Source organism: Sprattus sprattus (genome assembly GCF_963457725.1).
Source record: "Sprattus sprattus genome assembly, chromosome: 5".
Taxonomy (NCBI): Eukaryota; Metazoa; Chordata; class Actinopteri; order Clupeiformes; family Clupeidae; genus Sprattus; species Sprattus sprattus.
Window position 1 is genome coordinate 24,224,595 of NC_137924.1, and position 54,516 is coordinate 24,279,110.

The 54,516-nt window shown below is 43.4% G+C and overlaps 6 protein-coding genes across 6 annotated transcripts in view; 3 read left to right on the forward strand and 3 right to left on the reverse strand.

Annotated features, from left to right (window-relative positions):
• cavin2a (caveolae associated protein 2a) overlaps window positions 1-3,948 on the forward strand; it is a gene marked incomplete at its 5' end in the record, with an annotated part of 16,429 nt that extends 12,481 nt beyond the window's left edge. The window contains one exon of the mRNA XM_080838636.1: window positions 3,069-3,948. Coding sequence (XP_080694762.1) covers window positions 3,069-3,944 — 876 coding nt within the window. The 3' untranslated portion in view covers window positions 3,945-3,948. The remainder of the gene's footprint in view (window positions 1-3,068) is intronic.
• Window positions 3,949-10,651: 6,703 nt separating this feature from the next.
• On the forward strand, window positions 10,652-13,805 carry nabp1a (nucleic acid binding protein 1a). Its single transcript, XM_080839909.1, has 6 exons — window positions 10,652-11,691; window positions 11,973-12,111; window positions 12,277-12,348; window positions 12,455-12,539; window positions 12,745-12,808; window positions 12,963-13,805. The coding sequence occupies exons 1-6, from the start codon at window positions 11,598-11,600 to the stop codon at window positions 13,166-13,168; spliced, it is 660 nt and encodes a 219-aa protein (XP_080696035.1). The 5' UTR covers window positions 10,652-11,597; the 3' UTR covers window positions 13,169-13,805.
• Window positions 13,806-15,156: 1,351 nt separating this feature from the next.
• On the reverse strand, window positions 15,157-17,118 carry ftcdnl1 (formiminotransferase cyclodeaminase N-terminal like 1; the record flags this gene model as incomplete). Its single annotated transcript, XM_080839334.1, has 5 exons — window positions 15,157-15,827; window positions 16,067-16,255; window positions 16,433-16,588; window positions 16,821-16,916; window positions 17,007-17,118. 5 exons carry the CDS (start codon window positions 17,116-17,118, stop codon window positions 15,385-15,387), a joined length of 996 nt encoding a protein of 331 aa, XP_080695460.1. The 3' UTR covers window positions 15,157-15,384.
• Window positions 17,119-18,024: 906 nt separating this feature from the next.
• On the forward strand, window positions 18,025-21,160 carry cUnh2orf69 (chromosome Un C2orf69 homolog; the record flags this gene model as incomplete). Its single annotated transcript, XM_080838701.1, has 2 exons — window positions 18,025-18,324; window positions 19,746-21,160. 2 exons carry the CDS (start codon window positions 18,025-18,027, stop codon window positions 20,451-20,453), a joined length of 1,008 nt encoding a protein of 335 aa, XP_080694827.1. The 3' UTR covers window positions 20,454-21,160.
• A 695-nt stretch (window positions 21,161-21,855) lies between these two features.
• stk17b (serine/threonine kinase 17b (apoptosis-inducing)) lies at window positions 21,856-30,778 on the reverse strand. Its single transcript, XM_080839474.1, has 8 exons — window positions 30,281-30,778; window positions 29,866-30,150; window positions 27,160-27,372; window positions 26,751-26,889; window positions 26,345-26,471; window positions 26,038-26,086; window positions 25,589-25,768; window positions 21,856-24,930 (listed from the first exon to the last, which is right to left on the reverse strand). The coding sequence occupies exons 2-8, from the start codon at window positions 29,982-29,984 to the stop codon at window positions 24,696-24,698; spliced, it is 1,062 nt and encodes a 353-aa protein (XP_080695600.1). The 5' UTR covers window positions 29,985-30,150; window positions 30,281-30,778; the 3' UTR covers window positions 21,856-24,695.
• A 3,698-nt stretch (window positions 30,779-34,476) lies between these two features.
• On the reverse strand, window positions 34,477-54,061 carry hecw2a (HECT, C2 and WW domain containing E3 ubiquitin protein ligase 2a; the record flags this gene model as incomplete). The annotated part of the gene is made up of 29 exons (XM_080838806.1): window positions 34,477-34,588; window positions 35,007-35,119; window positions 35,416-35,501; window positions 35,717-35,831; window positions 35,998-36,144; window positions 39,510-39,639; window positions 39,965-40,063; window positions 40,306-40,458; window positions 40,692-40,805; window positions 41,887-42,007; window positions 42,178-42,266; window positions 42,575-42,658; window positions 42,833-42,929; window positions 43,082-43,181; window positions 43,426-43,590; window positions 44,284-44,469; window positions 44,737-44,852; window positions 45,273-45,370; window positions 45,616-45,766; window positions 46,282-46,380; window positions 46,702-47,068; window positions 47,438-48,192; window positions 48,304-48,404; window positions 48,737-48,876; window positions 49,174-49,343; window positions 49,497-49,560; window positions 49,651-49,745; window positions 50,122-50,229; window positions 53,722-54,061. 29 exons carry the CDS (start codon window positions 54,059-54,061, stop codon window positions 34,477-34,479), a joined length of 4,515 nt encoding a protein of 1,504 aa, XP_080694932.1.
• Between the last annotated feature and the right edge of the window lie 455 nt (window positions 54,062-54,516).

Here is a 54,516-nt window from a genome sequence, read left to right on the forward strand (position 1 = left end):
TGTTCATACCTCAGACATTGATCATATTCAAGATTAATTTGTAAAAATAGGTCAGAAGTTGTTTAAGTTGGAAGTAGTTCGATTCTCCAGGGATTGACCATATGGTGCATGCAGGTGAAGAGAATGGTGTCATATCATCCTCAAACTTGGCTCTAACCTAACAATATAATATAACATCATGGGACCGGAATGACGTGTTGTGATCTGTTTGGGCGTGCCAGTATGTGTGTCTAACTGAATTTGCATTGTTCATTGTCATTTTCACATGAGATATGCCATTGAGAATTTAGCCACAAGCCTGTGTTGTTATGTGTCAAAGATCTCAAGAATTTCACAAGCTGTTCTGTCACTTTGAATGAATCTAGAGATGATGCAATATCTCGAAGAGGAATAAGTTTAACCAAGCATACTCCACATTGCAGACCCAAATGTGACTGGTTTGGATCCCTGAATGGAAGATATTTAGATTGGGTTGTTGCGGATGTTTGAGGATAGAACCATGGTTCTCATTCTATCATCCAACCACATGTTCTAACTGAACAAATAAAAAATATCTGTGTGGTATATGTATTTCTCATTTCTCAATATGCCTAGCGAACAGAACAAATATTACAGCAGCCTTTGTGAACAACAGTTTTGACAGATCTGAGAAAGGCAAGTGTTTCCTCTTCTGTTGGCGTATGATTGGTGGGGTTGGTTTTCTTTCGTTAATGGCTTAAGACTGGTGGACTGGTTGTGTGTTCTTTTCAGTTAAGGCATGTTTAGCTGTTGTGAAGCTGTTCAGTGACTGCCTTGGAAATGTTGTGTCTTTCCTGTTGTGCAGGCTAGTCCAGTCTTTAGCTACGTCCAAATGACAGCCTGTTAATGCATCAACCCTCTGTTTATGCAGCAAGTGGCATACTGCAATCACAATGCTACAATTTTCTGTCCCACATAGCAAGGATAAGTGCATAACGTCATTGTCAATGAATGCTTTTTGTGAACAGCATTCCTCCACTCACAGATTTACTCAAAATCACTTCCAAACGTCTTCAGCCATAGTCACAAAGAACATTTCAGTCAAATCAATGTAGCAATACAATATCATGTAAACGGCAAATACAAGTAGAATCTTATCTCTGTTCCAGAGAGAAGTGTTTTAAATAGAAGAGAGAATGGTGTGACTGTTTGTATTAACCCCTGGCTGTTAAAGACATACCATAATGAGAACTGTGTGTTCACGGAAACGCCCAACAACGTACTTTTAGACATTTTTGATACATACCAAGACTTTGACGCTTAGCAATTACATTTCACAGGTGACATATACCAGATGATTGCTGGTATTAGTGCAGGTATTCGAGAAATGGTGATTACTTGGGGTGATTTTTTTGTTTGTTCTTTGGAACACACATTATTCCACCATGCCCCTGTGCTCTGAACGCCAGAAGGCCATTGCCTCCCTCAGGCATGTCAGGATGAAACCCATGGAGCTGGAACCTTTTGTCCTCCCCACTGGGCTTATGCAAGACTGTAGTACTAAACATGAAGCATACCAGCGCTCCCTTACATGCTAAACCGCAGTAGATCACCAAGACTTTTGTGTGAGTGTGTGTGAAAGGAAGAGAGATCGTTAGTTGTACACAGAAGTGAAAAACATGCTCTGTTCTGTACAGTATAAAACAAGCAGGAAATGTTTCTTTGTTGGATGGTGGGGGGGTGGTGGGGGGGGGGGGGGTTGGAGGCAGGGAGTTGTAAAAAAGCTAGCAAGAACGACTGAGGCAAGTGGCAAGAAACAGTATAAAAAGTATTATTAACAAGCTTGTTAGTGAGATAGAAATTCGATTAAATTGAAGTTGGTGAAGAAAATGACAAGAATATAAAAACAGATAAGTAGACTGTGAAAAAAAAATAAAAATTCGCTGATGGCATGAAAGAGTGAAAGAGAGAGAGAGGCAGAAAGGGAGAAGGGAGAACATTGTCAGAATAGCAAACATTCTTTAGGATATTCTTCCCTTTGGCAATAACATTATCCATCTGAATCTCAATGGTTATTTGGACACAAGTAGATGTGTTAAATGGAAACAGATTGTGTGTGTGTGTGTGTGTGTGTGTGTGTGTGTGTGTGTGTGTGTGTGTGTGTGTGTGTGTGTGTGTGTGTGTGTGTGTGTGTGTGTGTGTGTGTGTGTGTGTGTGTGTGTGTGTTTGTGCGTGTGCCTGTGTGCATGCAGTACACACATGTGCGTGTGTACGTGCTTGCCCTGCAATTTTTTGCTACGGTAATCTGACCAGAACAAATGTTCTTTTATGCTGAACATAGCCTTTATCTCAAACGTAACTCTAGTGTTCACAGTGAAATAACCAGTTGGTTGTGCAACTGCACAGCTGCACATTCAGTTATGCGTGTAAAAATGAGGTTTTTAAGGTTTCTATCATAGCATTCCATGAATTCTTCTTTAAAAAGGTAACATATCAAATAAATAACAACAGAGCAACTGAACATTTGTGAACGTGTCAGAACCACCTATTTTGTTTGCATCGTACAAGGCAAGTCCCCCTTGCTGTAATAGTGCGGTTTGCCAGTGCAACAATGTAACCTTATAATCTCATCTTTAAATCTCACAGATAACTGTCTAACCCACTTCTCAGCACGAAACAAGTGGATGTAACAATAATGAGGATATTTGTTCACAGTTGAAAGTTTGTAGTAGAAATCGTCCAGTATTTGGAAATGTCAAATGTACAAGCATCCTAATGGCCAAATTTAGAGTTGCCAATGCTATTCAGACACATACACATGAACTATAAACTGCATTGACATGCTTTAACATGAATGTGGAAGTGAAGGAAGAAGCACCTTCTCTCATTATCCTATCACACCCTCTTTACATGCTCTCATCCCATTCCATCACAACCTCTTTAGCGTAGCTATGTCAGTTATCGGACAGAGTCAAACATTGACCATTCTGTTAAACAATCAAAATGCTAAGTTTAATAATGGATTCACATGACAACGTGAAAGTTTGCCGATAACACAAGCCGTCCGATGATTGACACTGTTACGATATATTTTCTCTCATGTGTTGCAGGAGGACAATGAGATCCCCTCCACGCTCCTCATGAAGGACCCAGCATCCACCTCCGCCTCTCTCCATGAGGTCGGGGAGGCACACCTTTCCTCCCCAACCGAGTGCAACGGCTCTCACGAGGAGGGCCTGCAGACCATCAGCCTCACTTCTGACGAGGACGAGGCGGAGGCGGTAGCGGCTGGCACCAGCCTTTCCAGCCCGCGCAGCGACGTGCCCCTGGACGAGGAGGAGGACGACGGCCTGCCGTCCCTTGGCTCTGAGCGTCTGGAGCGCTCGCGCGCCGAGAAGCTGAAGCGCTCCAGCCTGAAGAAGGTGGACAGCCTGAAGAAGGCCTTCTCACGCCGAAGCATCGAGAAGAAGATGAACAAGATCGTGCCACCCGAGCGCCGCGAGAAGATCAGAAAGAGCTTCACACCCAACCACCCCAAGAGCCCCACCGCCAAGAACTCCTCGTTCCATGTCACGCCCATGACCTTCAATGTCAAGAAGGTGCGGGAGGGGGCCCACGTGGACGTGCCATCGCTGGGAGGACCGGACGGGGAGCTGCCCCTGGCGGAGGTGCACCACCTGGACGAGAAGGAGCCGCCCCTCCTGAGCGTCTCCACCACTGGCAGTGTGGAGGGTGGGCTGTCCGCCAGCGGACAGGTCGACGCTGAGGTCGACGCTGAGGTCGATGCTGAGGTCGCTGAGGTCACTGTGGCCACCGCAACACTGGCCGAGGAAGAGGTCTTGTCAGATCACAAAGATGATGATGATGATGATGATGATGATGATGACAATGATGATGACAATGACGAAGAGGAGGAGAGAGTAAGCCCAGTGGCATCGGCCACAAGCCCTGTGAACACAGCACTGGCCGTGGAACAAGCATCTTAAATATGTCCCTAATCTTAAGGTTTAACACTCTTTCCCCACTCGGTTAGTCTAAATACACAAAGAATTGGTATAAAGCAAAAGATTAGCTGTCGTCATGTCCCATGGATATCCAGTAACATTCACCTCTTCCTGCCTCAACCATAAGCAACAAATAATACTTCAAAAACAGCAACAAGGAAAAAATCTCTTCTCTTTCTTTTGTACCAGATAAAAACAGACTTGTTTGCCTCTGCCCAGTAATATTGAGGTGGGTTATTCAGAATGCTGTTGGAGTCTTCATTGCCCTTCCCCCTCCCTCAGGAAGGACTCACATGGACTTGAAAAAAAGCCCTCATCAGAAACAAACAAAACAACAGGGACACGTCTCTGTCCCCTCTCTGAGATTAGAATAACTGATCAAAGGGCTCCTGACGTTGAGATCACACACAGATAGAGTTGCATTCCCTTTCCCCTTGAAAATACAGATGGTACAGTCCATATAAAACAGAAAGGGCTTGTAGATAGATGGGATCTTTTTTTTCTGCTACTGTGGGAGTCATGTTTACACCCTTACTTAGAGGAAAACAAAGTTGACAGAGGTCTCTACGGTAACCAGCCATTCTGCCAACAATGCACCAATTACAGCTTCCTTAATCATGTGGGTGCACACCCACAAACAGTGATGGTCTCTGGACATATTTACTATTCTCCCAACACACACACACACAGTTATACAGTCAGAGTATAAACCCTCATATTTACACACACATTTAAGCCCTTGCTGTACCAATGGACACAGTAAGTTAAAATGTTGTTGAGCTGACATTTTGCAGAGGTCTACACATTTGCTGAGTAACTGAGTAAAAGGCCTCTGGACACATTTTTGGAATTTCAGTCAAGCCATAATGAAGAATGTCCCAACCTGTCAGCAAGCTGCTCTCTGAGAAGATTATTTTTCCCAACTCTATGCACCATGTGAAGTCACATCCTTATGTGTCACCAGCAATGGCACAGTCCTTAGCGACACCTCTGTTTGCTTAGCACCGATGTCTGAATGAACTATCTGGGCCCTCCGTTGACGGGTACACACACACACACACACACACACACACACACACACACTGAAGACACTGGGAGAGAACCAAAGAGGAGCATTCCTCTTCTTGACTGATCGCTTGGCACCAGCCCATGTTTCCACCCTGAGAGGGTGGTGGTGGTGGAGGAGCAGGAGGAGCAGAAGGAGCAGGAGGAGAAGAAGGGGGTGAAGGCTGTCAGGGACGGCGGGATTGATAGCATAGTTTCCACCAAGAGGTTGGGTATTAAAAGCCCCTCTCGGCCCACAGGTGTGCTGCCCCTGGCTGTTCTCCTGAATGGCAAATTAACCAGAGCGAGAGAGAGTGAGATGAGGTGGAAATGGAAGAGAATGTGTGTGTGGGGCGGGGTGACAGATAAGACTGGTGTACTATGTATGTGCATGGATATACTGTATGCATTTTGCTGATGTGCTAGATAACTTGAAGCCAGATAATAAAAACGTCCCTGTGAATTCCCAATTCATAAATCTTACCAGTAGACACAGCGAGCCTTGAACCACAGGGGGATCAGTGTCTTCCATTCAAAAAGATAGGTCTCAGAGTTTGAAGATCAACGAAGGACAGAGTAAAGTGTGGTGTTGAACTGAAATTTCTAACGTTCAATTTTACATTGTCTGCATATTTTTTTTACATAATTTACAAATACGCTATGAATGTTATGAACTTAATGCGGATATGGCTGAAGGCCAACACTGAAACTGTACAATATTATGATGAAACTTAAGAAGCTCTTTGCCGTATTCTAGACATGACTGGCATTAGGCTTTTGTGTCCATAAAGAGGAGTGTGTTTCACCATTGGGGGACAGGTTAAGGAGAATGTTCTTTTTTTTTTTTTTTGAAGAGTAGAGTGAAACAAATATGAGAAGTATATATATCAACCTTTAGGGGAGTTTGTGTCTATTAGAATCTAGTACAAATTGACTGGGGTTTGCATTCTTGTTATTGGACATTTGTCACAAATAAGTCTTTTTCTGTAAATGCTCTTGGCTGAATTGTAAAAAGGGATTAGGTATGTCCTTCATGTGTTCCAAAATGGCAGGTATATGAATTTTACCAGAGTAGACATCACATTACCCAAGACTATATTAGAACGTTTCCATTTGTAACAAATACTCTCAATATCCTTGGTAACAATTCACAGAACGTTTTGTATTCACTGATGCCAAAGCCTCCTTATTTCTGGCAAAAAAAACTCATATTCACATTTCCTGTGATATGCTATCTCAATGTATAGGATTTATGGTTAACTTGCTGGTCTTTTCTGATAGCCATAGCAGAATTGAAATAAAAAAACTTGTAACAGTATTATAGCCTTGATGCTTATTTCAAAATGTTTTGCCAATATGTATGGTCATATGGGTCCACCATGTTCTCAACATGGTCAAATACAATTGCCCAGTAGTAAAAGGGTGCCGGGCAGTGATGTGAATCACAGGATTCCATACGCCCTCATTCACAGATCAGAGAAAGAAGTTAAATCCCCCGCCATTAGGCTATGGTAACATATTGTCAAACAATCTCAATTGTTTGTAAGCTATCACAGCTGACGTTAGATTGTACAGTACATTCAAACAAAGTGATAGGACAAAGCTCTGCTCAACATTTTAATTTGGGTGTTGTGTTTTTTCCCATAAACTACTAGTTATTGTTCGTGTTAGCCATCGGGGGAGTGCTCCAAAGAGACAACTCAGCACATATCGAGCAGAAAGTGATATAATAAAACAACTATCACTAGAGATGTGTAGGATGACCAGGTGTCCCGCTTTCAATTGTACCGCCCAGCATTTTGACTCTTTGTCCCACATCCCGCATATTGAGATAACGCCTCGCATTTTAATCGGTCATTGGTTTTTAATTGTCAGAAATTAAAACACATGGGATGCATTATTCTACCAGCCCGCCACACTAGGCGCTTATGCTGTTGCAGCTTGGTTTCTACTCTATATTATAGCGCTACAGCAAAAGTAACAACCTCGATTACATGGCTAAGAAGAGAGATGATCAGATGGTCATCAGGCTGCGACTGCCGTCAATGAAATTGTGTAGAATTGTGTGTGAACTCCTGCTTTGTCACAAAACAAATTTTGCAGGTAAAGATACAGGCGACATCATGGACTCTTACATTCACTATTGAAACGCTTTCACACTCACTATTGAAACAATCACACATACATACCTACTCTGTAAACCTATGCACGCTCATAAAACATTATAAATACTCGTCTGAAACACTTACACATGCATATGAGAAACACACGCGTATACATACAGTGGGGAAAATAAGTATTTGAACCCCTGCCACTTGCAAAGAAAAGTGTGATCTATAATTGTAAAGGTAGGTGTATTTTAACAGTGAGAAATAGAAGATTAACAAAAAAATACAGAAAATTGCATTTTATAACATTTATGACTTAATTTGTATTTGATGCAGCAAATAAGTATTTGAACCCCCAAGCAAACAGCAAGAATTCTGGCTCCCAATGACCAGTTATGTGCCCAAGAAGCACACAGATTAGTCCTCATTAGGCCTAACAAGGTACACCTGATCTCAACTGGTGACATGTATAAAAGAAACCTGTCCAAAGAATCATACTTCACACCTTCAACCTCACCACCATGGGCAAGACCAAAGAGTTGTCCAAGGACCTCAGACATAAGATTGTAGACCTGCACAAGGCTGGAATGGGCTACAAAACCATCGGCAAGCAGCTTGGTGAGAAGCAGACAACTATTGGTGCGATTATTTGTAAATGGAAGCAACACCAAACAACTGTCAATCGCTCTAGGTCTGGGGATCCATGCAAGATATACCCTTGTGCGATATCGGTGATCATCCGAAAGGTGCAGAATAAACCCAGGCCTACACAGGGGGAGCTTGTGAATGATCTCAAGGCAGCTGGGGCCACAGTCACCAAGGATACCATTGGCAACACACTATGCCGTAATGGTTTGTAAGTACTGCAGCACTCGCAAGGTCACCCTGCTCAAGGAAGCACATGTACAGGGCCATCTGAAGTTTGCCAATGAACACTTGAATGATTCTAAGGAGGATTGGGAGACAGGATGTGGTCAGATGAGACCAAAATAAAGCTATTTGGCATCAACTCGACTTGCTGCGCTTGGAGGGGGAAGAATGCTGAATATGACCCCTAGAACACCATCCCCACCGTCAACCATGGAGGTGGAAACATTATGCTTTGGGGCTGTTTCTCTGCCAAGGGTACAGGACGACTCCACCGCATCGAGGGGACTATGGATGGGGCCATGTAACGTGGAATATTGGGCTTGAACCTCATTCCCTCATTCCCTCCCATTGAAAACGCAACCTTAAGGATTTGGAGAGGATCTGCAAAGAGGAGTGGACCAAAACCCCTCTGAGATGTATGTAAACCTGGTGACCAACGACAAGAAACGTCTGACGTCTGTGCTTGCCAACAAGGGTTATTCCACCAAGTACTAAGTCATGTTTTGCTAGGGGTTCAAACACTTATTTTCTGCATCAAATGATATTCTGTTTCTCACTGTTAAAGACCTACCATTACAATTATAGATCACATATTTCTTTGTAAGTGGGCAAATTTGCGAAATCGGCGGGGGATCAAATCCTTATTTTCCCCACTGTATATACTTCTAGTGAGTGTGAAAGCATTTTAATAGTGAATGTAAGAGTGTTTCATTAGTATGTGTGAGAGTGTCTCAGTAGTGAGTGTGAGAGTGTCTCAATAGTTATGTCCTAAACGGACCCATACTAAAGGCAGAATACAAATGTTTCTTAATGAGTTAAATATATCAAAGTTTAAAGGTACCTCTCTGCATTGTAACATTGTCCCACACAAACTCGTCCCACATCTGGTTTGTTTGCATCTGGTCACCTTAGAGATGTTGTGGGTTTGGTTCTCCAGTGAGCACATTTTGAGTCTGCAAAAGAAAACAAAAATGAAAAAAGAAAAAGTTGAAAAGTCCAATTTGACTTAACTAGTGCTATAAATAAGACAAAGTTATGGCATTAAGATACAATTCTAAGGTGAATAGACTTATAAGGCCTTATAGGCATTTTATTTGCTCAAATGGGCTTCCATGACAGGCTTTGGTGGATCTTATTTACTTTACAATTGCAGAACTATGTTGCATGGATGTATCATTCAGAGTAGCTAATTTGCTACATGGGTCGAGAGCGTGATTCAAGATCAAAACCTTAAATTTGTCAATCGTCGACAGATGAGTGATCCAGTGTCTCCACCTAGTGGCATGAAAGTAATTATCAGTTCCGTTGTGACACATGCATGGGTTGGAAAGGAGACGAACCCTCCATAAAATATGATAGCGAACAAAATATGTTCTATCTTTCCACTACAAAGGTAAGTGCTGCAAGGCGAACACAACAGTTGTCATATCATCTGTCACCTTTTGAGTAGGTTAAATCGTTTATGGATGTTGTATTGATGGGCTCCAACGAAAGTATTTTTTAGAAAACTTTGACCTTGAGCATACAAAACCTGTGTTATTTTCTGTCAGGGTTACGTTAGCTTTTAGCTTACTAAAATAAAACTGTGTTATTAAGCGCCAGCTACCTTAGTAACTGCTATTCGCTACCTGTGCCATAGTTTACTATCGTGATGATACATTTCAAGGCCTTCTTTTACTTTTTTTCTCCCCAGCGAGACGTGTTATACTAAACAGAGATATTCAGAATTCGAATTTGGAATGTCAAAGTATGTTGAAGTATTTGAATGCACAGGCTACAGAGAAGAATACATAGTCACGGTGGCCGAGAGGTTAAGGCGTTGGACTCGAAATCCAATGGGGTTTCCCCGCACAGGTTCGAATCCTGTTCGTGACGTGTTAATCTTTTTCAGCCTCGCGCTTTGAGACACTCAAAGAATGGACACATAGTTCAAACTCAATGATCAAATGCTAGTAACGTACATAGGGTAGATTCGGGTAGATTCATGTTTCATTCCAATTAAATAATATTACTACAGGATTAATATTGCGTTGCTCGGGAAGGTTTGCAATTTTATGGTCGTGACAAATAGGCAAATGAATGCTGTGTGCACTGCAGTCCACTAAAAATAAAGGGTAAAGTGATCTGTGGTGAAGTGCGACGCTGTCATTAAAGTTAAAATAGGAAGTCTACCGGTTTCCTTAAATTACGACGCATCTAGAGTTTTAACATGTTTGTTTCAACAACAAACTACTTTCTCATTACTGTGAAAATATTTTTATAATTATGCTCCAACTATATCATACAACATCGGCAATTAATTTATGGAAAGGGGTCAGATATCGCTTTTCCATTTACACACATTCTTCTTGGTATCCAATCAGATGCTGATGTTATTGTAATTTGATCACTGTAAAAACCATAAGGTTCATTTTCAGAATCTACCCTATGTACGTGTTTCGCACCATCGTGTAAAGACATAAATAATAAACACAACACAATTTTGCCAAGTACAACTTTTAAAGTTGTTGTATGTTGTTTGAAAGTACACCATACAATTTGTGAGAAGATATTTTTTAATTTAAAGGTGTTCTCACGTCCCCCCCTTTGTATGAGAGGAAATGGACTAGTCTGTTCCGTTTAAAAAAGGAACAACACGCATACTTCGCGTTGGCGTTCTTCGGGGCATTGTGACAGTGGACAGGAGAGTCTGTGATAGTTGTAGATTTTCAAGATAATATAAATATCAAGGAACATGTTATAGAGACGCATTACATGTCGAGGGACTTTTAAAAAACGAGTTTATACGATAGGAAAAACAATTGGCATTCCACAAACGCCTTATACATTAGTGGCGTACCATGATCAAACTTAGATTCGTCACAAAGACGCACTAGGATTTCTAGTCTTCGTCGTTCTTTTTTAATAAATTAAATATATTTTAAGGGCAGGTTTTATATTAAACATTTCCTCTAGTCATTTAACAAACGGAAACATTAAATATGATTGCTGTGGAGTAGTCTTTTTGATCACCCACTCAAGCTGTATACTGTTGATGGTAGGGTAGGGAAGCTCCCCGACCAAATCAGCGCTAGCTAGCTTGCTAAGACGCAACGAAGGATACAAAAGTGTCGGGGAAAAATACTAGCAAATTAAAGCTAGCTAGGTTAGCAAGACCAGAAAGGGTTACCCTTATAGTTTTAAACTACTGACAGGACAAATTAGTAGTATTAGTTACTTCTAACCTTAGGTGCGACATGCCTCCGAGTATAGCTAGGGAGCTTGCGATGGCAAGCAAGGTTAAAGTAGTTAGTTAGCGTTAAAAACCGTACAAGGGAAGCGAAAGTACACTTGATGTAACTGTTAGCAAACGTTGCCGGTGTAGTCAGTTTCCCCTCAACTTGCAAGACTGCTAAGTCGGTTCACTTTAGCCTAGACGGCACTGGGAACATTCTGCACACTAGCATATAGATTGGTCTCTGCGTGATTATTATTCCATTTGCCCCAGTACTTTGTTCACCGACTCGTGCTGTAGCTAGCCAGTTTGCTATAGCTATTGAATGCTGCTTTTTGTTTCACAAAGTCGGCCATACAGACAGCTAGCAACGCTAGCTTTTCCCTAATTCAATTTAAAATGTCGACTATATCTAACGAAGGTGCGTTTCTGATAAAAGATGTTAAGCCTGGATCGAAAAATTTAAACATCGTCTTTATTGTTTTGGAGATAGGTAAGTTTAATCATGCAGCGTGTCCCTCATGATACATTTACACGTTTCTTTTTTTCTTAAAGGGGAGGGGGCAGTGTAGTGCCACAGTTAAAGGGCTGTTTTATGTCGTCTAAGTTGACTAGCCGCTGCCGTCTAATTGTTTTTTTTTTTTTAAATAATGCATTTAGAATTTTCTTTGAATGTAGAGTTTGTGGTATTATCTATAACTTACTATATAAGTGTTGCTATTGAAATGTACTTATGAATCGGTTGAACTGATTTATACTGCGTTGATTTAATAGGACGTGTCACCAAGACAAAAGATGGACACGAGGTGCGCTCTTGCAAGGTGGCAGACAAGAGTGGCAGCATTGCTATTTCTGTGTGGGATGAACTTGGCAGCCTTATTCAACCTGGAGACATAATTCGCCTTACACGAGGGTTAGTGTTTTTAATAGTCTGCTCACATGTCCGGTAATTAACTATGAACTATGTGTTGGGCAGTCTTTAGCTATAAATATTAGATTTTCCAGAACAATGTACTGGGAGGAAAATCGTCACACTCATTAAAGAACTTTATTGACTTGATTTATATTTTATGTTCAGCTATGCCTCAATTTGGAAGGGATGCTTAACCCTATACACTGGAAGAGGTGGAGATCTACAGAAGATTGGAGAGTAAGTAGTTGCCTTTATATACAGGTCTTTTGACCACCATCAAAAGAAGCACTTCACTACAATTAAGTTCCATAAACCTGATTTCCAATCAATCTTTCATGTGCAGGTTTTGCATGGTATATTCAGAGGTGCCTAACTTCAGTGAGCCAAATCCAGACCTGCTAGCCCAAACAAATATGCAAAATAAGGCGGTATGTAACACTTTTTTTTTTTTTTTAACATAATTATTCAGTATTTTACAGGTGTCTGTGCATTCAGGTATTAATCTGCATTCTCACATAAAGATGGACCCAAATTGTCAACTGGCATAGGCCATCCTTTCAAAATGACATTTTCAGATGTTTCCTCTATGCTGTATGCCCGGTCAGTGATGGCAACTTCACTGTTTCTTAACAGGGTAAAGGGGAGCAGAGGGGAAACTCTCCACCTAATCAGAATTCAGGTACACCCTCACAAACAGGTGAGTAGAGGATGGTCTGGGAGCCGTATATTCACCCCTGAGCAATTTGTAGACAGCATTACAGTAGGCAGAGAGGGATGGGTAGAGTTGTGTAGAAGTCCAACCCCATAAGCTTGTTCCATTCATGATCCACCACTGTGCATCTGTCCCACAGGAAATGGTTCGATGCGGACCTACTCTAACAATAATGCTGCTGTGACTGTGCCTCGTGATCCTGCTTTTGGTGGGCTGGGCCGAGCCAATGGCCGGCCTCCTGGCAACGGGCCTCCCTCAGTGACCATAGAAGGTCCCCCTGCTCCTCCCAAGCCCTCCGTGACCATCAGCAATGGCCGGGACCCTCGACGAGCTACGAAGAGATGAGGAGCATCAGCGAAAATCACTATTGCGCACACACACCTTTCCCTTCCCCGCCCAACTTCTCTCACTTTCAGGCTCGACCCAGATCCGAGTCTCGGAACACATCACGTTACTGCCACTTTGAAATGACTAGTCCATTTTGTCCTCAGTTGTCTTGTGCCAGATAGTCCTCACTAGTTGTGCCACATTCCTGTTTCATCAGTTGAAGCACTGCACTGAGAAGGCCAAATCATGGTGTTGACTTGTTCATATAAGTTGCCTGTTTCTGGAACTGAACTCTTTTAACAGTTAACCACCCCTTCACCAAGTGTGTTGGACCAATTCAGTGCCAGTTTTATGCCCACCGATGTTTGCCCTTTCCCTTAAAGTGTTGAATGAAATTCTTACACCCGACTTGAACACTTGATGCACTTTCTTAAGTTATAAAGGAGGCATTACTGACTTGTGATAAAGTAATGATTTGCCAATGTTGAGAAAAGGTCATCAAAGGGGGCTCCCTTTGGCCAAAGGACACATTTAAAAAGTAGGAGTGACTGTGAAAGCAGAGATGATAGTTTTGGTTTTTAACACGTAGGCTTAATTAAGTAGAATAAAGACTTGTTCAGAAAGAACATAAAGTGTTGTGGGGGAAGGATAACTCCATGGTGTTTTGTGTGTGCATTTTCTTTCATACAAAAAAATCCAACTTAATTCCCAGCCCATTCAGAGACATATATATGAATGTATTTTAGCCATGTATTATGCTACTGTAAAGTGCCAAAGAGCAGTGTCATCTCAGTGTGTGGCACATACCCTAGTCTGCAGCAGTCCGTGTGTACTTTTTGTGGTTGCATGAAGTCATTCCCCACCAAAGTGTGTTCAATAATGGCAATGGCATACTGAGTAATCATACAAAAACAACTGGAAGTCTTAAAAGGGTCATAATGTCTTTAGGTACAAAAGCAATTTGTAGATAGGCTCTGATCATTTCATGCACTTGACCTGAAAAAGAGATTTCACTCTTTCATCCTGAGAAAACAGCCAATGTAAATAAAGAGGACAAACAAGACTGGAAAGATTGCACAATACCATGTCATAAGCACTGCCTCACACACAACATTATTCCCACACAGTGCTACTGTGCTTTGACCATCTCTCTAACCTTTAAAAAAAAGAGCTAGATAGCATTTTGTCTTTGAATCCTAGTGTTCTGTCAGTTTGACAATAAGCCTCCCTATTAGAGAACGGTCCATGAATTGCCCAACTAAAAATGTTAAAAATTAAACTTCCAATTTGTTTCTTTAAACAATATACAAACATTTACACTTCCAATCCACATGTGTGCCCACCAGTTCCGACATGTTGAAAACTACTGACCCCTCCAGTTTTGATTTGCAAAATGGCTGCATATATGCCATACTTTCATCAGGATAACTCATTTGATCATGTAAATTAAGATAGATTAATGGACCAGATTCTTGTAACGTGGCCAACAAGATATCCTTCTTTAGTGTCCTTAACATAGTGATGTTACTGTGAAGTACATCATGAGGTGGAATGACACAAGCACATTGGTTGACGTTTCAAATCCAACAAGCTTAAGGATGTTAAGCTTCATGTTTATTGAATTATTATTGAAACAGTGCATTCATTACTACTAACAGTAATAAAACATATATTTTTTGGAAGAACACTGTTCAAGAACAAATGTTCTTGGCAATATCATGATCAGAGTCCAACCACCCTGATAATAGTGAAGATCACACTTATTATGCTCCAACCACCCTGACAATAGAGAAGATCACACTTATTATGCTTGTACCCAAACCAGAACTGTTCAGGTCAGTCACTGCAGTATTCTGCTCTCCCGCAATCATGGTAAAGTGAACAGCCTCTCATTTGCATTACAATATCTGTGCCAGAAAATAAGACCATTAAACACCTTTGTTGCATGTGGACTGGCATGCTTTCCTGGCTTCAAAGAAGTCAATGTTTACCATAGGTGTAAAAGTATTTCGATAATGACATTAAATTCAGAGTCTACTTAAAATACAGAGAAAATTGAATACTGATTAACTTGTAAACAAAGTGTATAATTCTACATGAAACTCTTTTTATTTTGTCTTTTGCCTTTGTCTGAGCTTTAGCCACTTGATGAGTTATTCGATTTGGGTCATTCCAGTAAACCGAGTCTAAACAATCCATTTTGGCCTTGCAAAGATCGAGAACCCTACTACTCATCACATGTGCAGTTTTCTCTGTTCTTTCCAGAATTCACCAATGCCGAGAGACAAAGCCCGTTCTGCCAGGCCACGACACTCATGTGGGGTGAAGCCCACCAGGGCAGTCCCCTTTGTGGCCACGCCATCGCGCCCTGCCAACTCTGCCACCCGCGCCGTAATAAGCGAAGGGGGTGCGTGGCTGTAAACCTGGCCCCCGATGTTGAAAGAGGGCCAGAGATCTCCTCCGCCCGCTCTACAGCAGGAGGGGGGCACACCCTGAACACTCTCCACGTTGCAGGCAATCTCCACAGCCCCCTCGTGGGGCAAGGCGAGGACCTGCACACCTGGGATCCCACTTGGGCTGGACTCCCGGAGAGCTGCTGCCATGCGGCGGCCCAGGGCCAGGTCCTCAGTGCCAATGGTCACGTTACAGTTCATCACGTAGGGACTCGCCCCAACACCTGCAACAGTGAATTCACAATATTTGATATTAAGCAGCCTTATCTCAAATGTTATCAACACTACAAACAAAACTCTGATAACACTTGACCCAGTTCTTGCTAAATGCATTATATACTTCTACATTAAGAGCTTCTCGCCAATCAAAGGACTTTGTGTTTCAAAGAATACATTTATAAAAAAGGACACTAGTCTAATCCTCTCATCCCACTGAAGCATTAAAGGAAATCCATGACGTAACCTGTGAGGCCGTATCGTTTCTGAGGTGATGGTCCGACATCTGGTTGGATGATTGACGTGTCTGGATGCTTTTTAAACCAGCCCATCTCCTTCCTTCGCTGGGCCAGACTCCGCCTCTGGGGCATATCAGCCCAGCCAAAAAAGAATGTGCTGGTCCCAACCACTTGCTGGGTCAACTCAGAGGCCAGGGCTTTACATAGTGATTAAAGTTAACAAAAATTAGTATGCCTAAACAATGAAGCAAGATTTATTTATTTTGTGGCCCACGCCATCCTCATCCAATTCAGCTGTAGTTTTCATATTGCACAAACGAGTAATACATGGTACGGTATAGTCTAACATCTCCTCTTAATGAAATATATGTCACCTTTGGCTTCTTTGGCGCAGTCTTCCAAGCCCACCTCCTCTCCAAGGGGGTACAGTGGCACTAGATCAACGGCACCCATGCAGGGGTGAGCCCCAGAGTGGCCGCTCATATCAATAAGGCCACAAGCCTGTTCACATGCAGACAACACAGCCTCCCCTAGGATTGCAAGTTTTCCATTAGTCCACTGGAAAAAAAAAAGCTTTAATAATGTGCATAGTACAGGGAGTAAAGTAACTAGTACAACATAATATCTTGTATGTCATAAATTGTCTGACATGTGCTACAAGAGATCATATGGTATACACAACAACATACTCATTATTCAATTTTTCCACTGGCTTGTGAGTTTTCTGATTTTTCAGTGTATCATAGACGGTTCAACACTCACTGATGTGGTCAATGCTTGCAACAATTGTAATGACTGAGCGGTTGTAGTCAAAGTCATTGAAGATGTTTAGAACTGTAGTCCCCACTCGCCAACCTCCTGATAGGAAACAAAGGGACCATTAAGGACACAGGGCAACAGTGCTGTGCACAGATTCAGTTCAGCTCTTCAGTACAGTTTGCAACTCACCATTGTTGTTTGTGATAGCTGCCTGGGCTATCTTTACAACCAGGTCCTTTCTACGGGCTTCAGACACGTTGAGCAGACAGGCAACCAGGCGCTTTCCCAACGTGGAAGCCATCCTGTATCAAGAAGGTCCTCATCATGATTTACCCAACACTAGATCACCAATCCAAGATTCACAATGCTGTAAATATATGTTGTACTTCTAAGCGAGGTGTTATATTTTCGGTTTACTTTTTTTTCGTGGGGTCTAAACGTTTTGAGTGTTAGAGCTTTCTTGCAAAGTTACACGTAACAAATATGATCACTAAGAAAAACAAACAGACTGGCAACTTCAGAGTCCAAAGATTAGGGGAGATAGCAGCATAGGCTACATTTAATAGCCCTTCAAGGAAATGCAACAATTACTTTTCAATTAACCATTGCTATGCCTTAGTCATGCGACATCTGACATATGTTACTGAATGACATACTTGCTTTTTAAATCATCCGCTGACCTGAAGTTGTCACATGCGTGCTGTTCATAAAAGTATTTCAGTCAATGTGATCGGTGGGAGGGTCTACTTAGACAAGCTGCGGGTTCAAAGAATTCAACATTTAGAACTTCTTGCGCCGATATGTATTACACATTCAATGTTGAAGTTTTACTATGAAGCCATGCCACTGGTAATATCGATCAGCGAATGTATTGCAGTGTTTTGAGCATGCGCATTTTCATTCGAAGCTAGACAGCGCCACTCTGTGGTATGGAAACAAAAAAGAAATCAAGAAAATGGAGGGATAACAAATATCTTGACATAAATATACTTAATATGCGTGGTGTGTGCAAACATTGTTCATGGAACTATAGAATACCAGATACTTATGAAATATTTTCATAGAAATCGTACAAATTGAGACTATCATCGCTGCAAACTTAGGCCTATGTATAATTGCATTGCATTACGGAGAATTGTGTCGTAGAACGTTGGCCAGCTTTGGTCACGTCCACATTTAACGTTAATCCTGTTGTGGTCAAGTGCTCATGGTTAGCATCCGTACTGTTCACACAGGACTAACATTAATTGCCGTAGCAAAGGCGATGAGCGCTGCAGCAGGATCATCGGACCCTCCAGGACTCTGTCTACCAGGGAACATCGTCGGTGAATGCCCGGACAGTCCGCCTCGACTTCTCAGACTGCCCGCCGTCCCGGGATATGAGGAGCATCGGGTGAATGATCTGTTACTGCATAGCCCTTCAACTGGATCTGTGCGTCGGTGCGGTAGCCCCGAGATTGCCGGGAGTGGCAATGCACACATTGTGTTTTTTCCCGGGGACATTCAGGTCAGCATAGCTATTGAAAGCATCTTTACCCTCAAAGTAACAAACCTGCCATAATTTACCAAACACTGAATCGGATGTACTTATTATCATTTCCTGGGGTGTAGACGTTTTGCGTTTAAGAGCTTTATTGCAGTTACACCTAACGAAAAAATTGATCGAGGAGAAAAGCAAGTAGACTATCAACTTCAGAGTCCAAAGATTGGGGCAGATAGCAGCATTGGCTACATTTAATCGCCACCTGATGAAAAGCAACAAATACTTAAATTAAGTATCTCCTATGCATTAGTCAGATCATTTACCACGAAATATCTGTTGCAGGGGGAACATAACAACATTCCCCTCCTTCACAGTGTGCCGTGCGCTTGGTTAACACAAATAATGGGATAGATTGTTGGTAGCCATCTGTTATCTAAAACTGTTCATTTATTCTGACGTTACCTAACGTTAATCATTCCTAATTGTTATGTCTATTGTTTTGAGGTTGAAGTTATTCTAAGCTGCTATCTCCCATTTGTCAATAGCAAAGTTCTCAGAAGCCATCTAGCTAATGTCTCTTGTACCAGTTAGATGTAGGTGGCTATGTGCTAGTACGGACGTTTATATGTAATCGACCTGTTGGTGGCTGACTGTATGCGTAACGTTAGCTAGCTAGGAGGCTAACAATATTTCACAAACCAGTAAGCGCAAACACTTAGTGACTATGCTGAGTAGAATATGGAAAACTGTACAGAAGCACAATTATATTTCTGTAATAGAGATGAACCCAACACTGCAGTCGTTATGAAAAGCCATTTCAATCAAGTGTACTGTATGTTACAAGAGTGATGTTGGCTGGAATTGCTAGTGTCTTGCAAACGCTCATTAGCTAAATAAGGGAACTTCAAATGCTGTCGCCCTGGTGTCAACTACTTCACAAAAGTCATCATGACCTAATTGTGTTTTATACGTTACATATGCCCGTTCTATTTTATCTGACAATAATGTTAGGTCGTGTGCAAATCTGTTTAATTTGTAAGCTTAAATCAGCTGAGCTGTTTACACAACAGGAGTGAATGCTAAAAGTGTCCAGCCACCACTAATTACTCTGCCCTACGTTCCTTGACCTGACCTGACCTGCAATAACACAATATACAATACAGACAGTAGCGGCCGCAGAATTGTTCATATTTACTGTTCTCAACTCTAACCGTATTCCGTAGCTGGTTGTGTTTATATTTTAAGTGACCTTTTTCACCAGAATGGAAGACGACATACCGATTGCAAACAGATTGCATTAGAGAGAATAGATATACTCTTATCTTGACCAATAGGGAGGTTGTAGTTGGACTAGTTTTACGCGGGAATTAATAATTAATTTTTCCTCATATTGTTTATTTCCTCCTCCACTCTTTTTCTCCTGATACCTTTTCTGACTCCCTCAGAATTTTCAACAGGAAATGGCCCTGCAGCCAGATGCAGCACCATGGCAGAGCTGGAGCCTTGAGAGGGTGGCCCTGATCTTGGGGCGTCGTTTTCCCAGCCACCATATCTGGATAATCCGGGCATCACAAATGTACCTCCACAAGTTCTGCTGCTACCAGAATTTTGTGGAAAGCAATCTGTTTGGGGCGCCTGAGCATTCCTCTGATTACGGCGGTCTGCGTCATCTGAGAGCCTTGCTTGGCCATGGCATGGAGCTTGCCAACCTCCCAGACCCTCTGCCCCCTCTGGGAAGTGCCACGTCTTTTCCACCTGGCTTCTCTCTCACCATCGTGGGCTTCAGTAAGGGCTGTGTAGTGCTTAACCAGATGATCTATGAACTACCAGCAGCAAAGACAGACCCAGAGCTTGCACCCTTTTTGGAATGTGTGACAGACATGTACTGGTTGGATGGGGGTCACCCAGGAGGCAGTGAAACTTGGGTCACAGACAAAAGGGCACTGGCAGAGTTGGCGAGGAGTGGAGTGGCCCTGCATGCCCATGTCACACCCTATGAGGTACGTGATCCAATGCGGGCCTGGGTAGGGAACGAACACAAACGCTTTACCCATACGCTTGAGGAGCTAGGCGCACAGCTTTCTCAGAAATTGCACTTTGAGGATGAGCCAGCATCTATTGACAATCACTTCCGGATCATCCAGGAATTCTGAGGCCTGAAATACTACTAACTGTCAGATTTTAGTGTTGCAAGATGCAGCCTCTAGGCCCATTGCTCAGATACGTGTTTAGTTCCTCAGGAAAATTAATGGCTCTTCACTGAGTGTGGAAACAGCCCTAGCTACTCATTGTGAGGACCCAACAAACCTCAACAAAGCATGTCACCGATGCTAGCAGGAAATGGAAGAAATTACCTCATTCCGTCAAATATAAGGGCTTTATAATTTGCACAAAGATATGGAACATAAATGTAACAATTTTGACTATTTAATGAAACTTTCGCCTCACCTCGTAATGCTGTTGTATATTCAGTCAATGTTTATTATCTTTCCTGCAATCTGATACTTTTACAATCTTTCCAAGTTGATGACACACTGAATGTAGTAAATGGTAATTTATCAAGTCTTACAGCAACACTATGCTTAAAACTTCTATACATCAGCAAGAGTTACTCAGTCTTAATGCAAATGTATATGTGTGCATTTTTAAGGTTCTGTGATGAAAACGATTCTCATGACATAAGAGTGTCATTTACAAAGCATTGTTATCTAAAATCTTAGATATGATTGCATGTCAATGGCAAAGCCAACATTCCAGTTGAAAAGTTCTGATTAGGAAAAGTTATATATTGATCCCAACTGATGTACGTATAATGATCACTAATGAACAGTTCATTGAAGCAATGGAAAAAAAATACTTTTCAAAACTATTTAGTGTCATCGACCTATAATCTATTACCTCTGCTTCCTGCGCGGGTTGTTTCAAGTTCATATGATGTTTGTTTTGAATGAAGTGGAATCTCTTGATTATTTGCAATAATTGGGTGTTGTGTTCCACTCCTGTGGTTGCCAGCATAGAAACTTACTGCACTAGATACTTACATAATACATATTCCAACTTTATGAATGATTCCAATTCTTCTGAACCCCTGTAAAATAGCCTATATTGAATGTACAGTACGCTTCAGGTCCATTCCATGTTTTTCCTGGATGCTATGCCATTCAATAAAGAATGTAAATCAGTACTAAAACAGTACTAAGCCAGATGTGAGATTTTGTATTGTACATATATGCAAGTACATTTTCTGTGAACCAATCCTTTAAATATACAGGTGGAACCACACACTAAAACAGTAACTGGACACACTAAATAATGCCTCAATTTCCCCCTCAATATTTAGTTAACCACAGATGGTGGGAATGTGTCAGACTGACTCAAGTCACAAAAGACCCCAAGGTCAATGAGTAAACATTACAGTATTATGAAGGATACTGACCATGTTTATTGGTAAAGTGAACAGTTCTGTTTAACATTGGTGTACACATTAAACCATGGCACTGCATTTGTAAATCCACATCCATTCATTTTGATTATGACCTACAGTAGACTCAGTAATTGAGTAGGTCTGTGTAATCAATATTTCACAAATCAATTAAATATGTAAATCTCTTTATATATGGTGTATATGAAATACAAAAGCTATAAAATTCAGAAACAAAACAAACATTTTTCATCTAATTTTCCAACTGTGCTATGCAGCTTACCAACTTACATACAAGGGAAAGTTCCACTGGCCACAAATCACTACAACAGAAAACCAATTTCCAGCTGACACATAAAATTACCAGACCCCCAGTGATACACCAAGCTACTGCAATATCAAGCAATGCATCTCAGTAAGCTCAATGAATCCACACAGACATTCTCCCTGGGTTTAACATTTCAGACGCTCCACAGCCCGTGAGCCTTTCGCTGACGCCATCTCCCAGAGCAGACACGGACTCTGGTTCCCTTAAAATGACAGCATACAGTGAGAGCACGGCCGTAACAGGAGACACCCGTCTGTGGGACAAAGGCTCCACTTGTGTGTCGCAGCCGGTGCCATCGCTAAGAGACCCTGGGAGCAACTACACAGAGCAAACAGTACGCTCTTCACACCTCCCTGAAGAAAGAGAAACATTTGGCAGACAGGCTTGCATTTACGGTCTTATTTCCAGTTCTGAAATGCAGTGTGGCGGTATGCAGTATCACATGCTGTACTGTTTAAATGAAGAGTCACCCAACACTTTATTGGTCCCGTTATGACCAGTTTGTCCTCATATCCAATGTGAAACTGACACTGGATACTTCCCTTTGTTATGGAGAGTTCACTTCCCATTTGGAATGTTACCTGATAAATACATTAGACCAAAAACATCCTTTCCTTTTTCTTTCCTGCCCCAACCTACCACCACCTTCATTACAATGTGCCATCTCGGCACCATTCTTTTCCATTTATTTCCACACAGAATAACTTAACCATTTCTCATTTCTTACACTACAGTACTCTGTTGTAGCAATCCCTACAAATCTCCTTCCCATCCTCACCGGCCACACTATCAATGTCTTCAATTTCAAAAACTTTCTCGATCCATACCGCCATAACAAATATCAATACTTTCCTTACATATGCATCCAAAAGTACCATCACAGACTATCTCTCCATGCAGCTTGATATTTCCCAACTCAATGCTTTCAATGTTATGTTATCACAGTCCATCTAGTGCAAGGAATGACCGGTTATACTCCATTCTAATTAAAGTAACTCAATTATTGCATCATATATACACATCTATCATGATAGAACAAGACTATAATTCCCACGTACATAAATATAAATTGCATAACTTATTGCGAGAAATCCCTAAGACTCAGAGCAAGCATAAAGAGGCACACAGTGGACTGGCAGGCGATACCCATCCAGTCATTGGCTTACCCTGAGATGAGAAGGCTCGGAATGTACAAAAAGATAAAAGAATATTACACTTCAAAACATTTAGATATTCTATGCTTGTAAATGTTGAAGAGAGTTCACTGAAGCCGATATACAGTAGGGGTACGGGGGGTAAATACTGTTTTTACACAGGATACGGCTGACTCAGCACCTCATACGGTTTTATATAACTAGGTGGGTAGGGTAATGTTAATTAAAGGCTAGCTGGCAATAGTTACACAATACAGTGCTTCCCTTCCTGAGGTTTAACCTTAAATGGTTCATTTCAATACATGTTGCACTGTACTACTACTACTGCCCTTTTTTAATGCACACAAAGAAATTGCAGTTTGCACACTGCAAGATACAAAATGGTTCAGGACACCAATGGATTTCCCCTTTTGAAAATGAGGGACACTGAAGAGTTAAGTGCTTTGCGAGATTCTAAGTCATTGACTTAAAGGAAGTGGCATGCTGATCGCAAGAACATAATTGAGTAATCCTGGGAGTGGCGCTGAGTCATTCTTTTGTGAGGGGCCATCCAATGTTCTAATTGCCCTGGGATGGGCTGGACATTTTTGACATGAAACGTGCCTGGAGATGCAGGCTTTGCATCAGCCAGAAGAATGCGCTCGGTTGAATCTACAGACCAAGACCTAATCTTTCCAAACTGATCGTTCAAAACACCCTCAGCAGTGGAGTCTGATCGAATTAAAACACGTCAGCAAGACCACCAAGCTGAGAGTCACCTGCGATCGACTTTGCCTCTAGTCACAGAGTAAAACCAAAAGGAAGCCTTTTGAAAGGACTGGCGTGAGGCCCAAGAGTAAAGTGATCTCTGGGTGACTTTACCCTTAGATGTTTATTGATGAAATATGTCTGGAGGACACATTTGTGTTCTGGTCCTTGTAAAAAGAAAATGTGTCCGTAAAATATTTGTTAGGGTGGGAAAATAAATGGTCCTTTTCAGTATATTTTAAGTGACTATCAACAAGGACGAAACGTCTTTAAAAACATGGTATATGCCTGGACGCTACTAGTCTTCAAAAAAGATGAAAAATACAATTTAATTAACATTAAATGATGGTTAAAGATGGTATTACCCAGACAGTACTGCAAGTATTCTTATCAAGAAACATTTTACCAGCGATATTTCACTAACAAGAGAAGGGTAAAAGTTACATTTTAAATTAAAGTTGGAATTAAAAAACGCACAGCTCATTGTGACTGCACACAACAAAGCTTATTCAATCTCGAGAGAAACAATTAATTCAGTGTCACACAACACTGAATCACACAGCTGGACCTCATTGGACGCTATGCACAACCATTTTAAGTCACGCTAGATGTTTTTTTTTGCAGACAGCACAATGGCTTAACCCGCTGCTGGGAGAAAGTGAGGCCCAAACCTTGACGTGAGGAATTAATTTAACAAAACGAAAAAAGAAAGACAGGAATTATCAGTGCCTCCTGATGGTGGTCCTCAGTGGTCATCATCTCCGAAGGTCGGCATGTCTTCCTCGCGGAAACGAAACCGTTTGGCATGGGGCGAGTCCAGGAAGTTCTCCTTGTCCTCCAGGTCTTCAGGCGGTGCGGCCCACTTGCCGCCCCCACTCCTTTCCCGGGGAATGCGCGGTGTGGGAGGCAGGGACTCTGTGCCTGGGTAGTGCTGCCACAGCCAGGGATGGGTCATACAGTCTGCAGCACTGGGCCGGTCTCTGTAGAAGAAAGAGCAGATGGAAGGAGAGGTGAGATCACACTCAAGCTGACTTATCAGGAGCTCCTCTATTAGTTCCACAATCTCTTGAACCCAACTGTTCTTCACAATGGTCAGGTCCTGAGGGGGATTCCGCAGTAATGGAAGTGGTCCAGCACCACACTTAATCCTAAGTGGAGAAACTGGCCTCACTCAGCTGTGTCCAAATTTGGTTGAAAATGACAAAATCTCCCTACTGTTGGAGGAAACTTTGCATGCCATTTCATGGTTTATGTAATGTTTACATTGTAGAAGTTGGTATAGAGTTAATGATTACAGGACAAGTGATTTATGAGCCTGATGAGTAGTAAGATTGAAAGCCAAGATCAATGCGCAGCTGAGGACTAAGGGGAACTAAGTGTGAGACTGAGCCACTTTTGTGTACACGTGAGGCAGTGCAAATAGGATTAGGCAAAAAGGCTACACGGTTTTAACACAGGCCAGGTGGTTCATGTGAAAACTTCCATGTGCTATGTGGGTGAGGTCATCCACTCCTCAAACGTGGCTTTAATGGCTCCAAGCCATGCTTGCAGTAAAAGAACTGCATGTCTATTATTCATTCCTCCAGAGTGGCAAGGTTCCACCTGGGTTTGTCTCGGCCCCATGAGAGAGAAACTCACTCTGGCGCTTTGACCAGCAGCTTGCGGATGAAGTCTACGGCCAGCTCGGACACCAGGGAGAAGGTCTCGCGGCTGAAGTCCACGTTCACCTGCGACACATTCAGGAACGTCTCCTGCTTGTTGTCCCCAGCGAAAGGGGACTCGCCCGTGACCAGCATGTAGGCGATGACTCCAACACTCCTAAGGTGGACACACACACACACACACACACACGCAAATGTAAACAGACCGAGAGGGCAAGGAACAAAGAGGTCAGAAGTAATATAATCACTTTGCGCTCAAATGTAAACACATGGTAGAGTTACAGAAATGTATATGGAAAGACCAGTGGAAGCTCCTAGAAATATTTACTTTCATTTTGACATGAGCAACTCCTATGGGCTGGGACATTTCCCTGGCTATAAACATGGAAATGTCTGTGATTGTGAACACAAATACAAAACACTTACCAAAGGTCTGTGGCTGTTGTGATGGGCTCATAGTTCAGGATCTCTGGTGCTGTAAAAAGAGGTTATATGATTGTCTGGCCTCATTCACAGATTATAGTAATATCAATTTAACAACCACCCTTTACACAGAATGGAAAAAACCTTTCACGATTTGACACAGAGTCAAATGCTAAATAAATAAACTTGGAAAGAAATGGTATCTGTCACATGTCCAGTCACAGTTACTACTTTTAACCTACACCTTGAAACAGAGTAAATTCTAACGTTTTGGAATGATGTTTAGCCCACAAGAAGGAGCAGGTCTTACCCACATACTCAGGAGTACCCAGGATCTCCCTCAGCTCACCAGCTGTGCCAAGCCTGCGCGCCAGGCCAAAGTCCACAAGCTTGATGTCACCCAGTGGGCTCAGGTTGGTCAAGAGAATGTTCTGGGGCTGAGAGGGCGAAAGTGAGACCAGGACTTTTAGAGTTAATAGACACAAAAAAAAGACGAGCATCTTTTACTCCTGTGTTTGCTGCTCTTATGTTAGAATTAAGTGAAATGTTCATGTTCAGATTCACAAGAAAGTGTTGCTATTGTTCCTTCAGTTTGGTATTGAGCATGTGCAAACATACTATACGTCGATCTAAGTTTTATGCATAAGGAAGTAACATGAGGTTTGTATTTCAGTCAGATGCAAATCCAGTGTGTGCTGTGTCAGTTTTGAGCTAACCTTAAGGTCTAAGTGCACTACACCGCACTGGTGCAGGAGATGAACCCCCTCCAGTGTTTGTCTGATGAGGCGGGTGATTTGGCTCTCTGGTAACAACTCGTCGGAAACACAGTGGTCAAATATTTCGCCACCCGCCGCACTAGGGGAAGAAAAAGGCAGCACACGTCAAGACAATCTCTCTCCTCCTCTGCCTGATACAGACTGGGCTCAAGCTCCTCCAACATGCCTAGGCATGTTACACACACACACACAGCTTAAAAATGCATCAACACTTGTAAGGCTGCAACACCGATTTGGCTAACATAGTTGACTGTGACTGAGTTTACACAAAGGACATATAAACTTCTGTTTCCTGAAGTTCTCCGGAGATGTCTGGACTTCCTTCCTTGTCCGCACCAGTTCTACTTACTACTCCAGCAGCAGGACGATGTCGTGGTCTGTCTCGTAGGCGGCATGCAGGTTGACCACGCGTGGGTTGTTGCGTGCCCCCTCCAGCACGGCCATCTCGTGCACCACCTCTGCCCGACAGTCGCGCCCGCGCCGCCGCTTCTTCAGGAACTTGGCGGCAAACACTTTGCCCGTGGCCTTCTCCATGCATCGCTTCACCACTGCAAACTTGCCCCTGATGCAGAGGGCAGAAAGAGCGATAGGGGGGCGGGGTTTAAAGGGGTGAACATGACATAATCCCATTCGACTGGGGCCTAGGCATGTCATTGCTCAAATGTTCAGTTGCCCAATGCGATTTCTGTTACCCAGAGAAATGTGACATGCCAAAATCTACATTGTATATGCTATCACATTCTAATGTTCAAGTCATCAGTTTTCAAATGTTGATATCCTGGACACATAATCTGCTTATCCCAGGCCCCTGGGCTTGTGATTTGTCCATCCTTGTAGAGGGATGCTTTTGCTTTGTTCCTATTTGAGCTACATCCAAACCACTCAGCCTTCTCCCGTCGCTGAGGCTTTGAACAGCGCTCTTTGAAGTAGAGCATAGATATTAATCAAGTAGTGTTTAGGCAGATAGACGAGACCCGATACCTTTAAATTACACAGCCTAGAATTTACTGCAGGAAGAGAGCGAGAGAAAGACATATAGCTATACAGACAAAGACAAGTGTGATGAAACAAATACCGCTAGGCCATAACCTGAGTCACATCCTTTACAAATACTCTAGTCTTTCTTTGAGATTTTATCGTCAGTTGATGACTCATTTGAGCCAGTCATTCATACTCATGGCAAATAGTGTGTGTGCCCATGAGGCATGATGGATAGACTGACAAGCACAATCCCTCAGTTGGGCTGGCTCTATGTTTCTCAGAGCAGTGACAGTCGTGCTAGACAAACAGAGAACAACAGAAACAGAAAACAACCAATCTACAGAACTGATGATCTCATTCATCTCACGGGCACATTTCAGACCATAAACTTTATTATTTCTCGTCAAGACCTACATTTAATTCCTACCTTCCTGGTTTGTGTTTTTGAAAAGTGTCAGGGAAATGCAAAAATGCTCCCCTAAGAAAAGTCTGTATCTCTGAGCAAGCCTGTTTGTTTTGAAATGCAGACATGAAAATAGAGAAAATTGCATCTACCAAGTGTAGCTGCCACACAGCACAAACTGTTCTCAGACCCCTTTTGTTTCATGAGGTTATGTTTGCACAGTGAATGGACTGTGAAATGAGCTTCCTGTTTGAGAGTAGGCAACGATGAGCCCAGTTTTATAAGAAAGGGGGAAAGTTAATCAGATGGGCTTATGGCACAGATAATGTATGCGTGAACACACACATCAGCTATTTCTTTTACACACAGGACCCTGCACAAACATCAGAGCTAGTCTATAATTCTCACAGCACAGACCTGAAATGACCAAATGTGTGTTTGCCCTCAATCAAATGAATCCATGTTAAATACACAGAAAAATGAGGAAGTAGATAGGGCAACTTCCTATTTCTCAGTGCAAGCACCGTGGTTCCCACATGTCTTGATTTCCTTCCTCTTACCCCAGAAGAGTGTGTCACACATGGGGTTACACACATGCATAACCACAACCTTAATAGGGTCTTAATACTATCAATGGTGCACACTCATCCCGTTAGCCTAGCAAATGTGTAGCCTAGCAAAGTGTATATTTCCATATGAGTGTTAGAGAGTTTTTATATTGATGGTGAGGTGAAATTGATGAAGAGTTTAGGCAGAAACTTAGATAATTCATTGTTAAGGCTATCAATAACCATTGAGAAGACATTCTTGCCTGCTTAATTTAAATTGTGGTGCTTGCAGTTTGGGCTTTTGCAATGCATAAGGTCGCCTTTGACTGTGTATGAAGTTGGTATTTCACAGGTGAATCATTTTTTTCTGAATTATGAATAAGGCGGTTAGAAAACAGCTTGGGCTGCCAAGTTGAGTAGCATTCTATTAAAAAAAACGTAGTTAGCGATTACCAGCTTGGTGGAGGAGTTCAAATGTGCGCTGACCAGCTTGAAGATGACTTTACCTCAGCCTCCCCCCCCCCCCCCCCCACCACCACTTCCCTAACCTGTGTCGCAGCTGGCTCTAACCCTAACCCAGGTTTGCACCCCCGCAGGGGTTACTCCACCAACCCTCCCACCCCTTACCCTACATAGCCTGTGGCATGCCATAGTATAAAGAGATATATGTTCAGATCAGGCAGGGTATCGTTCAGACACGACATATTCATATTCAATCTTGAGGTGTATCTGTTGTTATACCTGGTATTGTCATGTGTCCTAGCCCATCTTAAGTATGGAGGGGAGTGTGAAGTCCTCAAACAATAGCAGGAGAAATGTAGCCTAACATATTGTCCTCTGTATAACTAAAAAGTGGCCCTGTGACAGATGTGTTGACAGTGCCAAGGGTCCTCCACCCCCAGATATAACTTTATAATTACTACGTAATTATTAAATACACTTGAAGGAAGGCCATCGGTAAGATATGTCATCCCCATAATTTGACTGCAGCATGGTTAATCATTTGCTTGAGACTGCATACAATTGCTTTGCTTACTTGTCCAAAGGGTGCTGTTGCCAAAGCAATTAAGATAACTTAATGTACAAACTGTAAATGTACAGGAAAGTAGACGAGATGACTGACCTGCCCAGCTCCCCTGTGATTTCATACAGGCTATCCAGAGGATCCGTCGATATGGGTGTCTGGATGTCACCCAGCAGCCCCGCAGCAATGCTGCGGCTGTCCAGTCGTCTTCTAGACATTGTTCCAGTCCAAGCCGCGAGCAGAAGTCTTCTTCCGCTTCAGTTTTTTTTTAATCCACTTTTTGGCCAAAGTAAGGCCTGACTTTAACGAAGTCAACACAAGTTTGTAGATGTAAACGGACTCTCCCACTGCTACCTGCTACAATACGGCCAGCTAGCTTGCTACCTTAACCAACAAAGTTCAAATTAGTCGTCAGACATAGCATACTTGACACTTGTAACTCGCGAGCTAGCTCGGACAGTCTTTAAAGTACAAGATAAAGTAACTTTAGCTTATTTAGTTGAGATGCCCTTACCTGTACCAACATCGGGGTTTTCACTGTGTTTAGTGAAAGGAAAGTTGACCTAAGTATTACCTATGACTAACTTATACATGCTAGCTAGGGTCCAATCCTAGCTAGCTGGCTAAACAACAGCCTTGGCGAAGACCGACTATTTATAAAACAAGGTGCGTTAACCCTGTTACCTAATGTAACTTAACACAGACCCTTCGCGACTGAAATATAGTTAACGTTAGATATCCAGAGAGTCGTCTAACAGAGAGGAAACCATTCGACGAATCATTGTTTTCAACACAAGCGACATCCTTCCTTGGTGCGGTACGTCACTCCTCTTGAAAAAACACCTCTTGCAGACAAGTTAATGTTGGTTACTAGCTTTTCAGCTGTGTCCGTCTAAATAAATAACTTAGCTAGCGATAGCGAGCTAGCAGTTTAAAAGACAATACAAGATGAAAGGAGCACTTAATGGTACTGCCGGTAGAGACAAAAGTTACTTTGTCATCTTGAGTTGAATACTTTTGTCCAAATCACACTGACCACTGATAGGCACAGTAATCCACTCCCGCCGATATTATCCCTGGGCAGTTTTGAAAAGCGAAGCCGGTGGCCAACATTACAGATACACTGTATACGTCACAGTTTCGATTAAAAGCAACCCATTCATCATCGTTGTGGCGTGGCGCGCCCTCTAGGTGCCTGAAATCAAATGACAATCAGCCTTCCTAGCTAGATCCTAGATCCAAGTCTATGTCGACTATGTCCATTTCACCCAAAGTCTCTGGTTTGACAGTTTAGAACAGCAACAACCAGTGCTACTCGAGGGGCAGCAAGAGGAGACTGTGAAATTCCTTTAAAAAAAAAGTGTATTTGGACAGTCGGTCTTCTCAGTTAAGGAATAGCCAGGGAATAGAACCATCTCCCACAGAACATTAGAGAATCAACTTCATTCAACTGCTTTAAAATAATTCTCGAAACAAGGTTGATAAATAACCAAAAATCATTAGTGGGTAAGCAGTAGAACTATTTTTGTTTACCACTTTGTTCTTTCCCTTCTACTAGTCCAGGCAAAGTAACTAATTTTGGAGCCAAAAATAGAACTAATTGTAAATATTTTGTTCAGCATAGATCATTTCTATGAACTAAAAGTCATAAGAAATCCTAGTTGAGGAAATTCTCATCAATCCGAGATGTGTGCCAATAAGGCCAGGAAACAATACACCTCAATGGGGCTATTTTTTTTCCTTTTATCCTAACAACATGAAACTATACACAATGAAAGTACCTATAAAAAGTAAAAATAAAAATAAAATGTATTGCAAGTTTCTTTGAAAATTAATTGTAATATGCAAATGCGCTACACACCAATAAAATATGCCCAAAATACACACAAATAGTCTTATTTGTTTTCTTTACTCCTACCACAATGGTACCTGGTACTACCAAGCCAGGCAGTTTTCAGGTTAGAGGCCAGTCTAAAAGCAGCATTGCCATCACCCATTGGCAGTAGGATGATTGGATGAAGATTGGGCTGATGTATTTGTCCTACATATGAATGGTGTGGGCCGATGTATTTGTCATACATATGAATGGTGTTTCTGCCTATGCAAATGAAGACATAGTCAATAAGTGTGGAGCTCATGTGCATATTCAAATTCATTTCAAAAGAAACTTTTCATGTATACTTTTTCTATGTTAAGTTTTATTGTGGTAGGAGTAAAGGAAAAATTAAGCCTATTTGGGTGTATTTTGGGCATATCCGACTTGTGTATAGCTAATTTGCATATTAAAATTCATTTTCAAAGAAACCTGTTATACAAAAAAATGTATTTTTCATGGGGTCCTTTCATTGTGTAAAGTTTCATTTTTATTGGAGTAAAGGGAAAAAAGCCCCATTGGGGTGTATTGCTGCCTGGCCTTATTGGCACAAATTTCAGAATGATGATAATTTAACATCTCCTCAACTAGGATTTCTTAGGATTTTAAGTATGTTGTTCTGGACACCTCATAGAAATAATCTATGCTAAAAATAAGTATTTTACAATTAGGCTGTCGTAAAACACTACTTCATCATTCAGAGTTATGTTATGTTATGTTATGTCTCTGCCTTTTCTAACACTCTAGCCTCACCCTTACAATCTCATCCTGATTGAAAGGAAGATATGATTTTAAACGGGAAAACCTTGAATGTCATTTAAAAAAAAATACTTTTCCCATTGGCTTATGGAGCAGTGCAGTTAAACGTTCACACCTTTCAGCAGAGTACGTGTGATCATTTTCATTTAAAACAATAAGTGAGAGGTTGGGCTACTGTTTTGACTTGACAGCATTAAGAAGAGGTGAAGGATGGACTCAGACAGACACACAACAGACTCTTTGCCCCAAAAAGTTTGCTACATTCAGTGCAAAATATAATTTTGACACAGGACGGGACAGAAATATGTATCATACAACTATATACAGATATGGACACACATGGGAAATACAGAAAGTGTCTCACATTCTCCCTTGCTTTTCAAGTGCTCGCTCTGACACGCTATTGAGATGAGCCATGACCTGTGACCTATGAACTCCGACCTTCACAAATCAACCAGTAGATGACCAAAAAAATAAATAACATGTGGACACGTTGTGAAAGTGAAACTGACACATTTTCATCTCCATTACATCCGCCCTTAGAGCGAATCCTCATGCAAAATGCTAATCTGGACGGGTGTTGTTGCACTATTCCAGCATGCAATATCAAGCTATAACACGACACCATCTAAGGGTCAAACTTGGCACAGAGTTACTATGCAGACCCTACATGCAGTATTATTGAGCCAGGTTTGGATATACAGAGAAGTGGGGCTTTTTTTCTGTTTTCTTTTGTTTGTTACAGATTTGATCTGTATGCAAGAAGAGTTAAGATCTAGCTGAATTGGTTATTGAAGCCAAACTTGTGTTAGTGTCTCTTATGAATGTGTGATATTGTGTGTGTGTGTGTGTGTGTGTGTGTGTGATGAGCAGTGGGACATACAAACACACAGTAACAGTCTGCTGCACCTCAATGGACTCAGTCATACTGGAGAGCTGCTTTGGCACTATTTTTTTTAAACTAGGGCCACAACTACTGGGGTGACGAACCAAACACAATACATCCAAGTGCATGTAGGCCTGCATGCAGTGAATGCGCTTGAGGCCAACAGATTTACAAGGGAATACATGCAACAACGATGTACTCTTGTACTCGATCATTCCATTCCTATATGCTGTGGAAATGGCACGTTATATGCACTGACCGCTCACTAACATGCTTCACTGCACCTGCACCAGAGGCCAATGTGACTGAGGAGGTGGTGGCTGGTTTATGTTGCTCCCCAGTCCAAGGCTCCATGTCATTGAATGTTTAATAGCTTCTTGCTGCATTGTCGCTAAAGCAGGCTAGTCTCTTGAGCCCCCCCAGTGCTGCCTACTGGGTTGAGTCACATGTTAAATATCCTCAATAACTGGGGATAAAAGCTATTTATTGTAGAAGCTTTTCAACTTTTTCCCGCAGTAGCAGATTCAAAGACAGCTTTGAAAGTTCGCTTTTTCATATTAGGAAGGTTCCGGAGTGTAAAATATATCTTAGAATCAGTTAAAACTATTATCCATCATAGATGCACCCCTCCCTGATCTCCTTGAAAACCCCAGTTGTTTCTTTCTTAGTCACATGATGCTGTATGATATCTGTCTTTTTGGTACAATTCCAGCTCTCATTCGAGGTCTCTGTCTGTCAAGTGACTGGTCTCAAGTGTTTCAAATTGAGCCCATATCCAAAGAGCTACATTCTCTACTACCACACCACTAACTTCATACCACAATTAAGCATTCGAAGTTCATACATTCATCATGTTTTCTACATTCTTGTATGGATGGTGTGTGTGTGTGTGTGTGAGAGTGTGTGTGTGTGTGTGCATCAAGCATCAATTGCTTCACAAGAAAGAGTCCGGATGTGACATTTGAGAAGTCCACAGATGAGATTATTCCAGTGTGGTTTTTTTCAGGGCATGTATCTGATAAAGAGTTATTTTTTTCCTTTTGCAACAGTGAAGTAACCAAGGCCATAGACTGAAGGCAAGGAGAGGGCTAGGGCACTAGGGGTAGAGTTAAGAGCTAAGGGCTTGGAGGTATCGAGCAGTGACCAAGATAAGTGGAGAAAAGCTTGTGGAGGGAGGTGGTGGATTGTGGTGCTACTCCAGGCCAAAGGTGCTGGTCTCCTCCACAGCTGTGAGCATCTTCTCATAAAGCATGGAGAAGCAGGGGTATGGTGGTAGATCCAGGCGGTTGAAGCAGGTGTGAGCCCTGAAGTGAACACACATACACGCAACATAGAAAACACACACACACACACACACACACACACACACACACCAAACAAATACATTTGAGTATATCTGAGGAGTGTAATTTAAAGATGGGTTACATTCATTTTGTTTGACTGAACTGGGTCTAGCAGATAATTAAAGGTAAAATCAATGGCATTCAATAATCTCATTATGCCATCATAAAAGAAAGCGTTGTTACGGCTAGACCATTTCTTTGCAACACCGTAACCTACGCTTTATCAAACTATCAAAATGAATTCATTTTTACATTAATTACCAACAAAAGACTACTGAACAGCTTGTGGCCTTGTCTCTATCTGGCACAGACAGAGCAGAGCTAGGGTGGCAGAAGACTAAACAACACTGATGACGAGTGTCATAAAGAGTGACAGTACCTCGGGAGGGAAGTGACCTTGCCCCACTTCTCCACACAGAAACGGCGTGGGCCATTACTCCCCCTCAGGGAGGCAAACCCTTCGTAAGGGACACTAGATGTGCCTGTAACAAACTACAGAGACAGAAAAGCTTGCACTGTTAGGGGGTCTGTAACCATCCACATACACATGAAGCTGGTGTAGTTGCCATGCATTCATTACTAAAGCAACCTGATATTTGCTACATGAACATAGTTGGTACAGGGGCTTCTCTCTCTGTGTGTGTGTGTGTGTGTGTGTGTGTGTGTGTGTGTGTGTGTGTGTGGTGTGTGTGTGTGTGTGAGAGTGTGTGTGTGTGTGTGTGTGTGTGTGTGTGTGTGTGTGTGTGTGTGTGTGTGTGTGTGTGTGTGTGTGTGCGTGCGTGCAATACCTGCAGCAGCCGCAGTCTCTGCTCATTATTGAACCTCTCCACTGCAGCCCAGAACCAGCGGATCACAATGTGGTTGTCATGGTAACCTGAAGGGAGAAGGAGAGAGAAGAGACAGAGGGATTGGTCAAGGAAGCAAAAGGGAGAAAGCTTGTCAGGGAGAGAGATGCACCACCATAGCTAAATGATGCAATACTTGTTTCCGGGAGTACCATACTTTCTTTTTTTCTCTATGAATCAACTGTTGACAGGAAAGTGTTTAAACCAGCCTAGGCCATGCTTAAAATGCCTCCTCCATCAGTACCTCCTCTGTATTCCGTGTTGCTCCTCCAGTCTGCAAGGTCAATCTCTGCAGTACCAGCTATTACCAACTCCAGCTCCCGCGCATCAAACACAGACACCAGTCGCACGTCCACCACCTGGTAGACAGAAATGTATTATATTCAGCACCTTGTTTCTTCTGTATCCCAGTAGTCCAAAGAACCAATACATTTGTAGATGATTACAATTTCAAACACTTCATAATGTATTATTCGCATAGATATTACGCAGACATTGAGCATTCTGAGCCACCTGTAACAGTACCTCGTAAAAGCCTCGCACGAGGCTCTCAGTCTGCTGCGCCACGCCCCTCTCAATGCGCCACTTCACCATGCGCTCGATGTACTCCTTCTTGTTCTTCTCAGACACAGGGATGCCTGACCCACCAGGCTTCAGCTCACGCTCTGTAATCTACAGTGGGAAACGAAAGTGAAGATGGAACACACATTTCATGTAATACATACTGTACAAAAAAAGAAAAACTATTAACTCTCTGAATGTATATGTTTGCTGTTACATGTGCTTTGAAGTCAGTTCTGCCTGCCTCATCAGTAGTAGTATTTTTTTGGTGAAACCCACAGGGACAAAGTAACAAAATGTGGTGAGGTCAGCGAAACTCACAACATCAAAGTTTTAACAGCATACCAAAAGTGCAAACATTTCAGTCTTTGGCCTTCATCATTGCACTGTTCAAGGTCACAGACCAAAACATGTGCACTTCAAGAGTGCAATGGGTTCTATTGACAACTTTAAAAATGTTCCCTATTTCAGGTCTTTTTTAGTTTTTTCTTCCCATCTAGAGTTTTTTAAGTGAAGTATGCAGGGTCTCCTGCGGCCAGGGACGGACTGGCCGTCGGGCATACCGGGCGTTTGCCCGGTGGGCCGACGTGCAATATGGGCCGACAGTCCCGATTTAAAAAAAAAAAAAAAAAAAAAAAAAAAAATTTTTTTTTTTTTTTTCCATATAATGGTCTAACCGGCTGGCCCACGAAAGTAGTTCATCAGCGGCCCTATTGACACTGGGCTGGCCCAATCACATCCCCTGGGCTGACCCAACACCAACCCCTTTCGATTTGGACCTGCCTACATAATGCATTAGGACGGTAAACAAACTCAAATTTATTCATTTTTTTCCATATAATGGTCTAACCGGCTGGCCCACGAAAGTAGTTCATCAGCAGCCCTATTGACACTGGGCTGGCCCAATCACATCCCCTGGGCTGACCCAACACCAACCCCTTTCGATTTGGACCTGCCTACATAATGCATTAGGACGGTAAACAAACTCAGCCTGGCCCATGGCTTGACAGGTGCACGCTAGTCTGCGGCCCATTGGCTGTCTTCTTTAGTGACTAGGGGCTCGTCCAATCATATCACCAAACACCTTCTACCTTTAGCTTGGTCGGTGCACAGAAACGCACATTTCGTTAGAATCCTCCAGTCCAAAATGGAGAGAAAGCGAAAAGGGGGTGCAGAGAAACCGCGAGATAAGAAGAGGCTTGCTTTTCAAGCCAACGCTGCCAAATGTGCCAAAATATCAGAAATGTTTGCCACGGCAGGGCCATCATCAGCTCCCGTGGATGACAGCCAGGGAGATACGATACAACGACCTACGGTAAGCTTACTGATCATGAATTAAAACGTCTCTAAAATATGTTTGACTTAGGACCTATGTTCTATGGCCAAGTTCGTTTGCATTGTAAATACAAGACAAGTCTGGAGCAATTACACTGATTTATTTATATGTTTAGTAATTTAATACATAATAACTAGGGTGACCAGACGTCCGGATTTATGCCGGCCAGTCCGGATTTCCAATGCACTGTCCGGCGTCCGGCGCAGCATCAAACCGGACGCATATTTGTCCTCCTTTTTGGAGTTGCACTGGGCCTAAAGAGCTGCGCTCTAGAATATTTGCCTGGATCGCAGTCTAACACATGATTGGCTTAAAGCTGTGTCTGATTAATATCTGATTGGCTTAAATTCAATTCTAACCCTATATCATTGGTTAAAAATGTAAAAAGGCTCCATGTGCTGGCTACGTCATACATATGCTGCTGGCAACATTGACAGAAACTGTTATTGACATAAGGAACGTGCCTAAACGCCAGACGTCTTTCAATCCAGAGTGGGCAAAAGAACGCGACTTTATATCAAAAAGCAGTCGAGACTCCTTGCATGGCTTCTGCATTTTCTGTTGCTGTGACATTGACATAAGTAGTCAAGGTAAACGCGCACAAACTTTCCTCCTCTTTCTCGTGCCAGCTGCTAATACGAGTGGACATGCTTTCACTGTATCATGCTAGCATACAATTAACGTTGTGTTGCCGTGTGCGTTACCGACAATGTAAGTGTAATTCATGTATCTGCTAGCTTTACTTTCTTTATATTAATGTTTACAAGCACTAGCTCTTATAACTAGTAATTTATCGCAGACTTGTTCTAGCCTGTATACGACGCTAATACGGAGATCCATTTGTTTTGATATTGCTGGTAGCTTAGAGTTCAGACTGCCAGGCCATTTGTGGTCTTAGAGTGCCACCTTGTGGTATAGTAATGTGACAGCATTGCAATTACAGTGTTGCTGATACACTGATGTGCATAATAGTGAATTATATATTATACATTATTCATAACTGATAGGTTATTGTGTATTTTGTTCAGATATTTATATATTTACGTAAATTAGTACAGATTGCGAGTTATGTATATTTATGTTATATTCTGTATTTCTTTATTCTATAGAAACCACACAAACACTTACAAATACTTCTTTTAATGTATGATTATTCCACTGCAAACACTTAATGCACTTGATCAACCCGCTGGAGGTTAAACACAAATAAACCTGTTTCTACTACACAAAGTTGTATTGTAGAGGGGAGCACGCCAGAGTCCTATGTAATTATTCACAGCACCACGAAATTCCGTGATTCCGGAATTCCGTATTCCGAAATTCCGCATAGTGTCCTCCTTTTTGGTGTTATTTGGTGTTATGGATATGGTCACCCTAATAATAACAGTGAGTGTAACTGAAACTAGGTAACAAGGTACAAAATTCAAGTAACAACTTTAACAAAAAGTAACAACTTTCTACACAACTTTAAAGTGTATGATATATATTGTATTGTATTGAATTTAGATTAATTAAGACCACCACCTTAACACACAAACTCTTGTTGAACTCATAAAGTAGTAGGTTCAGTGACGTGCGGTGAGACACCTGTATTCTATAGCATCTGCGAGCCCGTGGATCAATGTTTTGTTGGAATCATGATGTAACGTTGTTGTAGCGGGAATACAGCAATGCTATTTTCTAATTGGCAGGGCATATGTATGATTCTAGACTTCGCTAAGCACTGAAGCGACTGAAACTGTGAATTTTGTCACATTCAGAGAAGTTAACAGGTAAAACGGGAGAAAAATAGGGCGTCTTTAGGCCGTCCTGCCCAAAAGTAGGGCGTCCCATTTCTTCTTAATTTTTAGAAGACTATAGGGCAGATGCCCTGCTAGCTAAAAGCCTGGTTGGTGTAGACATTCGAGAGACCAAAAAGACTGAAAGGGTGTGTTATCGAATTTAGTGGGCCGGTCTGGTTCAAAATGCCCGGGCCGATTTTTTGTCCCAGTCCGCCCCTGCCTGCGGCCAAATTGATGGGTTTGGTGCAACAGCTCATTACAAAATCTCAAGGGCGCAGTGAATCTGTTACTTTGACTAATGAAGCCCAGAGGAGCCAACACACACATATGTCTTGCTTATACCATGTCTCTCATCTGACCTGTCCAAACACCTCCTCATTGACGGTGAAAGTGAGGTCCAGGGTGTCCTCTATGTCGTTGTCCTTCATCCACTGCAAGCTCTGGTGGAACTCCTCATCTAGGAATTCCAAGTCGCTGAGTTCACAGGGGCTAAAGAGGGGTCAGAATGAAAACAGTGCAATTTTTTCCTGTTTGCTGATTGGATGCACAAAGCAGCAATAGGGAAGCACCTCTGTCTCCACTAATGTGATTCTTCAAACCTTTCCTATTAATCTTGTTTACAACTAGTTCTGTTTAATATTCACCATTTCTAAGATTATTCCATATTCTCAGTTTACAGACAGTAGGACACATGTTAAGTACAATATTGTATTCTCATTTAGTCATTTATTCATTATGACGAACATAATAAGCACATGTACTGTATATTCAAACACAACCGCAGTTAAGTGGTATGTAGTATGTGTATGCTCACATGCGCAGCAGTCCTTTGTAGAAGGGTCGGGTGAAAAAAGCGTCCAAAAGGTACTGATGGATGAGAGCCAAGCCCAGGATACGGCCACTAAAGCGGAACCTGGATTTTAATGTAGAGGTTTCAGTGTGTAAGAGTTATCCTTTCCAGTATTCAGCCATTCATCAAGTCACCCATCCATCTATCAATCAATCCATCTGTTATACCATCAATCTATCCATACAGCTGGAAATCCATCAATTCATCCATCAAACTGTCCATTCGTCCATCCTCTCTCCTCTAATCAGTTTGTCCATGGCTTTGTCTCACCTGCTCCCGAAGCCCCATCCCCCTCTTTGACTCACCAGTCATGATGGTTGTCCACAAAGGCTGACATCGGGCTGATTTGCACAGTGTAAGTGTCATTAGCTGAGTATTCAAAGAGGCCATAGTAAGGGTTGAAGAGCTCCCGTGAAACCAAGAAGAAGAACTCCCTCGAAGGGCCACTGTAGTCCAATCTACAACAAGCAAATATAATGGCACACACTAAAAAGACTCAAATTGATACCACTGACGACAGATAGAAACAGGAAGTACTTTCACTGTGGTGGCTACAAACGGATGCACTTTGCAGAGGAAATCTTCACATCCTAAAAAGACATTTTCAGTAAAAACGCCTGTAATTCTAAGGGATGTGTATATTGTGCAGTGTTGGTTGTTAATGTGGTCACTGAAGCAACAAAATACTCACCCTTCTTCTCCTACAAAGCTGACGTATAATTTGCTCCTCTGCAGGTCCTTACGGGAGTAACACATGATCTGGTTAAAGGCGTCCTCCAGTAGGTGATCTCTACGAATGATGAGTCTAGAAACATGGGGAAAAGTAGCATGGATCAAACAACAGATTAGATTCGTGTTTAAATGTCAGAATGACAGAAATAGAAAACACTGAGTATGGAAATGTAGTATATGGAATTATTATGGAAATACATCTTAGGTTTTATTGACGAAAATTTCTAGCAGGAGTTACTTAGTGTTTAAGTAAGGGAGTTACTTTCCAATCAAAATGTCTTTCATCAGTCTCAAAAAGGAATCTTGGAAACTCTGGAAACACTTTTTTTCCTCTGGTGCTTAAAAGTGCTTAAAAAGCCCATTATGCGGATCCTGAACTGCAAATGGCTGTCACTTGGCACCACAAATAAAATGGATTTGTTCATAAGTCTTCATTTGAAGGGGTGCTGAGCCAATAGGCTAAAATGGTGGAGATTAGGAGGATCGTTGAGAGTCTAAGGCTTCTCCGGAGGAAAGAGATCAAGAGGTACGTATCATCAAACTTTCTTCGATTGCTTCTTTAAAACACATAATTACTTCACTTTATAAATGAGTCTACACCATCATGACTGATCTTTAAACACTGTACTCTTACAGCAAACTAAACCAAATTGGATCAGTCTTCAACAGCCAGCCGTTTCAAGAGAACACATGAGGAAATCACAGACTAAAGATAGAATCCATGTAGATAGAATGGCTTGGTGGTTGAAAGCTTTTATTTATAGCTACTGGAACATGCTATTGTTCTATTGTACTTGAGCAAAATACATTTGAAAGCCTTAATCTGATTAGAAAATATGTTGCGCGATGGCAATAGGTAACCGATGCCCAGGGGGAAGCTACAAGGTCGTGTGCAGGGTAGGAACAGAGGACAACAGGCCCTAGGGGAATGTTAAAGATGGGTGGTGGGTGAATTAGGGAATACGTTGTCACTTCTCTTCTTTTGGAAACCTGATAGTGAAACATCAGTATTGCTGAGCTCCACAACATAGCTCCAGCATGCTACAGCATACAGTATTGGGCTGTGACTGTTCTGAAAGCACAGTTCAGAGAACAATGTGCATTGTAGGGCCCTTGTTTTTCTTATGACATCATTCAGTGGCGGTCACACTCACTTCACTTTCCCAGGGCCCTGGCCGTAGCCTTTAGTCTCCAGTTTGCGGTAGAAGTTTCTCAGTTTGGCTTCAAAGTCACGTTTGTAGGGAGCTGGAGCACGCGCATTTGCCCGTGGAGTACCTGAGCAAGAGAGAGAGAGAGAAAGGACTGGAGATGTCACAGCACACAATCACCAGGATATTGGTGATTATTCACTTTAGTTTTGAGTCTTCAGCTTTTTGGTGACAAATGTGGTTATAAATCCCCACGTGAGACTAAGCATGGGCATAATGTCATGGGTTTGTTCTCACCAGGGGAACTTTGGGGAGAGGCATGACAATAGCCTGCCTGCAATAAGGCATGTGGCGGCACATATGACATCACTTCCTCTTCAAACAGACTGCAGGCAGAGATATCACACAGATTATGCGAGGTCAAAGACACACTGACTTCCACACACAAATATGAAGACATAAACCATTCTCACAGATGCGTACGGAAAGATAAGACATGCTCTAACGCATAACCGATGACAAGCTATAGCTCTGTCTCTGGTTTGTACAATGACGTTCAGATGTGTTGACATGCACACACTTACAAGGACTATTTCACGGTTCCTCTTTCAGATTTCCTCCTTACCAGTAAACACACGACTGATAAACAGATAATATAATGGGCGCAGTGTTTGCCATTACTGTGTGATCTCACCTCAACAGCATAACCAGGTCAGCATCACTGGATAGGCGAGCTAACCCAGACGAACCCTCACTGCGGATAAACTGCACCTTCTCTCTACAGGGGAAAACAGTCATAACATCACAGTCCAGACTTTCACATTTGTGTTATAAGGTTTTATGTAAATTGTGTCAGCAAAATACAAATTATGATAGTGTTTTACATAAATAACATAATTCAAAGAAAAAAGAAAGGAGAGAAAGGTGAATCTGACTGGACGGAATCCCCTACTTGAGAGAGTGATTTCGTACAAGCTCCGGCTGTCTCTCCTGTAGAATTTCAAAGATGTTCGGTTGCCGAAGAAAAGCCACAATCTTCTCATTGTAGGCTGTGTAAAACACAAACCCGTTATTGAAGATTGAGCTAAAAGTCTTATTCAATATTACATTTCCTTTAGAGACTTCACACCTCAGTCAACGGCAGTCCGAATGGTATTTCATTTCAACACGTGTGCAATAGTTACGCAGAGAGCGCGCTTACCTACGGGGACGAGGTCATGGTACTGGTTGCGGCTGGATCCACTGAAGGTGCTGGAGGGCCGGGGAGTGGGTGGGCTCGGGGAGCGGGAGTCATCAGCCACCTGTGACACAACAGAGTTCTTAACGTCAACTCCTATGTTTCCAGACTCTGCAAACCCACTTAGGTGAGTGATACATCACATGTTTATATTGCCTTTTTGGCGCTTTGAAAGTAGAATGTATTCCAGTATTTGAATGATTAGTAGCAACCATAAAATGTGGAGTGGCCTTGGGCTGTGAGACATCAAAGCATCATTTGTATTGTGGAACTAATCGTACTGTTGACATTAGCTTAGGCATGCTAACCCCGGTGCTGGATGATGAGTCCAGGCTCACCTCCCCTGCGCTGTGGCTGCGCTGGCGGCTCAGGTGCTGCCGGTGGGCCAGGAGCCCACTGGAGCGTGAGCTCTGCAGGGGTAGCCGTGGGTCGATGAAGGTGGTGGTGCGGCAGTTATGATCCACAAAGAAGGGCTGTGGGAACAGACAGGTGTTAGATGCTTACAGACGTACATATGCACACATTTTAAGTATATGTCCAGGGTTGCCAAGACACTTTTATGTCCTGTCTCATCATGGTAGCATGAAAGAATTATTAAATAGTAAGCTTTGAAAGCCACTCTGTAAGTCTTTTCTGCTTTAAGTTTTTAAGCATAGGCTATAAAGAGTGGGCCTTCTTAGAAGAATTATAGATAGCTGAACAGTAGTACTGTGAATGCTGTGTCAGTGTTCCTCACTGGCTTGAACCTGCAATTTCAGACATGGGAGTTGGTCACTTTGACAAAAATACCGAGAGTCACAGCTGCTAGCTGCATCACTAATATGCCTCTGGGGAGCTTTATGGAGTGAGGCCTACGCTAGACAGTGTTTGACTAGCTTGACTCTATTACATATGCATCACTGATAATAGGAACATTTCTCATTCATGGACCTTGTGTTTAGCACTAGTCAAGGAGTCTACGTTCATATTGGTTATAAATGCAGCTTATAGTTATATGAAAGTAACAGAAAACCAGGTGTCAGGATGAAACTGAAAAAAGGCAGGACAATTCAAAGAAAGAAAACTATTAGTCTCTCAAAATGAACAGGCACAATGGGGCTAAGAGCCATACTGAAGGTAATGAATGGACACTGTCAGACAGACAGATGAAGGCCCAGGGAGCAGACCTTGCCGGTTTGGTCATGTTTCATCTCCCAGCCCCGGGGCAACTCCAGCTGCTTGTTGAGGAACAGGTTGAGGAAAGTGACCAGGTCACGGTTGTGCTGGTAGCGCTCGAAGTGGTGCGCGTCTCGCCGCACCTTGCTGATCATGTGCTTCAGGCAGGTGTTGCTCGTAAACATACGGTAGGCACTCTGAGAGGGAAAACACAACCACGAGAGACAATCAATGAACCAACGGCTTATGACTTCAACATTACAGTGTCTAGAAGCTAGCTGAGCCACAAGTGACCCTGTGCGTGAAACAATCTCAGTGACAGAATGCTTCTCGCGCAGCCACCAGAAAGGATCTACTGTATGGGCTACACCATGGGCTACTTTCACAGCATGAGCATTATTCAGTGCTGTCATCAGCCAATCATCAGGCAGATAACAAGGCTGGACTGTATCCGTGCCACTCACAGAGTTGGAATGCAGCACAGTGAAGAAGTCAGGACTGGATAGGAACTTGGCACCAGGGGACTGGAGCAGCAAAGCCAGTCGCGAGCGGGAGCTGGAGTGACCTTCTCTCCGGTACTCTGAAACCAAAAACACACACACACACACACACACACACACACACACACGCGCAGTCGAAAAATTGCAAATAGTAAGAAAACAAATATTAAAAAAGCAAACAAAGACATAAATATATATAAAAAAAACACCTAGGGGGTATACAGCTCAATGCAGCTCCCCTGTGGTGTGTTTGTATAGTAGCCTAAAAATAGCACATAGCTATTGACTGTAATTAGAGATGGGAATTCCAGGGTTACGAAGCAAAGTCGAGTATTCTCAATTCACCTTCTAAATGAGCTGATTGCCATTTTTAAATTAGGGGACGAAGCAAATGAGTGCAGTCAGCAGGCTCAAAGCAGGGGCAAGTAACACACACACACAAACATGGCTACTTAAGAACCCCAGTTTTGGCGCAAGTGACTGTTACCGTGACAGCGTACCAGAGATGTTTTGGGGCAGCAGGTCTGCATCTTCAGGTGGTTCAACAGGTGGCTCTTCTGACCTCTCATTGGTCATAGTCCTACGGATACTCTGGTACCTAATTTCACATGTGTGTTAGAGAGGGAGAGAGAGAGAGAGAAAGAGGGAGCGATAGAAAGACAGCATCATTGCAAATGGCTTTTTGCATTTGTGTGTGAGTGTATCTGTTTGGGTTTGTTTCTGTGCTCTGTGCTCATATTCAGCACATCTTTAGGGGTGTGTAGTAATATAAGTGTGTGGCATGCGGTATGTAGCCATCCTTAAATACCCTGTGCCTGTGGCAGGTGAGTGTTGGGGTCTGACCTGCGGTTGAGCTGCTCCATTTGCTGTATGGAGCTGGACCGGGTCAGGCCCGCTGGCGCCGGCGGCCCGGTGGGGCGCTGCCAGGTGGTGGTGCGGTTCACGTGGTCCACAAAGAAAATACGGCCATGACTGTCAATACGGGCTTCCCAGTCTGAGAGATAAATACAAGCCTTCTGTTAGTGACAATATTTTACAGTTGTAATTTGTCAAAAAATGTCAAACACATATAAATGTTGTGTATCTTACTGGATACATTTTATAATTCTTATACATTAAATATTTAATTATGCGAGTGTCATATCTCTGTTTACCCGTATGCATGCACCACAGACATATGAATGACCTATTGTGTTACATACAGTTAAGAACACATTGGCATGTGGCACAAATACACACTAAAGGTAGAGCCTGTGATCCTAGCGAAAGGTTTTTGATATTTGAACAACAGCCAATCAAATTACACCCCTCCCTTCAGGGCTCCTGAAGCAACATGTGTGCTTCCATCCGTTTTTCTTTTTTAGTTTGGAGCGCACACACGAAACAGTCAGTTAAAGGAGCAAAGAACTGAATTTGACTTAAAGTGATATGGATTAGAATCGCACTCTCTACCTTTTACATAGACCCAGACCCACAGAACACACAAACACTGTAAACACACACACTCACTAGGAGGCAGGGCCTCATCCACCCTCTGGTAGCGATGGATGTCCTGTCTCACAGAGGGGAGGGAGCGGACGCTGTGCCCATTCACCTGCGCTCCAGGAGCTGTCAATCATGACAAGAACATTTAGTTCGATTAAATATCCCCAAAACGTTTCTCATGGTACACAAAAGGTACTTTTTAAAGTATTTTATAAAACAATTCTGAGACTATTTACATAAATGACCAGCAAGGGTGTTTTTTCTAAAATGTATACAACATTTTAAATGTCTTAAATACATTATTTCACAGTAAATATACCGAATGTGAAGGTAATTTAAATAATGTTAAATATTTTTAACACCAGGGATGAGATTCACCAGCCGCAGCTGATATGCAAGCCACATTCTTCTTCATTCTCACTAATCTCAGGGACTGACTCTTACCCTCTGACCCTTCAGTTTCGGTGTCGGTTACGAACGTCTCCGAATCCACGGACCCGCCCTCCGCCGAGGGAATGAGATCCTCCTCCTCCTCCTCCCCCTGAGACACGCCCGCCGTGGCCTCTAAGCTCCACCTCCTCGACATGGTGTCTGGCTCCTCCTCTTCCTCCTCCTCCTCATTGGCTCGAGGTTCTGGTGGCGGCGGCGGCGGCGGCATCTCAGTGGGTGGCGGCGGCGGTCTTGCGATCTCAGTGGGTGGGGGCTCTCCTGCCGGATCGCTGGCGTCACCGGATGTGGGCGAGACCTGTTCAGACTCTCCTCCCCCAGGGTCAATTGCTGTCTCAGCCCCCTCCTCACTCTCTTGCAAATCCTGTGGCCAGAACCAGGAAAAAAGGTTTAATCACTGATCTGGTGGTATTCCTCATTATATTTGAATTCAGTGCGTCAAAAGTTCAAGGCAATTATTATTACATAGAGGACCTTGCAGCTGCATACAGCATTTGTCTTTGGCATTTAAAAAGCCAGAAATCTTCAACATAATCCTCCTGCTGAGGCCCTGTTGCATTGCATATCTTCTATCTACCCATTCTCCAAGAAAACCTGATTGAAACCGACGGGATTATGATGTTCTTGATTAGTTAAATCAGGCGTATTCAGTGTGCTGATGAAACATGGAGAGCATTGGGTGCCCAAGGGCAGGGCTGATCACTCCTGTTTTAAAATGTAATAAGTCACAAACCTCGTTCCCAGATGCTCCCGCCGGACAGCTGTCTGTAGCCATGGACGACACGTCCACCTCAGTGCTCTGGTCCTCGCTGGGTCCCTGTCCGTCCTCCTCTGGCTCCTCCTGCCTGTCCCGCAGAGTGGCTGTTCCCACCTCAGGGGCCAGGGAGCTGGGCACCTCCTCTCCTAGTCCAGGGGCCCCCTCCACCACCAGACCCTCCACCATATCCAGTGGCAGCACCTCCCTCTCCGTCTCATCCGCCTCCCTGCAGGAGTCCATCTCCTCCTCCTCCTCCTCCTCCTCCTCCGTCTCCTCCGGCGGTGCTGATGGTAGAGGCGGCAGCCTGGGGCTCCCGTTGAGCATAGGCGGTGGAGTGTCATTGGCCGTGGAGCGCTCCTCATCCTCATCCGAGTCGATGTGCAGCATGGCGCTGAGCCGCGTGTGCGTAGGGAAGCTGGAGCAGAGCTTGGGGGAGGCGGCGCCCAGGGGCCTCTCCCCAGGGCCCTTGGGGGCCTCGATGGCGTCCATCTGCTCACTGAAAGAGCCCTGGAGCAGGTCGTGCGAGGACGGCCAGTCGTCTTCGATGGCGTTGGCCATGTAGTCCCTCTCGGGAGGGGTGCCCCCGTCGCTGTTCCTCTGCGAGCCCAGGGAGCTGGTGGGGGAGTGGAACGCAGAGGTCATGGGGAGAGGATGGGGGAGGTCTTCATCGTCTGAAGGAGTACCTGGGGCTCCATTCATGGCTGCAGCCACGAGGATGGACTCTGGTGAAACTACCGGGGATTAGGTGACGAGAGAAATAAGGACTTTGGTTATTGACCAGGCTCCCTTCTGTTCCATAATATTCTAGGCACTCAGAGGCCCTCCATTGCTCTTAGACTCACCCTCATGCCCAGCAGATGTGACCTCCACTCTGAGCTGCAGCTGGCCGCTCACATGATCCGTGGGTAAGCGGCGGCACAGAGAAAGACTCAAGGGCTGAGTGCTGTAGACGGGGACACAAACACAACCACAACCACACACACACACACACACACACACACACACACACACACACACACACACACACACACAGACAAGCAACCAAACACACACAGACAAGCAACCAAACACACTCACACATACGTGCATACATTGACACACACAGACACAGACATACAAACATACACACACACACACACACACATACACCCACACACACATGTAAACAGAGATCGCAGACATTCTACATTGGTCTACACAAGCTCGAGTGCCTGAGCATGATGACACTCTGTGTAAGCAGGAGAGAGGGAGGCGAAACGTTGCCATGGCACCCACCCAGACTGTCTCTCCAGCAAGATCTGCACAGGGATGTGCAGCTGACCAAGGAAGCGCTTGATGATCGGTCGGCTCTTCGCAAACTTGTCCTTGACTTCCATCACCAGGACGTCTGTCATTAATGCTACAAAAGTGTGTTTCTGTGGAGGAGCAGGGAATAGACTGCATGAGCATGGGTTTGTGAATAACTAAATGTTTTCATTGATGGAGGGAAGATGAGTATGTGTGAGTGTGTTAGTGTGTTTGAGTGTGTGTGTGTGTGTGTGTGTGTGTGTGTGTACGAGAGAAAGAAAGAGACAGGGAGTGTGTGAGTGTGTATACAGTACATATGTGTTCCCATGAGTGAGATTGAGTGAACATGAATAGGTCTGTGTGTGTGTGTGTGTGTGTGTGTGTGTGTGTGTGTGTGTGTGTGTGTGCGTGTGTGTCCATGTTACCTCTCCACGCCACACAGGATTGGTGGTGTTGGACTTTATAGAGGTACGTCTCTCCTGGCCGTGGTGAGAGAGGCTGGGGAAGCAGCTCCTCTTGCCCGGCTGGATGGATATCTTCAGGTAAGGGTCAGGGTTAAAGAACATGCCCTTCTTCAGACCCATTGCACAAAGATCTGTAGGGGCACCAGTCATTAAGAAACGTAATCATTACAATCATAATCATTAATGCAACATACATATTCCCCCACTCCCCCCTACACATAACACACACACACACACACACACACATACACACAAACATATACAAAGATACACCAGAATCCCACCTGACAGAGTGAAGCTGAGCAGTCTCCGATTAGTATCTTGTTGTCCCTCGCCTTGTCCTTCAGCCTGATATGAACAGAGATGAACAGACTTCTTAATAACTGTAAGGTACAGACATACACACATGCACACGTGTACAAAGCGACCCACACTGACCTGCACTCCAGGGTTCTTCACTGTGATGCAGGGCGTGGTTGCTCTCAGGGCTCCACTTACTCCATGGTAGTATTTAAAGCACACCCTGGTCTCCGCTGGAAAGACATGTCACAACGCTGCTTCACACAGACACTGAATGGTACATCAGCCGCAGCATGACTCAACAGAGGTGGCATTACTTACATGACGATTAGCCTGTGGCTCCTTTGAGCTCATGACCATACCTCAGCACATAAAGACACAGGGCAAGGGCTAAGAACACAGTGTGACCAGTGTAGCAGCGTCCCCCAGAAGCCCATTACAGTAGAGCTGAGTGCAGGTTTCTCGCGCCGCTCTTGTGATGTAGTACTCCATTAGCTCTGTGGCCCAGAAGCGAGTGATATATGCCTTATCTTCCCACAGACTCCCTACTCTGTCATGTTTTTTCCCCCTCCTCTCACACACACCCCTCTTTCTTCTGTCATCACTCACGTTCCATGAAGTAGGGTCCTGCCTCCAGTTTCCATACGATTTGTCCTTTCTGCGTTCCATTCACACCACGGTTCTTGCAGTCCCACACGTTTGAGGGACAGGTCTCATCTAAGGGCAGGACACAGATGTGGCATTAACACTCAGGAGAGGCACGATGCAATAATAAAAAAGTGTGTGTCTATACCTCTGTGTTTGCGTTTGGGATAGAATACATTACGAAACACTTTCAATTACGTGAATGTAGGGTGGGTGACCAGATTTGATTTTGTGAAAAAGAGGACACTTCGTCGCGGGGGAGGGGGCGGGGTAGCGTATACTGGATCTGGCCCGCGGAGCATACAGGTGACCCTGCTCCCTCCCCCTTGACGAAGTGTTGACATGCAGATGTCATTTGCTCTTGTAAACAATGCAACAACTGGAAGCGGCAAGGTGCTCAGTGTTGCCAAATTGGTAATGGTGTATCGTACCAAATGCTCAAAATAATTGTATTTGGAGGATAATTGTCGCACATCTGGCAACACTGAGAGGGCGGTCGCCAATGACAGTTCTCTCTACTGTCAGAAGGTGGAATGTAATGGAGACACCCCTTCCAAAACTTGTAAGGGTGTAAACAGTAGTTTGTGAAAGACCCAGAGAAACACAAATATCCGTCGAGGCAAAATCCCGGACAATTTTGGAATGCCTGCAGGACACATTTTTTGGTCTCGAAAAGAGGACATGTCCTATAAAAGAGGACGTTTGGTCACCATAATGAATGTATTATTCAAATGCCTTGTATTAATAGTAACCTTGTATGAATCTTGTGCTTATGTAAGCAGGAAAATGGCTTTTCTGTCTTTCTGTGGGTGTGTAATTTAAGATTATTAGGTGCTGACTCCACTTAGTCTGCATATGTGTAGGAACATGTTTGGGTCAGAGGTGATAAGAAGGGTTGAGCTGTGCTTCTTTTTGACATCCTTGCATGACAAAAAGCATAGTAAGATGACCTCGGACATCAGAGACCCAACCCCTGGTTATCCCTGCTGACAAATTGTTTTGGCAAGAGAGGACGCTAACTTCTTTCTATATAAATCTTGTGTTATGTGTTTTATGTAGCTTCTCTGTCGTCTGCTGCAGACTGGGAGTGAGCCTGGGCTCTCTCTCTCTCTGAGAGTGGGCCCGTGCCTCTCTCTGGCCTTCCAGGACTTGGGTGAGCCTGACAGGCTTGTTGTTGTTGTTGTTGAATAAGTATACTTATATGCAAGCCCAGAGTCCTGAGGTAACTTGAGTCACTCTTTTCACCTTACATAATCAGTTTGTGTGTGTATGTGATTGAATGTGTGTGTTTGAATATATGTGTGTGTGTATGTGTGTGTGTGTGTGTGTGTGTGTGTGTGTGTGTGTGTGTGTGTGTGTGTGTGTGTGTGTGCGTGTGTTTGTGTGAGTATGTGTGTGTAGCCATAAGTTATGTTTGAGAGAAGACTGGATGTTCAAGGACGTTATTACCTTATTTGAGTTACACCAAACGACTGCATATTTTAAGAGCAAGCTAATGCTGAAGCAGCAGCCTGCTCAAGAAGCTGTCACTATGCCCAGCAGCGGTTGCCCTGGAAACGTAATGTGTTCTGACACGGACCCACACAGAATTAACAGAGGAATTTCAGGAACTCCCTGAACGACCACACATCTAACTTTTTTCACTGAGTAAGATCCGACGTGTTCTAATTTTCTCTACCCATGACGTGGGTGGCCACACTGAGCCCCATCATTAAATGTCTGCTTACTTGCTGAAACGGAGGGACCCTAGGGAGGAGACCCCATTGCAAGTAATGAAGTAGGCGATAGCCCTCTTGATCGATGTGGCATGGCCTGGTGCCCAGATTGATTGCTTCCCCTTGTCTCAAATTTTTTGCATGACAGAGGAGCTGGGACCAGCAGTCTTTAAGGAGACAGACCAGAGGTCGCAGAAGGTCATGGTCTCCTTTGATGACACTAAGCTGATGAAGTGAGTAATAAGTAGCTGTTGTATTGTATAGCATAGCAAATTGGCTGTGCCATTTCCCCCCTCTCTCCCTATTTTCATTAAAGGAACATTTTGGACTGAATTGTGGGAGAGCTATTAAGAAACAGCCGGAGCCTGATGGTGAGTGATGATGATCACGATCAGGCAGTAGTACTCCTGTTGAGTCAGAAGCATCTAGACTTCCCTTGAGTCAGGCGTGCAGGCTTAAGTTTCCGGCATTGATTTGAGACTCTCTACAACCAGAGCGCTTTTCTATTCGATGACAGCAGATATAACAGGTCAGCACGCACTCCACAGCAGAGTTTGCAAAAAATCAAAACCAAAGCAAGGAGATGCGGTAAACTCCTCTGCCTCGGTTTAAGTAGTGGCACCAGCGCGTGAATTTTTAAGAGAGGATCAAAGATTTCCTTAAAACTATAAAGGGTTGTACAACTGTGAAGAACTGTCAGCCTAAAAAAGAGAAACTATTCTGACATTCGAACATTTTAGAATTTGAAGACTGATGACAGCACCATTGGTGTAACCACGGGTAACCCCTCTAGCTTATCGACACCCCCTTAAAAAAAGCGAGACTTAAAAAAGGCTAAGTTCTTGCACCTTACAGCATAGCTGGGCTGGGCAAAGGGAGTTGTTTATTATTCTGAAGTGCAAGGTTTCACTGGCTTTAAACAGACTTCCCTGACTAAATGTACAATTCACCCTTAGCTTGATTGCTAGACTATATATTGGCTGCTAGACTGCTAGGCTGCTATATCTCAGGTCAATTTATGGTAGGAATATGGTCTGGGAGAAAAAGTGTTAGCCAGGTTTTTTTTTTTGCTACCAATCAGCAAGCTCAGGGTAGTGGTTTAGGTCATCGCAATGAGAGGGCACCTTCGACTGAAAACAATTACATGGCTCCATTTGGATCCATTCTGGGACAACCTATACTGATACAGTCATGGAACACTAAGCTTTTTTGCCTCAGCTATTCTCAAGGGGAAAAGAAAGGCTTGTCTCTAGGCTCAGCTTGATTTGCTAATTGTCTCTGCACTGTTGTGAGGCCATTGTCCACGATGAGAGCTGTGAACTGATCTGGTAGCCTGCTTCCAATAGACTTTCAATCAGTGCTCATTAGCTAAACATCTTGTCTGACTGGAATCCAACGGTTTCCAGCCCGCAATGAATGAAGTGAATGTGGACAGCGGCCCCGGGCCAATTCATCACAGATGAAGAGGTGGGGAAGGAACTGGCAAATGCCCAATAGAAATGCTGGGAAATGACAGTTAATACTGTGAACACTTCAAGAGAGTTACAATAGCTAAGAAATAACATCACTTCCAATACAACGATATATGGTTGATGTATGGGGATGTGTCATTTAGTGCTCTGAGGCTTTTGAATTTCATCCTAAACTGATGAATCCTGAAGCCAGCGATAACATTCAGAGTCTCATGTTTTGACATTTATAAATTATATAATTATACATTTAATTTGATTCTCTCATTGATATGATTGAAATAAAGTATCTGCCTGGAGAGATGCAATAGGAAGGTACATAATAATCAAAGTAAATCTGTCGTACAAGTACATTTGTAATAATCATATGGACTACTCACCAATATGGTAAAGGCCTATCCAGTCGGTGGCGTCCACCTCCTCCTTGATGTCCCAGGAGATGATCAGATTCTGTCCCCGGCCCAGGGCGAAGTCCACCGTGTTGGCGGTGAGCGAGGAGCGGCCCTGCGAGCTCACCAAGTCCGTGTCGCTATTGGCACGCAGCAGCCCCACAATGCCCGCCATTCTTGCTTCTCCAATGGCCCCATCGCTGTTTCCGCGCTCTGACAGGCTCCGCAGGTTGTCGGGGCTGAGTGTGTGGCGCGCGTGGGGGCTGCGCCGGCGCTGGGCCGGGTGGTCCCGGGCCGGGGCTGTCAGGTGCTCCCGCCCCTGAGGGGCCATGGTCCTCCCACCGCCGCCCCTGCTGCTGCCGCTCCCGCTGTCCTCGGCCGCATGGGCGCGGGGCCGGGATGCGAGGACGGCTGTGGCTAGAGAGGGCCGAATGGTGGCTGGTGGTGGGGGGGCAGATGCCGCAGATGGGGCTCAAAGAGGGGGAGTGTAAGAGGGGGGGTTGGGCTTGGCGCAGTGGGAACAGACAGAGTAGGGTTCAGAACAGGCCTAAACCCATAGCAAGAGGATCAGGCTGAATAGGGGGATTCACTGGCTCTCGGCCTGCTAAGTAATTTGGACTTGTAAGATGTTCTGATCCTGTTTGGTAGATGGGCCCTTTGTGTCTCTTTCCACAAGAGCACAGAGCAAAATACCTCTCTGTCAGATTCTGAACGGCTCTGCTGATGGTTAAGCCTGCCCTTTAAACAGGGGAGCTCATGGAAGACAGCCCATGAATTCAATGGGAA

Bases quoted from the DNA above. Each gene is read 5' to 3' on its own strand.
- nabp1a (XM_080839909.1), top strand. From the start codon at position 11,598: ATGTCGACTATATCTAACGAAGGTGCGTTTCTGATAAAAGATGTTAAG. The intron at 12,349-12,454 runs GTAAGTAGTTGC...TTTCATGTGCAG, and splicing joins GATCTACAGAAGATTGGAGA to GTTTTGCATGGTATATTCAG. The intron at 12,540-12,744 runs GTATGTAACACT...GTTTCTTAACAG, and splicing joins CAAATATGCAAAATAAGGCG to GGTAAAGGGGAGCAGAGGGG.
- stk17b (XM_080839474.1), bottom strand. From the start codon at position 29,984: ATGTCTAGAAGACGACTGGACAGCCGCAGCATTGCTGCGGGGCTGCTG. The intron at 25,769-26,037 runs GTAAGTGTTTTG...TGTCCACCTTAG, and splicing joins ACAACAGCCACAGACCTTTG to GAGTGTTGGAGTCATCGCCT. The intron at 24,931-25,588 runs GTGAGTTTCTCT...TTTCTTCTACAG, and splicing joins CTGCTGGTCAAAGCGCCAGA to AGACCGGCCCAGTGCTGCAG.